Below are 72,089 nucleotides of genomic sequence, written 5' to 3' on the forward strand. Positions count from 1 at the left end.
TTATTAGAAATATTCCATTAATCTTAGAGTATTAATATTAATGGAATTAATCATAGAATATTAATGAGATATTCTAATCCAGTGGGCTTGGACTCAGGGGGCCCAATTCCCAGACTACTATTTAGTAAGCGCTGTGTTTCTAAGTAGGTCTCTTTTCCATGAGCCTGACCCTTCCCACGGCTAAAAGAAGGCGATCAATTAGGTTAACTTTTAGCATGCTCTGTACTTTTAAGCAGACCTCTGAGAAATTCATATGCTTGAGCCTCTGTGAAGTGGGGTGAGGAGTACCTGATCTTGCCATCATAAAACTGCCAGATACAATGTCTCCATAAATTTCAGTTCAAGTTATTTTTTGCATAAGAGAAATCTCAGGGCTGAAATTTCCTACTCATTCAGGATAATAATTGAGTAGGAAATTTCAGCCCTGAGATTTCTCTTATGCAAAAAAAAAAAAAAACCCACACACACACGGCAGAGTCTGGCAAACTCCCCACGGTGTACCCAATATGCCAAATACCAGTAATAATGATGGGTCTCGTTCTCCTAACCCTGAAAGAGCCTTGAATATGGCACTTTTTAAAAATCTCAGGGCTAGGAGGAAGGAGACGTTACTGGGGCCTGCTCGAGGAAATCGACGAACAACAGGATGGTCCTGATCGAGATCGTCATTCAGGATACCATGTGGCTGGTTTTATCAGGCACTAACATTGTGTTTAATGTTTTATATTCCTGACCCATTTAACATTCTCATTTTCAAATCCTGGGAGGCTTTTGTGTTTTGGTGGTTGTTTTATTGCTGTTTTTTGTTGGTTTTGGTGGAGTAGTTATGACCATACCTGGTGGTGCTCTGTGATTATTCCTGGCTCTGTGCTCAGGAGTAACGGCTGACAGTGCTCAGAAGAGGGTAGGAGGTGCTGGAGATCTGAACTGCAGACATGACCCCAGCAGTCACATGCAAGGTACAAACTTGACCTCTATTCTCCCAGCCCTTAAATCTTGTTTTCCAAAAAAAGACACAAGAAGTATAAAGGTGGTGGTGCATTTATCTCGCTATCTTATACAAAAGTCAGTGACTGCATTCCTTCTTGCTACTTATTAAAAGAGGAGGAAAAAGATGTTCATAAAAATTGAGCAATTGGACTATCAAAGAAGGATTACAGCAAAATCCCCTTGACCCCATCTCATAAAAACAGAACCAGACCCACATGTGGGAAAGGCCAAATGATTCTCATTAAAGAAATGAGAATGTTTGTGATGACATGTGTCTGACCCACTTTAATTTACTTGGCAGGACTTACGGCAATCAAGGACCCAAAAATAACCCTCAGCTGGCAGTTCCTGCTTAAACACACCTAACAGACGCATTTCACACTGTTTCAAGGAGGCCCCACCCTCCCCACACAGGGTGCAAGGTCATATGCAAATTGTTGTGGCATGAAACCCACATTCCTGGTGACAATGCTGACAAGTTGGAGTTAAGACACTGAGTTCCTCTAGCTCTTCCTTTAGAAAATTCACTTGAGCGGGATGAGTGGAGAGATGTGGGTGACTTCCAGCCCCTGCCCCACCCCAAAGCTAAAGCTATTTTTAACTTACAACTACTGCTGATAAGTATTTTTCACCCCCAATTTTTTTTTCAGAAAGAGAAACTATGAAAAAACAAAATACCACTGCATTTCAGTGAAAAGCACTCTGTCCCTCAGCCAAAGCTATAAACGAATGTTATGTAGGATCATTAGGAACAGGTGTGACCCCCTGTAATCCCATCAGCGGCCAAGACTCAGAGACTATAAAATCCAGATCCCGGAACCGCGCGGCCGCATTTGCGGCCGCGCGACATCTTATTATCTCATTTCTACTTTGGACAAACTTGCAGGCTGTCGAATGTAGCCTGCCCACAGGGCAGAGTCTGGCAAACTCCCCGTGGCCTACCAAATATGCCAAATACCAGTAACAATGATGGGTCTCATTCTCCTAAAGAGCCCTGAATATAATCTCAGGGCTAGGATGAAAGAGACGTTACTGGGGCCTGCTCGAGGCAATCGACGATTAACAGGATGATGAAATGAAATGAAATTAGGAACAGGAGTGCTCCATAGTTATCAGGTTTTCCGTTCTTTTTACAAACGACATCCTTGAAGAGCCTTCTGAGGTTGGCAGGCGGGCTAACCTTCTGCCAGGTTTACTTTTGAAAAACGAGTCTGAACAGAATAAGGCTAGGAAGGATCAAATCTGATAAGTAGTACCTAATAATATGCAAGTTATCATTTCACTGTATACAGTTCACTTTCATCAAAATATGTTCCCATATCTGGAAATTAGTTGCTCCAGCTGAACTTAGAAGTTGGGTAGAAAAGACAGGCATAGACTTCACCAAGTAAGCACATGGAGTGAAACTTTGTAGCCAAATAAAAATAATAACTGCCACCTAAGGCACTGCTCTAGGTTCTTTATACATGACAGCTGAATCCTATCAACACCCTTTAAAGCAGATACTGTCTATTTTTTTTCTTTTTGGGTCACACCCAGCGATGCACAGGGCTTACTCCTGGTTCAGGAATTACTCCTGCGGTGCTCGAGGGACCATATGGGATGCTGGGAATCGAACCCGGGTTGGCCATGTGCAAGATAAAGGCCCTCCCCGCTGTACTATCACTCCAGCCCAGATACTGTTTCTTTTTATTTCACAAATAGGAAAAGCCTGTGTGTAGCCTCATTCTTTATTATTATTCACTGTTCTGTTCTCCCGTTGTTCATCGATTTGCTCGAGCGGGCCCGGTAACATCTCCATTTTGAGACTTGTTGTTACTGTGTTTGGCATATCGAATACATCACGAGTAGCTTGCCAGGTTTCGCCGTGCGGGTGAGAAACTCTAGGTAGGTTGCCAGGCTCTCAAGAGGGGCGGAGGGATCAAACTCTGGTCGACTGGGTCGGCCACATGCAAGGCAAATGCCCTACCCGCTGTGCTATCGCTCCAGCCTATTATTATTATTATTATTATTAATTAATATTGCTCGAGCGGGCCCATTCATGTTTGAGTTTCAGTCGTACAATGATGTGGAACACCTATCCCTCCACCAGTGTACATTTTCCAGCACCAATGTCCCCTCTCCCAACCCTCCCCTTGCCTCTATGGCAGACAATTTGTCTTTCTACTTATGGGTGTTATGGTTTGCAATACAGTTTACAGATAATGAGAGGCCATCATGTTTGGTCCTTTATCTACTTTGAGCACACATCTCCCATCCCAGGGATCTCTCTCACCATCATGATTTAGTGATCCCTTCTCTATCCCACCTGCCTTCTCCCCCAGCTCATAAGGCAGGCTTCCAACCATGGAGTAATCTTCCTTCACCTCGATCTTTAAGCAGGTAACCGATTTGAACTCAGTTGTTGCTGCAGTTGTTGTTCCAGTTCAGTCGAAACTGGAAAAAGGACTGTGTACCAGCTCAGCTCCACCAGACTAGTTGGGTGATCCATAAGCAGATTCATCTGAGTCTTAGTTTCCTTGTCTGTAAAATGGATATAACAATATCTCTCTTGTAGGCTTTTGTCAGTCAGGATTATCAAACAGGATTACATTTGCAAGGAGCTTCAGGAGACTAGTTACAGAACCTTCAGCATGACTAGTCAGCAGGGGAACAAAGCAAATAAAGACATTTTGTACTGAAATGTGGTGCCTTTGACCACCTTCCCTGTTGGCCTCATCAACTGGTCAAGCACCACCGTTGGAGAATTCAGCTCTGTAGAAAGGGCTAGGGTCCACCCATCTTCCCTCGTCACTGCCCTGCTAGATTCTGAGAAGTAATAAAATGCTAATCGGTGAAGACATAGGCATAATGGCACCCCAGGGTAGATCAATACCTGTCACTTATTGCCTGTCATGTTCCAGGACCATGCTAGACAGTTAAAGCCAAGCAACTAAGTAAGTTAACAGTCTTACCAACAAAGAGCTTATGAACCCACAGAGGAGAAAATCAAACACCCAGCAAGTAATCTGGGCTTTCGACTGCACTGAGCTGTTTGGGAGAAGGAGGAAACCAAGTTCCTTTGCAAAGGAAATTTCAGATATGCTCCCTACTCCCTTGCAATCCCACAGGCCATACTGATCCCTGCACAACTGGTTCTCTTTGTGAAATTCTCAGAGTACTTGCCTGCCTCCCACTTCAGTCTACCACTTTCACACTGATGCTTTGCCTCTGTGGTTGTTAAATGTGCATCCTGATAAGGGTTCTGCAGAAAGAGGCTTTGCAATGCCAAGCCAACATCTAATGTGAAGGTAACTGTTGTAGACATGGTCTAGCGCAGGCCATTACCAATCTTCTTGGAAAAACTGTTGGAAGAACTGTCATGCTGGATTCCAAATGGTTTGGGCAGTCATGGTACTTCAGTAAAGGCTACATTATTATAATCACGAGGCTTTTTTAAGAGAAAGGAAAAAGCGGAAGGTCTAAAAACAAATACTGAGATCAGCTCTTTGGTTAGGCTGGGGGGAGGTTTGGGAGGACAACACCTGGAAATGCTCAAGGTTTACTCCTGGTGTTGCTCAGGGGACCATATGGATGGCCAGGGATCGAACCCGGGTTGGCCATATTCAAGGCAAGTGAAAACCCACTGCACATACTCTCCAGTCCCCAGATTAGATTTTAGGCAAGAAAATGAGAACAAAGATCATGTTGTGATTTCCTACTTATGCTTGAATTTTAGAAGTTAAAAAATACTCTGACAAGCACTCCGCCACTCAACTATTCCTCCCATAGTAGTCAACTCTCAACACAATAATCTTGAGTAATAACCACAGTAGTAACAACAACAAACACTGATATCTTTCTAACGTTCTCATGGGGTTAAAGCACCTGTTCTCTCGGTCACACCCAGGAGTCAGGCTGGAGAAGCAGTAACTACACAGCTTTGACCATGGCTTTGGTAGAATCACAAAGAGATAAATCCAAACACACAAACATACAGATAATGTCCTCTACACCCATGACTTTCTACTCGGTTGAAGTAAATCACATGACCAAGTCCAATGTCAGAAATCAGAGAAATCACATAGCACTAAAGAGCCAAGGCTTTTTATTTATTTAATTTTGGGGGTGAATAACTCCACTAATCAGGAGGAAAGAACTGCCCCCCCAAGACCCCAATTACAATTACCACATTTTCTAAATGACCTTGAACTGCAACGCATTAAGAAACCTGCTTCCTATCTCCTATCTTGACAGCCAGGAAAACAGCTCCACTCATCCAAGCCAGACAGACCTGGCTATAGCCATTGCAGAAACCATTCAAAACCTTCTGTGATTTCTAGAGAGAGGAAGCTTACTGACCACCAATGAGCATGTGTCACACAATCCGGGATGATGCTCCTTTAGAGTTAATTCTTTCCAGCAAAGGCCTAAGCCCAGTATCATCTCATCTGCTAGCAGGATCACATGGTCTAACTTTTGTTTAGGCCCTTCTGCAGTGTTTTTACAAGCTATTTTTACTATTACTACACTAATAAATTATTTATGGTGGGAAACCTGAATCAGAAAATTCTAGCTATTTGAAAATAGACTTGATTAAAAACATCTCCTTTCCCTCCCAGCCTATTCTTTTCCGTAGCACACAAATTCTGGGCCTACTCCAAGCCTTAAAGATTGCAGAGAACTGGTGATACAGACCCTAATGATGGCTGCAGAGGAACGATTATGGAAGAATCTGAAGTTGGTTCTTTTGCACTCTCTTCTGAGCAATAAAAGCCAAGAATCAGGCTGTCAGCCTCCAAGTTGCCAGGGGTGAAAAAGTAGTCAGATGCCAGCAGGCTTACTAGAGCCACTCACCTGTTCCTATAAGGATAAATCATCCTTTAAGTCTTAGTCTGGGTCTGGCAAGGACATAGGGCTGGGATGTCCCTCCAACAAAATGGACCAGCTCTCCCTTCTGCAGAGAGGAACAGACTGTAACCCCCCAAAATAAATGCAAACAGGGTCATGTGACTAGTGCCAAGGATTGCGAAGAAGCTAGCCACTGTCATAGGACGTGGGCAAATCATTGCTTATTCCACCCTGGGCTTTTCAGTTCTCTGTCGTCGCCCATCCGCCGCTGACTGTCCACCACAGTTACAGTAAAAATAAAATGAAATAAATCTAAGTCTTTGACGCTGGAGAGATTAGCACAGATCCTGAGGCGCTTTGCCAATGCACCACATGACCAATTAGAGTTTGATCAACATGGGATCCCCTAAGCCCCACAGGGAGTGCTCCCTGAGCACAGCTGGGTATGCCCCAGCCCCCAAAAAGTTTTGGTCAGTCTGTGCTGGTCTCCCTCACCTGCGCTGTGAGGCCACCCCAAGGGCCGGCGCTGGGGCGGTAAGAGAGGGCGCATTCTAAGATACTGAAGGATACAGGGGCATTTGGACCGGGTTCCTCTTTCTTTAAGCTCACCAAACCCAAAACTTCGTGCTGAAATGTCCCCTAGAGGACTCGATCCAGGAGGAATAGCTGGGAGGAAGGTTCCCAAGCGCCCTTCCATTCAAAGCCCAGCCCCAGCCCTACAGCGCGAAGCTGACTACGACTACGAGCTGGGCTAGCCCCTCCCACACACACACCCCTCACCTGCTCCAGGTGGCGGCGGGCGGCGGAGGGCGCTGCCAGCCAGGGGGAGCTCAGCGCCCAGCGGAGCCTGTCCCCGCCTCTCCATCCCCACCCACGGGGTCCCCACGACGCCTAGCCTCCTCGCTCTAGCCTCCTCGCTCTCCTCTTTCCTCTACCACCGGGGGAGACAGGCTTCCCAGGGAACTCGGGGGGGGGGGGGGGGGGACAGATGGAGCGGGAGGAAAGAGGAGGTGAAGAACCGATCTTCCCCCAAACCCGGGCTTCCTAGAGGCTCCCCGCGGCTCACAGGCCGTTTGACGCCCGGGACGAGGCCCCCGGGCTGCGCCCCCCTACCCCTCACCCCATCTGCTCCAGGAGGGCGGCGCTGGGGAGCCGGGAGGGAGCGAGGGGCGGGCAGTCCCTCCTCCCAGCCCCTACCAAGCGGCGACCCAGGCAGCGCTCCTTGCTCCCAGCCGTGCCGGGAGCCGCGGAAGGACGGGGACCGGCTTCCCCCCCCCCCCCCCCCCCCACCCCGAGCGCCTGGGAGCCCCGGCCTCGCGCCCACCGCGGCTTCAAGTTTCCCCCCAGGCGCGGGGTTGTGCAAGAGCGCGGGCGCGCGAGCAGCCGGCGCGGCGCAAAACAAGCCGAGCCCATAAACAAAGCCACGTGGCCTCGGGCCGGGGGCCGGGCTAAGCGCAGGCGGCTCTTCCGGCAACAAAGCGCCCCGGCCGGCTGCCCCGGATAAATACGGCGCCGGGGACGCGGCGCGGCACTCCGGCCGCCCGCGCCCGCACCCCCGCCCGCGCCCGCGCCCCCGACCGCCGCCAGCCCCGTCCGTCGCTCGGCCGCCCCGTGTGCGCCTCGGCTCGCGGTGCCATGCCCTTCCTCGGGCAGGACTGGCGCTCCCCGGGCCAGAGCTGGGTGAAGACGGCCGACGGCTGGAAGCGCTTCCTCGATGAGAAGAGCGGCGGCTTCGTGGGCGATCTGGGCAGGTGAGGGGCGCGGAGAGCCCACACTCAGCCGGGGGAGAGAGGGGGGACGACCCTCTCCGGCGACTGTGGGTGCAGACGGCGGGGGAGGGGTGGGGGGGCGAGGACGGGCGCCGAAGGAGGGAGACTCAGGCCGGGGTAGGATGACGTTGCCCCCAGGGTGCCTGCTGAGGTCGCCCAGAGCCACGGATGGAGGGTTTGCGAGGGAGGTTTTGCGGGGAGGGCGCGGAGATTTGGTTTCTGCTATTGTTGAAGTTCTGCTTCTCCGACTCCTCCCTGCATCCTGCAGTCCCTCTGAGAAACCAGCGAGACCGACGCAGGTCTTGTCGCCAAAGGCGCAAACTTAGCTCGACTTGGGGGGTACTTCCCCCCACCCTCTTACTGCAATCTCCCTGCTTTTAAAACTGCGGGAACGCGCAGATGGCGCGCCTAGGGGCGCAGGCGTGTGTGGGCGCGCGCGGGGCTCGGCCGTGGGCACCCGGCGGGCACCTGGCGGGCGCCTCCTCCTCCCAACCTTTCCCACGCGCCAGCGGCGAGCCCAAAACGATTCGGAGGATGCGTGACCATGAAGGCGCGGGCAGGTGGGCCCTGGTACTGCCTGTGGTTCGTGGTCCCCGCGGCTCAAAGCTGGGGACAGTGCTGGAACTGCAAGCAGAGGGAGCGGGGATGGAAGCCGCAGACGTTCTGCTTCTGAAGCACCTGTTTCCACTGTGGCCCTTTTGGTCAGTTTCTTTGTATCGTTACTGCACCAGCGTTCACGGTGGTGCGCTGAGAGCAGAGAGAGCCCCCTGGCTGTCTCGGGGCTGCCCCAGCAGTTTAAAAAAAAAAAAAAGAGCCCCAGGTCCATGGAAACTATGGCCTTCTTTGCTTCTCTTTAGTAATCAAGTTGCCCGAGAGTCGGTGGGACCCTCGCACGACAGTTGGCTTGCACATCTCTTTCTTTTGAACCTGGTGAGCCGAAAATGGAACAGCATTTCCATTTCCATTTCGAGATCCGGGCAGACAGCCGATCACCTTTAGTTCTAACCTCTCTGACTTCAGTGGGGAATTCTGCCTTGGGGCCTTATTTCCACTCACTGAAATTGATCTGTGTTTGTGTGTCTGAGCCCTTGCCACTGATCTTGGTAAAACCCTCCAGAAAATAGAATGATTTTGATCACTTGGCCTCCCTTTGAGTGCCAGTGCAGGGAATATATTTTTCCCTAGGGTCTGTCAAGAGAGACAAGAACCCCCTCACCTTCATGTTAAACAGAAATACGCTAAGCCAGGCCCTGGAGTAAACGTTTGGAGAGCACTCTCAAAAAATCTGATTGGTAGGACTTCCAGAAAAGTAAGAAAAGCCTCTGGAGGATCTTCCTTCTAGTCTAGCAAAGTAGAGGTTTCTTTCTTCTGCTTCTTAAGGAATGTGGATTCTAGCAGTGAGATACTTTGTTTCTGCATATCAGCAGAGTCTAGGGAGAGAGGGCAGTGAGTGGTAGGCTAGGACTCAGTTTCTCACTGAACTATCATTGTAGGATGCTCTCAATGGGCCTTTGGAGCAAATGCACAGCCCCCGGTTTGTGTAGAGATTCACAGGGGCTGCGTGTCTCTCTCTCTCCTTCACACCTAAATGAATGCCTCTCCCTCCATCTGAGATGATTTGGACCTTTCCACCAATAGTTAGACTAGGCTGATTGCACTAGTCTAGTCACTTTAATGCTGAGAACTGTGGCAGTCACCTTCAGTATCCCAGAGGGTGATCAATAGGGTAGCCGCCTGGGATTCTTGATGAGTCACAGAGTTTGGGAATCATTTTGGTAGCTCCTTAGCAAAGCAGCTGGCTGTTTGTTTGCGGAGTATTTTCCCCCCCAACCATTGTAAACAATCCCTTCCTTGCGTAGGATGTAAAGTCTGCCAACTTCTTAAAAGCAGTTGGCCTTCTGAGACCCAGGTTCAAATATCCCTACTGTTTTCCGTCTTGGGGAGCTTTTGCTGTGATGTCAGGTCTGGGCTGCGTGCCTGCCTGCACAGGTGAAGTTGAATGCCTCTCCTGTTAGGTGAAAACAAAAGGCAAGCCCTTTCTAAGGAGGGGCAGGGAGAAGAACCAAGCTCTGCCATGGCATGCAACACTTAACTAGTTTAGTTCCAAGTACCATTCTGCGGGCCGCTGGACAGGTGAGTCCAGAAGGAGGGCAAAGGGTGCATATGGAGTGTTCCCAATTGGAGGATGGTTTTCAGGCAGACAACCGTTTTGTCCTCATTCTACCCTGTTGATTCTGTGAGTCTTAGGACACAGAAGGTGGGGTCCAGCCCTGTCCTCCTGCAGCAACAGAATGTACCAAAGCCCGCATAAGCTGAGTGTCCTGATCTGCTACCTTGGAGGGGTTTCAGAGAAGCTTCAAAGTCCTTGCTCAAATGACTGAAATGACAGGAGATGGAAAATAATGACATATGTTTCATTCAGTGGGGCAGATTAAAAAATTCAAGGAAAGCACTTGGCAGGAGCCAGGGCCATCCAAGAATGCTTCAAGGAAGTGGCATAGCACAACTTCTCCCTCTGATTCAGTTCCCACCAGTCTGCCCTCAGGATGAGTAATCTCATCTGACCCCAGGCCACTTCTCCAAGCCTACAGTCTTTGCCTTAAAGAATTCAAATGTTGCTCTCCAGTATAGCTAAGGCTGGACCAGGAAGTAGGAAGTTTGCCTCGGTGCCCTAGATGAGTGGTATATAGGAAAATAAAAATAATTGTTGGGATTTTTATGAGTGCTCACTGTGTTCAGGGCATGGTTGGAAGAGCTTCTTTCTACGGTAGACTGTTTGTTTGGCTAGAGCACATGGGGGCTAACCATGTTTGGATATGTATTGAGTTTGACAATTTAGGTATGTACTACAGAAAATTAGCTTAGAAATCTCTTTGCCCTGCAGGCCACAGTTTTCTTAAATGGCCTATTATTACAATTAAATGAGAAATAGGACCCACCCACCCCCACCTTTATCACTGCTGCCAAAATGATCTTGTTTTGAAATCTTTCCTTCCACCTTTCCCTAAAGTGGCCTTTGAGAAGACTGGAAGAAGTCTTTGTTCTTATTCTAGGCCCTATAGTTGTAAAAATCAAGATTAGTAGGAATCAACTGCAAAGTCAAGACTTACCAGCTTTCATTGAATTTATATGAAAAAAACCTTTAAGTGGTTTTTGCCTATTATTATTATTTTTAACTCATTGTCATAGTTCCTAAATGGTGGTGGCTTTTCTTGTTAAAAATTTCAATCATAATTTTCCATTGGCTCCACATTTCTTTGAAATGGACATAATTGAATTCTGAAAATAGCCTCTAACTGAATATATTACTGCTTAAAAGAAAACATGTAAGCAGGCAACACAAACAGACCCTGAGGCCAGCCTTCCAGGCCTGCTTCTGGGGTCCAAAAACCTAATACCCACATGAAAAGTGCAGGATTCCTATGCTTAAAACTTGTCTACATTCAGCAGTGGGAGAGCATCATCAATTATGTCCAATTCTTCTTAATTAGCTTTGGAAATGAGGCCCTTGGACTTAAAGCAGGTTATTGTAGTTGCTATAAAGCAAGTGCTCAAATTCCTCTGAGGAATGTTTTCCATTAGAAAAGAGTAAGATGAAATATAAACACTTAAAAATTTCTGAAGGATGGTCTCAATCTATGGGCCGGGCTCTGACATTGGTCTGCAAAGTCTGAAGAGGGTAATTAAGAATAAACTTCTTTCATGGTTCTCACCATGTGGAATCTAAGCTGTAGGTTTTTGGCCATGGCACATGTATGTGTTTTCTTTAAATTCCGTCCTTCTCATGGTATTTTTTGCACACAACATGCTTTGCCTTTGCTTCCTCCCACTCTTCACGGCTTTGGTACGAGGTGGATCTGCCATGAGACTATCCATCTTTCCCCATTTTCTCAACTTTGAAATTTCCTGTTAGCTTAAAGGGCTCTCAACTGCTCCTTTTTTCCTTGCCACCTGACATCTGATAGCAGAATAGCCAGTGGGTTTGGACCCCTCTGAACTGTGCAGTTAGATATACACGCGTGGGTGACATGCAGCCCGAACATTCACCCTTAGCTGGCTTAAGAAAGTGCCTCCAGGGCCAGAAAGATAGGACAGCAGTTAGGGCCCTTGTCTTGCACACAGTCAATCCCAGATTTGATCCTTTGCATCTCACATGATCCCCCGTGCCCTGCCAGGAGTGACCCCTGAGCACAGAGCCAGAAATTAGCCCTGAGTACCTCCAGGTGCGGCCAAAAGAAAAAAAAGATAATGCCTCCAAGAGAGGTGATTTCTGCACTAATCTCTCTGAATCCTAAAAAGATGCAATTTCCCTGAATGAAAAGGAAAAAGACTAAAGATAGTAGGAAACTCAACAAATGGTATTAAGTAGGGGGGAAATGATCAAATGATCTATCATCCATCAAGATTATCCCTCTGGGTATATTGTTGGCATGTCACCTGTCAGCATTTTAGCAAGATACTTAGTGTTACATATGGAAGTGCTGTTTGAGGTACTACTGGGAACACCAGGAGACTGGAAATTGTTTCAGATCCTCTGACCTCTGTTCCCGCATCCTCACCCAATGAGAAGGAGCTGGGGATGCACCCATGTTACTCACCATTGTGTGTCCCAAATAAAAGATCTGAATCAAATAACATCTTTGATTCAATCCAGAACTCTTCATAAGGTGAATGAGCAATTAGCAGCAGCTGGGACACTCGCCTGCACACAGGCAACCTGAGTTCAATCCAGTCATTGCATATGGTCCCTGAGCCCTGGTTGTGTGGGTGTGTGTAAGGAAGTGAAAATCTGAATCAAGTTTTTTACTCCTTGGCATCACAAATCTTGTCTAACATACAGGATTTAACCCCCACAGGGAGGTAGGAGAGACAAAACCCATTGTCTCATGATACCTCAGTATTTTTGCTGCATACCTCCTGTGAAAATTCTTCAGCTATTTATGCCCGAGGTCCCTTGTATAATAGATGAAGGCTTAGTCACACCACCCCCAGTGACAGCTCAGCCAACCGGAGGAGACAGGGTTCAAAGACCTGTGACGTGGACAGTCTTCCCGGCCCTCAACCATTTATGAATTAGGAATTCAGCTTGTTTCATTTCAAGCCCAAGATCCTTTCCTCACAGCTTGAGTCTTGTTGATCAAGAAAAAATGACATGAATCCTAAACTGCTCTCACTGTACATTACACACCACCTAGAAACTGAGTTTGTCAGTCACAGCTTTGTAAATGGGATCCTGTTTTAAAGGCACCGACAGGAGCATACTAGTTAAAAAGAAGCTTGGGTACATTTTAAATAGGTGAATTGTATAGTGCATGAATTATAGCTCTGTAAAGCTATTTTTTTAAACAGCAGCTTGGGGTGAATGGTTTGGCCAAATGAGGGCATTGTGCATTACACTGGTTCCAGTAACCATCCTTCTCCCTCCCCCAATTCATTTTTGCTTAAAGTAACATTATGGTGCCCTGCATTGCTGTTAGTGAAAGAGTACAGGGCTGTGTGTCAAATACAATGGCAGGCACTGTTGGGGAATTCAAAAGCCGTCGAAAGCCCCCGTCTCTGCCTTCCACAGAAATGAGATGATATTCCAACCTATAAGAGAGAAGTCTGGACCTGTATGCATTTCTCTTGAGTGATTTCTAATGTTTTGTTTGAGGAGCGTGTATGTTTGTGTTTTATGACCTACTGTGTTATTTATAGAAGCAGCTCGAGTTCCAGTATAGCTGCTACAGTTTATCCCGTCTTCTTTTATTCCTAGTTACTGCAACAAGGAAGTTTTCAATAAGGAAAATCTTTTCAACAGCCTGAACTATGATGTTGCCGCCAAGAAGAGAAAGAAGGATATACTGAATAGCAAAACCAAAACTCAGTGTAAGCCTGTAGTCTAGAATTTAAGAAAGCTGTATGAATATCCTTATGATGGCTTGTTTGGGGACTTGGATGAGGGTGGGGGTGGGGGTCGGGTGCTGTGAAGATCACACCTCACCTGTTAGACATCTGCTTTAACGTTTACTCTGTCGTTGGCAGAGGCCCCTGGGCTCCACTCTCAGAAATCTGCAGTGCATTTTCTGAGTAAGATCTGTCGGTTCTAAAAGTTTTGTTTATAAGGCAATCGCTGCTAGTTGGGGTTTACCCCCTTTGCTTTTCATGTTCAGTTGACAGTTAACTGGGTCCTTGCACACAACATAATCCACTGAGTTAGTTCTGGTATGTGCTTTTTAATTTTGAACTATAATTTGAGACTTAGAAATAAATTTTTTTCCCTCTTTCCTTGTATAAATTCCATTAACATTTCTAGAGGCTGTCTGGATGTGTTAACAAAGCATAAAGTTCTATTAATAAGCAGGAATTACAGATCTTTCATTTAATCCATCTGTATTACATGGTTTCCTCATACTATCTGTTTTATTTCTACTCTTTGTAGCCTGGATGAGTTGTAGACTTGGCTTGGAAACAAACGTGTAGTTGGTATTTGTTGTTTTGAGCGGAGAGTGAGAGGAGAGGGGGCGTTTACCTCGAAGCTCAGGCCTACTCAATCTGCCAGTGATTTGGGTACTTCAGACAAAGACAAAAATGAACTCCAGTATTATAGAAATTATGAACTTGCATCCTCAGTAAAGTTTCTGTAATTGTTGTCAAAGCTTTTTATACCTTGAAGTAAAATGGAAAAGAAAGTTTAAATCTTGGGCACAATACAAATATTAAAGCTGTATTTTTTGTCTCCATAGATTTTCATCAAGAAAAATGGATCTATGTCCACAAAGGAAGCACTAAAGAGGTGAGCATTCATCTGATAAAATACATGTTTGGCCTTAGGTCTTCTTGGTCTACATAGTAATTTTGGGAGGAGTGGGGTATGAACAGAAATATGATACCAAGTAAGACTCTCTTCTTGGTATGGTTGGTGGAAGCTAGAAAGTCACTAGGCAGGCTCCCCAATCATTCAGTGAGATAATAATGTATATAAAATTACTTTATAAAGATCAATATGCCGATAACAAATGTAGAGTCAAAAGCCCTGGCCCCTCCCTCATGACTGTGCCTCTATTTTTTTGTCCTACAAGCTCTTTAGCCTGCAACACAGATATGTTTGGGCCCAGGAATAATCAAACATAGAAATGATTATGCATGCAAGTTTTTATTTATTTATTTCTAATTTAATGTAGGAGTACTGCTATTTATTTAGCCATTGATTAAGCTGATTGAATTGGGAGTGAACTCCATATTACTTTTTTTTAAATTTTTTTAATTGAATATTCGTGAGGTAGACTATTACAAAGCTGTTCATAATTGGGTTTCAGTCATACAATGATCCAGCACCCATCCCTCCACCAGTGTACATTTCCCACCACCAGTGTCCTCCATTTCCCCGCCACCCCATCCCCAGCCTCCCTCTATGGGAGGCACTTTTCTCTTGCTCTCTCTCTTCTTTTCCTTTTCTTCATTATGGTTTGTGATACAGGTGCTAAGAGGTCATGGTGTTTGTTCAGGGCATTGGGTATTTTTATCGGGATGGTAAGGCTGGAGTAGGTTTTCAGTTGGGTGGCAGCTTAGGGGTGTGGATATGATTGCCAAGGCTTCTGGAAGTACAGGGAGGTGTAGGCGGGGCGGGGGGGAGGTAGCCCATCCCAACCCCAAGAAAGCCTGGAGATTTTAGTTACAAAACCCACATACCCAAATTTTCAGCAGATTATATCTTGGTGAGGTCTGTTCTGAGACGGTGGAGTCAGACCAGGGGTGTGGTGGCAATTTTGGATTGTGGAAGCAAGCAGTTGCTGGGCGCTCCCAGGCCAACCCACTCTCCCTCTTATTTACCCTGGTCTGTTCAGCCATGCATGGGTCCGAGATTAACTACAGCTTTTGATCTCTTTCAAGATTTATTTATGTGTCTCTGAAGCAATACTGATAATAGAGCTTACAGGTTAATGCTGAAGTTGGTTCATGGGAGTGACTGCCGGTGCTTCCAGGAGTATTGGGAAGTGGGCAGAGGTAGCCCATCCTAACTCCAGGAATCCTGGAGATTTCAGTCACAAAACCCGCATACCCGAATTTTCAGTAGATTATATCTTTGTGAGGTCCGTCCTGAGAGAGTGTAGTCCAGCTCGGGGTATGGTGGCGACTTTGGTTTGTGGAAGCAAGCAGCTGTTGGGGGTTCTGTTTTGGTGGCCCCCAGGCCAAACCCCCCCTCTCTAATTTACCTGAGTCTGTTCGTCCGAGCATACAAGTTTTTAAAGCCTTCCCTGTGTGAGGCATGTAGGCAGGGACAAGACAACAACTAAACTTGTGTGGCGCTTTAGGGAAAAAAGTATGTATTATCTTTACAGAGGCCATTTTTTATATAAGTAGGATGCAAGGCAAGTGTGGTGGGATGAGAGCGTTATTATTACTCTCAAGGACTTTGGAGAACATCTAGTTCCCTCTGTAATTTGAGACCAGGAGAAGATCAGTGATAAACCAAAACCACCCATCTGCCTCTAAGTCATGGCTCTCTTCTCCTACTTCCTTATGTATTCAGAAGCAAAAGAGCAAAACTTCTTTTGATTCTCTTAGACCTTAAAATTCTACTTCTGTGGGGCTAGAGAGATAGTACAGCAGTTAGGACACTTGCCTTGCCCATGACCAACCCTGGTGTTATCGCCAGTACTCCGTATGTTCTCCCAGTCCCTGCCAGGAAAGATCCCTGAGCACAAAGACAGGAGTAAGCCCTGAACATACTTGGGTGTGGCCAATATAGAAAAAAAAAAATGTTTCTCATCCCAGGAATTTGTTAGTGACCAGCTGTCTCCACCCCAATCATCAAATAACCATTGTCCAGCTCACCCTTTATACACAACTAGCTAGAACTTTTCCATTCTTATGCACTCAGAGGACAAGTGTCACAAATGGTACAAGTCACAAAGAGGAGTGTTTGACACTGTCCTTGAGGTGAGTAGCTGCCCATCTCCTACATTACGTGGCTTTCCAGAAAGACCTTTTATAGCCTAGAGAAGAGGCAAAAGGCTATAGGATGCTGAAGATGAGCCTCAAGCTTGTTGGGTCATTAGATTCAGGTAGATGGTTCTGGAGAATGACTTGAGGAGCACAGAAGTCACCTCTGCATCCTCTCTTTTTGCCTCCAGCGTCATGGGTATTGCACTTTGGGGGAGGCTTTCAACCGACTGGACTTCTCAACTGCCATTCTGGACTCCAGGAGGTTTAACTACGTCGTCCGGGTAAGTCTTGGAACCCAAAGACGTAACCAAACTATGTCAAGTTGAATTGTTTGTTCACGTTGTCTAGAAATTATTTAACCCAGAAAAAAAATAATAACCTCTTAGAACCCTAGGAATTTTCAGAAAAACAAAATGAATCCCTGCATGTCCTTTTCCCACTTCATAATAGAAGTTGGCAAGCAAATTTCCCAGACACTTGCCTGGACAGAGCGGGCTGGCAGGAGCGGGAAGGCTGGACATTCTCATCAAGCCTGTCCAGGGTGGGATTCTTTTTCATAGCCTTATTCCTCTTTTTTCCCCCAAGCTCCCTTTGGGTTTGGGTCAGTGACTCAAGCTGAGAGTAGCTGATTGGGTGCAAGCCTCAGAAGTAGGAAGAGATTTTCTCCACCATGGTATTAGCTGGTTTGGTTGTGATTTTCCCTCTCCTAGGGCTGTAGCACTTCTCAGAGCCATGTCATGGAGCTGGAGGATTGCAAACTCTCAACCAGAGCAATAATATTCAAGCCCCCATGAGGCCTGGAAGGTTCACCTGTCATTCTGGTCAGCAGAAGGCAATTGGCCTGCTGAGGCTTCCTGGAAGGTTAGAAGCGCTAAGCTGAGCTGTGAGCACAGGGACAAATCAGTTCCCTCTCCTGCTGTACCCTCCTCTAGTCCCAAAGGTGCCCCTTGGCAGGGGAGTCCCTGCAGCCAAGGGCCAGGGCCAGAAAGAGTTGAGCTCCATGGCTAAGAACACAAGGGTTTCCACCATCTGAGTATTAAAGAAAGATAACCCAGATCTGATGTCCTGATTACCAGCTAATCAGCAATATGGTCAATTTTTCCTCTTATTCTTCTTCCTGCTTGTTTTCCCTTCCAAAAGAAAATAAATCAGGGCCAGATCCATAGTACAACAGGTAGGGCGTTTGCCTTGCATGCTGCCAACCCTGGATTCAATCCCTGCCACACCATATGGTCCTCTGAGCCCCTCCAGGAGTGATTCCTGAGTACAGAGTCAAGAGTAAGCCCAAAGCACCAAGGATGTAGTCCCTCCCCCCCAAAAAAAGAAAAGGAAAAGAAAGAAAATAAAGCAAAAGAACAAGAACAAGGGTTAGGGGTGGGTGTTACCATCTTATGCAATTCACTGCATTGTCCCCTTTCATCTTTTTAATAAGCTGAAGAAATAGAAAAATCTTTATGTTTAAGCACAACAAGCTCAGTTACACAGTGAATTTAGGATCAGAAATCTGGGGAGTTCGCAGTTGAAGCTGCCACGAGTTTTCTGTGAACAAATGATTGCTAATAAAGTGGCCTGAGAGCAGTTGCAGGCTCCACCCTCAGGTGGAGTGGCCCCTCTGACTTGATGGCCCTCTCTGGAAGGACTGAGACTAACTCCGGCCTCACAGAATGGGCAATAGACTCAGTGATATATTTGTTTGAGGAAATACTCTGCAAACCAGACCATGTTATGCAAAGTCAGCCACTAATTATTATTATGACGTGGTTACCAAGATGATAAATCTCTTTAAAATATTTTTTCAACTGGGCCAAGAGAAAGAGAGAGCTCGGAGGGCTACATGTACTTTGCTCTGGGGGACCCAGGTTCAATCCCCAGCACCCCGTGTTTCTCTGGGCACCACCAGGCTTCACCCCCACACACAAAGCCAGGAGCATCCACCAAGCACCACGGCTATGGTAACCCCAAAAAGCCAAATAAACTGGGGGATTTTGAACTTGTATCTGACAGTATCTAATTATCAAATCTATCAGGCACAGTTTTCCTTAAATAATCTCAGAGAAACTGCTGAGTGCTTTCAAAGTTTTTAACGTTCTGAAATAATGAAAATATTGCTATTTTAGGAAGAACAATCTTTTTTTCCCCTTCACTGTTAGAGTGCTCTGTAATTTGAGAAATAATATGTTATTTTTATACGGGACTTAAAACATTTTAATGATAGGCACCATGTTTTGAGGTTTTTCTTCTAAAGCACTCAGTGCCCTTCTCGTATATTCTTATCCTCAAACCAACTTTGCAAAGTAGTTTATTCTGGTATGTTTGCCATTTCACTACTTTGACCTCATATGGTTTGGGGGGTTGGGGTGGTGAGTGGTCCTTCCAAACAGTGTTCAGGGGACGTGTGGACCCCTCCCTGTGATCTCAGCCATCTGGGGACAGAAGTGCTGGGGGCCATCAGGACCACCCCAGCAGTGCTTGGGGACTTTCCGTCTCTTCTCTCTCTCTTTCTCTCTCTCTCTCTCTCTCACACACACACACACACACAGACACACACACACACACACACACACACACACAAGACCTGCAGGGTTTCAGGAAAGAGACAAGTGACAGCTGGCTCAAAAGCTTGCCATTTAAAAAAAAAAAAGCTTGCCATTTTTATTATCATATATGAATGTTCTGTAATTTTTTTAATATAGAACCAGTGATGTATGTATGAGGCCCCAGGTTCAATCTCTAACACCTCTAGGTGCACATGCATGTGTGTGTGTGTGCACGCACACACACACACACACATACACCACTGCAACAAAACATTTTAAATATAGCATCCATTAAAGCAGGTCTTTTATATCTTATTTTAATAGACTTTAGTCTATCACTCATTGATTCTATTCCTCTCCCTTCATACCCACCCTAATGTCTGGACGACAGTTTTAACTGTGGGTTTTAAAGAGGGTTGTAAATCTGTAGAAGCAGTGACCTCATTTGTTTTAGGGACCGGAAGATAATACAGTAGTTAGGGTACATGCCTAGCATATACCTTGTTTGATCTTTGGTGTCACATGGTTCCCCTAACATTGCCTGATATATCCCTGGAGACCCCAGGCACTGCTAGGTTCATCAGCTCCAGAGAGTTCCAGAAACTCCAGTCCTTGGGTCCTAGCGTCCTAGCACTGAACCCCAACCAGGTTGTCCAGTCACACTTGAGAATGGCCCCCAGGTTCCCTGAACACCATTTGGGAACTCCTTCCCACCCTCAAAAATTTTCTTTTCTGTTGTTTTATATCATACCTCAATACCAGTGGATTCCACATTGTTAGAAATTTCATTTGGGAACTCGAGAGGATTGCAGGGCTGGGCAGACTAATGATGAGGCTGGAACTCGGTAACCCCAAGCTCACACTGACTCTCCCAGGAGGGCAGAGAGACCTGCAGAAACAGTGGATCTGTCACCAGCAAACCCAGAGGGCATTCACACAGCTCCTCACTAAAGTAGCTCTCAACCCTGGCTGTTAGTAGACTCACCTGTGAAGTATCTTTGCCTACAAAAACCCACCTGGAGTGGTCAAAGGGCTAGTACACTGGGTTAAGGCCCTTGCTTTCCGTCCTAGTAATCCTGATTGGAATCCTGACCCTGCCTAGGGTCTCCCAAGTACCGCCACCATTTCCTCTGATCACTGAGTCAGGAGTAGCCTCAGAGCATCACTGGGTGTGACCGACCCAGCTCTCCCCCCTCCACAGAAATTTGTAGCTGCTTCTCATTGAATTCCTTAAAAGTGCCTAGTCACTACTTAGAAGTATCTTGCAGTTGGTCCTAGTGTTTTTTAAAATTTGGGGACCAGCCCAGAAACTCCTTGAAAGCTACTGTTATATTTTCCATACATTTGAGCAGTGCTGAGGGTGGAAACACAGTGCCAGGGGCCAGACTCAGGGCCTCGCCAGACTAGGCATGATCTCTAACCCTTGATATGTCTCCTCATCCAACATTGGACTTTTGGGAGTCTGGAATCTAACAGAAACTGATGATGGAGAAAGAAATCAATCACAATCCGTCCACTGAACATTCAGTTATTCTTAGTCATAGTCACGCCCAAAACTCATTTATTTCTCTAAGTTTACATTGTAGGCTAAATCTAGGATAATCAAGGATAACATATCTTGGGGGTAATTTTAGAATAATACATATATGGAAGGATCTTTGTAAGAATACAAAAATGTAGTGGGAAAACAAAGGTAATGGTATGATGATATTATGTAATTATTTTTAATGATTAATAACTTACTTTGCAAAATGAAAGACCTAAGCATCTGCAGGCCTCTCCTGGGCAACTGTCAGTTTGTAGACTAAGATGCAGCTGGGCAGAGACTGGGCTGACTTGCAGTAAGACTTCTGAAGTGCTTTCAACTGGTTGTAAAGTTTTTAAGTTCTTTGTGTTCTCCAGTAATGCAGAGTAACTGGAAAACATCAACATTTACCCACATGACTAGCCCATTCCCTGATGAGTCATTGGAGAAAATTGAATTATTATGAGAAGATGGAATTAAGATAAACCAAATACCAGAGAAAAATTAAAATATGGCTTCAATGGCCACGGAATCAACAGTTCTTAAGACAGTTGTTGCTGGAGGTACAGGAGGTAAGGCACATGCCTTGCATGTGGCTGCTTCAGCCACCCCTGGTTCTATCTCCAGCACCTCATATAGTCCTCTGAGCACTGCCAGAGCATAGAGCCAGAAAGAGTCTCTGAATACTGGGTGTGACCCCAAGCATTGCCCCAGACCCCTTCCCCCAAAATTCACTCCTACGGATGCTCAGAGACTCCTGTCTCTGCACTCTGAAATTACTCCTGGCAGTGCTCAGGGAACCATGTGGGATGCCAGGGATTGAACCCAGGTCAACTGCATGCAAGGCAAATGCCCTACCCATTGTACCATCGCTGTGACCCCTCTCCCCCAAAATAAAAGAAACTGTTGTTGCTGAGCAGAGTGCAAATTAGAACAAGAATACAAACTCAAACTTGCCTTACTCCAAAAACTGAATTATTTCCACCAAGCCCTGCCATCAACTAGTGAGAGAAACAAAGATAAAATGCCCAGTATCTTGCCTTGACTGAAGCTCTACCTTAGCATTTGACAAACTCCTGGCCCTCCAGCCAATACAATTTATAGCTTTTGTTTGCACTACTAGCTAAAAAACAATATATGCATTTTTTTAAAATGATTCGGGGGGAACATTTTGTGACACACAAAAATAATGTGAAACTCAAGTTTTTAAGTGTAGTCTAAGAAAAGTTTCATTGGAGGGCCTGGGATATAGCTCAGTAGTAGAGCACACGCTCTGCACATAAGAGGCCCTGGGTCCATCCCTGAGACCAAAGAAGAAAAAGTTCTCTTGGAACACAGCTACCGTCTCTCAGTCCTTGGCGTCTGAGCAACAGAGTCGAGTTGAATAACTTAGTAAAGTGGAGTCGAATAACAAAGGCCGTGTGGCCTGCGTGCCTCAGGTATTTATAATCTAACCCTTCACAGAAGAAAAATCGTGCTAGCCCTGCCCTACAGTCTAATTAGTAACTCGGAAAATATGCATTAAGGGAAGTTACTTGATCCGATGGCATGAAGCAGTTTTTGAAAAGTACAGGTAGGCCGTGGGGGTTGCAAAGGTGTGCCTGGAGGACAGGATGTCTGAGAAAGACCTCGAAGGGAAGTGGAACTGAGTTTGAGGGCTAGAACTCAGGGAGATGCCAGGGGAAACAGACAGGTTTCAGATCTGTTCCAAGCAGGACTAGGGTTGGTCTACAGGAATGTAACATCAGGCTTTGAGATTGGTGGTGAAAAATGTACAATGGCAGAGGGTTGGGTGTTCGATCATTGTATGACTGAAACTCAAACATGAAAGTTTTGTAACTGTAGCTCACGGCGATTCAATTTAAAAACGATTTTTGAAAAATAAAAGATGGGCTTACTTAAGGGTGTTTCGGTTGCATATGACCTTGGACATGCCCACGTCCGCATCTGTGAACAGGGAGTAAGTCAGAGCACCCCTCCCGGCACCACCGAGATAAGGTATTAAATGAGATAAAGGGTCAGCAGAGCATGAGTCCTATGCAGGAAAGGGTCATAAATGTTGTGGTTCCGTTTAGGGTCTTTTTGTGGGGGGCTGGGTTTGAGCCATACCTGGTGATGCTCCGGGGTTACTCCCGGCTCTGCACTCAGGAATCACTCTTGGTGGTGCTCCAGGGACCGTATGGGATGCCAGGGATTGAACCCTGGTCCACTTAGTTGCTGAACCACCTCTCTGGTCTTCCTTTTATTTTTTCAGGTTCTTATTTAAAAAAAAAAATTTAATTTTAGGTGCTGTGGTTTACAATATTGTTAATTATAGGGTTTCAAGCATAACACATTCCAGCACACACCCTCCACCAGACTGTCCACCTCCCGCCCCCACTGTCTGAGTGACCCCCGTCCCCATCCTCCTCTTCTCACCCCCACAGTAGCTTCCTACTGAGACCAACTCTCAGTCCCTGTTGCCTTTGGGCATTTGTTACCCTAACCATCTCACAGTCAGAAATGGAGTAAGGAGAGCCTCTTCAGCAAATGGTGCTGGGAAAACTGGTAGGTCCAGTGCAAAAATGAAAAGAGTCCAGACCTCCCCCCAACCCCCCAACACCATGCTCCAGTGAACATGGATTCAAGGCCTCAATATCAGACTTAAATCCATAAGTTGATGGAACCCCTACCCCCCTCCAGGTAGAATTTGGTAAGAAGAGGGAGCTGGTAAGAGGGAGAAATGGAGGAACCAAGCCCCTGACAAACCCAGTGCTTTAGAAGGTCATGATTTTTGACCTCCCCAGATGCCACCAACTATCAAATTGTAAATTTCCTATTTTGTTGACTGAGTACTTCGCTGGGGCCAGCGGAGAGATAGTACATGAGTTCAATCACTTGCCTTTTACAGAATTGATCCTTCCTCAATTTCTGACACTGCATATGGTCCCCTGAGCTCTGCCATGAGTGATCCCTCTGCACAGAACCAGAAGTAAGCCCTGAGCACTGTCGGGTGTGGCCCCTATCCCCCCCCAATATAAAGATGATAAGGCATTCGCCTTACATGCAGCCAACCCTAGTTCCACTCGCAACCCCACATATGGTCTCCTGAGTACCACCAAGGGTCACTCCTGAGCACATAGCCTGGACTAGCTCCTGAGCCCTGGTGGGTGTGACCTCAAAACAAATAAATAAATGAAGTGGGCAGACGTTAATCCATTCTGAGATACAGAAGCAGAGGTCAAGGAACTGTTGCCATAAGGTCACTCACTAGGAGGGGTTGTGGGGGTAAAGGCAGGATGTAAGCCTGATTCTCTGGACTCTTGATCCAGTGCTCTTTCCCCTCTGCAACTTTGTTTGGAGACAGTGCAAATTGAATCTGCCTCCTTTTTATTACCACCAAGCTGCTGCACACACATGCAACTTGTGAGCACAGGAGAAAGCTTTCATGTCAAGATGCTCTTTGGTCTGGTCACTCCCAGCTCTCTCTAGGAGCTGGAAATGTGGCCAAGAACATGTTAGCTGGAAAATCAATCTTCAGACCAGGAAGGTTCTGGAGAACCTGGGGTACTGGTTTCCTGCCTGGAATGAACTGACTCAGATGTACTTGCAGATCAGGAAAGACAAACAAGCATGCAGCCTCCTTCTCTGCCCTGGGGCAGGCAAGAGGCACATGACCACCCAAACCCATGCACATTCTTGGTTTTGTTTGAGTTCTTCTGCATTACCACCCCAAGTCCATTTGAACGTTTCCAGCAAGTTACTGCATTCCTACCACCCCTAAAAGTTCTATTCCAGAAACATGTTTTAGTTTAAGTTGACTGGCGGTTTGGCAAACACAAGGCTGAAATAGGGCACTGTGACTCAAATGTAAACCCAATGCCTTCAATTTAGGGCACGCTGCTGCCAAGCCCCTAGTGGCTAATGATGTGCATGAGCAACCCGGCCCTTTACCAGGTCCCACTGACAGTGTCCTTGGATGGATTGGACACTGCTCATGCTCAGTGGCCTTCATCTGATGGAGGGAGGTCTGAAAACTGACAGATTTCGTCCCTTGGGGACCAAGATGCTGGGATGGCAGGAAAGGAGGCCATCCCCTAGTGGCCAAATCAAAAGAGCAGAGCTGAGAGCCCACATTGAGACGGAGGTGGAGAAATGGTGGCAGCAATGAGACCAGGAATTCAAGAGAATTTTCTCCTGAGAAGTCCATGACTCCCTATTCAACCTTCAATGGAGACCAGCCCTGTGCCCTCAAGGCCCCCTGGTCTTCAAATTGTGTTAGGGGCCAGAACAATTTGAGCAGGGATAAGACATTTGGCCTTGCACACAGCAGACCCTGGTTCAACCTCTGGCACCACATATGGTCCCTCAGCTTCTTCCAGGAGTGACCCCTGAGCACAGCCAGGTCTGGCCCCCAAACCAAAAAATATATATTAAAAGTAAATTATTCAGGGATCAGAGTGATAATACAGCCAGTAGAGGGTTTGCCGTGCACACAGCCGACCCAGGTTTGATCCCTGACATCCCATATAGTCCTCTGAGCACCACAAGGAGTGATTCCTGAGTGCAGAGACAGGAGTAACCCCCAAACACTTCCGGGTGTGGCCCTACCAAAAAAATATTTTTTTTAATTAAAAAATGTAAAGTGTTCAGACAAGCAGATCCTACAGAGTCTGGGCACCTACAAAAGCAAGCATGACCTCAGAAGTGTGGGGCATGTTTGAGTATAGAATCTCTGAAGATGTGAGTCCCCTAAAATCATAACTGTATAATTACTGGGGTACTGGCAGAAGTAGGGGCCCTGCCCAGAAATAGGGCCAAAGCAATGGGCGGGAGAGCTAAGAAATCAGAAGAGTGGTGTTTTGACCATGAACACAACAGTAAAAAGGGAATTAAGCTTGTACTCTCAACTCAGGTATATTCGCAAATTCATTTGTAAACCATGCACATTCAAAGGGTACTAAAATTGTTGTCCACCCAGTTACATTGTTGTGAGAATTAAATTTGAGTATTGCACATGTAAAATACTAGTGCAGTATCCATTGCTCTGTAAGCATTCAATGGTTATAGTAGTTGTTACCATCATCACTTTGGGGGCCATAAGGAAAGGCACTAAGAAATGCATAAAAACAGAAAATAAAGATGAGCTATAACAATTTGATCTTTTCACTTTATTTTCTTCCCCAAGCCACTTAGACCCCTGGTGAAAAGTGAACCACTTTGAACACCTTTCCTGGAGGATTTGGAATAAACATATTCTGAATCCCACCAAAGGACCCCAAAATAACTTGTACTAAAATTCCACTGAGATATTGAGGCTAAATTGGTGCTTATTACACCCTGGGATGTGCTAAATTGGACAAGTGACCTTAGTTTTAAGTGCCAGATCAAAAGACTTTTTTCCCCCATCCAAAGAGATAGTTTCTCAAGATCACTAGCTGTTGCACTCCACATTGCTCTCCTTTGGGGTAAGACAAATGTTTATTTTAAGTATCTGTTTGCCAGGATCCAAAGAACCCATGACTGCAGTGAAGGAGGAGCTTTCCATTGGCCAGGAATGAGCAACATCCATCCCGCCACTCATGATGGCTGTGGGTCGCTGCGGGTGAATGCCGTGGAAAGGCCAAACCATAGTCCTAGCATTGTCTTCACACCTTGAGACTCTCGCACAACCTGACTCGCATTTGTCAGGAGCTTCTGGGCTTTTCTTGGGGTCAGGGTGCCACTGTTGAAGTTTGGTTTGGTCCTACCTAGAAGAGTGCAGGAAAAACAGTGGAGACAAGGGGCTGGAGAGAAAGTACCTCAGGTAGGGTACTTGTCTTGAATGCATCTAACTCAGGTTCAATCTCTGGCACCACAGATGATCCCTTGAGCTCACCAAGAGTGATCCCTGAGTGCAGAGCCAGGTGTAAGCCCTGAACACTGCCGGCTGGGACCCCAAAACCAACAAATAAATAAATAATTAGATAAAGCACTGGAGATAGCTCTATGGAGGAGGTAAACCCAGGATGCTCTCCCTTGAGGAGTGTCTGGGACTTGGTTAAGTGGAGAGGCACGTATAAGACTCTATGGGGACAGAAAGAAATGAAGAGAGGGAGCATGAATGGGCCAGAATCCAGTGCCATGTGGCACCCCACTGCATAGGAGTAGCTCATTGGGAGTGCCTCTGTGAAAGGGGGCCCAGTTGTCACATGGATGTGGGTGCTAACCACCAGTGGCCCACACTTGCATGTGACTTAATTAACACAAATCGTAGCACCTGTGTCAACGTGTTAAACCAGCTTCTTGAATCAAACCTAGCTGCTTGGCCTGAAGCAACAGGGAAAAAGGGCACTGTCATAAATTCAGAAAGATCCCAGCTGGGTGGGAGGCAGAGAGGCCAGTGTCTCTGCATGGGGAGCACGATCAGTTTGTGTAAACTTGGCCCTCCTTCTTAGGATTTTAACGCCCTTGGTCAGAGAGATGTTCCACTTGCAGATAATATTTACCCACTCTTGACATGCTTGAGGATTATTCATGTAGCTGAAATTTTTCCTCTTCCAACCTGTCAGTGTTCAAGCTCAAAGTCAGGAGAAAATTTTCCAGGTTTTTAATCTGTGTTATCCATTGAATAAATAAGGGTCTTGGAAGTACGCGGCAGTTGAAGCAGGCAACAGTGCTGCCAAGGGTTTATTGCAAACAATATAATCTTCCTCTGAGCATCCCAGCCTGGGTATTGAGCCCGTGACAAAAGGCAGGGGCTTCTGGAAGCCTCATTTCTAACTTTGCTAATCATGTGCCATGTTTTTCAGTCAGACGTACTTTAAGCCTTAGACCCCCACTGCCACAGGAGATGGGAGCGATTAGGGGGGGAAGTATGTTAACAGTGTTCAGCACAAGATGGAGTCAGGTTGGGCAAAAGCACTGGGCTGGCTCTGGTGTGGTTTTGTCTCGAGTGAGCAGACAGTGGCAACTGCCACTTGTTGATGTTTCTGAATTCCCAGTTACCTCGTGTCTTTCTGGATCTCAGTTGCTCGTCCTCCTGGAAAGTGTCTGCACTGTATGTAATTTACTCCTGGGACATCAACTAGAACCAGACCCCCCCCCCATGAAAATAGCAGGTCCTCTCATAATACCCTCTCGTTAAGTCATTTTTGTTACAATATGATGGGGAAAAAGAATTCCATTTCATTGTTGAACAGAACGATGTGTTCCCAAGGCCACTTTCCTTTTTCATCATTTTACTTAAAGTTTTCAAGAGCTGCCACCCATGCTAAGTGAAGACTTACTGTACCAGTTCATAAGCATATTCTGAATCCCACCAGAGGGCCTACCATTGACCTTTGTACTCTGTCATTTGACTATCATAATTGTCTTCATCTACAGCATGAGGGTATTGGGGTAAATTATTTCCTAGGTTCCCTCCAGCTATCACACTCTAAAAAAATGCAACTTGAGGGTCTGCTTTGTGCTGAGGAGGGGGGCGTATAGAGCACAGAGGTTTATATCCTAATTAGATCATCAAGGAAATCAATAAGACCATTTCAGGTATGTATACATGGAGCACTGGAGAATAGTGAATTTGTAGTAAGGTAAGGAAAGTGATTGGAAGGTTTCCTATCAATGCTTGGGGAGTTTGGCTGAGCTCTGAGAAGGCAGCCTATGAAGTGGGACATCAGAGAGGAGAAAGCAGAGCTGAGCATCCACAGCTGTAGCAAGACTGAAAGGTAGGAATGATAGGAACCTGTTCAGGGCATCACAATCATCCCTGTGGCCAGAGGATCAGTGAGTAGGAGCAGGGCTGAGCAAAAGGCAGCAAGCAAAAAAGCAAAAAACAGAATAGGGAGGACCTTGCCACTTAAGGTAAGAAGTTTGGATTTTGTTTTTCTTGCATGTTAAGGTTATTTGAGGGACTAAGAAACCCTGGAGCTGAAGTGATAGTACATCTGGTAGGGTGCTTGCCTTGCAACCTACTGTCTCAGATAGGTTAAACCCTTGCCTATCTATCATCTTACCTACCTATCATCCCCATGAGCTGTTGTAATTTTAAAAGCATGAAGGTACAGTGAACTGAAGGGAAGAGACAGTAAGAAACCAACTTTTTTCTGTATCGCAAACCATAATGCCCCCAAATAGAGAGCGACTAGGGGGGGGAAATTGTCTGCCATAGAGGTAGGGGGCAGGGTTCAGGGGGGTGGGGACATTGGTGGTAGAAAATGTGCACTAGTGGAGAGATGGGTGTTTGATCATTGTATGACTGAAACTCAAATATGAAAGCTTTGTAACTGTGTCTCACAGTGATTCAATTTAAAAAAAAGAAAAACACAACCATCAGCACATGAAGAGAAAATCATTAATACATTAGAATACACGTTGTAACTTTACATGTGGTACTTTGAAGGGTACCTGTTCACTGCATTAACAATGATAAAATATTTCCATTCAATGCAAAAAAAAAACAACCATTTTTTCCTGCAGTTCAAGGGAGATAAGAGGGAGATCTCTCTTCCATCATTCATCTGCCACATCCCACTTCAAACAGTGGTGAATTACTGTTCCGAGATTTGCTCGACGATATTGCTTGCAGCTAGAGAGTTCTCTATTCAGTGTGTCCAAAACTAGCATGAGCCACAGCCAACAGGCAGGATGTGGTTCCAGGAGGCGTTGACCACCATCCCTTCCTCCCCTCCCTCCCATCATCCAGAACCGTTCCTGTGAGTGCACAGCGAGTCACTGCAGAGCCAGCCAGATCCCCAGACTGCCCACACAGTAATGATAGCATGGAATTTCGCAGGCGCATAGAAACCTCCCCCCTGCCCCTGAAACACAGCCACAAATTACTGGCACCTGGGCTAAAATTTGCCCTGCAGAAAACAAACAGCCATTTCCAAACAAGACATTTCCCTCTGCTTCCCGCCCCCCCCCCCTTTTCTCTTGTGGCTAGGGGCAAAAAATTCAATTGGCTCACATATCTTGCTAAAGAAATTGCTAGAAACAATCCTATTCCCCTCATCATAAAGCATTTCCAGCATGGGGATAAAACTAATCAATTCTGTCCTGGTTACCACTAGTTCCAGCCATGGTTCCCTGCAGATTCTGACTAGTAGGGTTGTGTATGCTCTGGGCATCACTGGTTTTCCTAAAGCTATTGTCTTATCCTAAATGTGTTCCTGGCACTTTCTGAGTGTTCTAGCTTCCTTAATGTTAAACACTGATTAACTCTCCCATCATAATATTAATCTCAAATTTCCAGGAACATAATAAAGGCCCTCCCGTTGTTCATCGATTTGCTCGAGTGGGCCCAGTAACATCTCCATTGGAGACTTTTGTTGTTACTGTGTTTGGCATATCGAATACATCACGGGGAGCTTGCCAGGCTCTGCCGTGCGGGCGAGATACTCTCCGTAGCTTGCCAGGCTCTCCGAGAGGGGTGGAGGAATCGAACTCGGGTCAGCCATGTTGGCTGCGTGCAAGGCGAATGCCCGACCGCTGTGCTATCGCTCCAGCTCCTTAATAGTTATTTCTATTACAATAGAAATAGTACGTATTTCTGAGAACATAATAGTACATCAGAGTTTTACTACTTTCAGAGTCAGGTTTGCCTTAGATGCACATTTGAATGGCCCTTGCCAAACTGAAGTCCTTATTACCAGAATACATGTTCTGTGTTAGACATTCCTACCCTCAAGTTCTGACTTCACCTATTGCTGTAGATAAGACTTCAGGTGAATTACTTAACTCCTCCCAGCGATGATCTCCTCTCTTGTCAAATCTATTTTGTTGGGTTGGCTTAAAGATTAAACAAGATCTCACATGTAAAATGTATTTTACAGAGTTCTTGGCATATAGCAAATACCCATTACTGTTAGCAAATTAAGACTTCATGAGAAGAACGGTATTATAGAACAGAAAGATAGTACAGGAGTTAAAACACTTGCCTTGCTTGCAGCCTACCTGAGTTCGATCCCCAGAACCACATCTGGTCCCCCAGTACGACTGGGAGTGATTCCTGAGCCCAGAGCCAGGAGTAGCCTCTAAATACTGCCATTTTTGACCCAAAAACAAAAGCAAGCAAACCAAAAGGTTTGAGACCAGCATCTATGTAAGTCATGAAATGTACAAACATCACATTAGCTTAGAGCAGCAAGCTATTAAATGTATTCCAAACAAAATTAAAATGACAACAGAATATTAAATTTTGAAAGAACTGACATTTGTGTTAACAATACATAAAATTGAAATACAAGGATTCTCAAGGTCTTCAAAGCTGTTGTTCTCTGCCCTTCTAATTCACTGTGCCCTCCCTGTAGTAATTTCACCTCTATATTCTCTGTGTTATGAGGTAAAATTTTGTTATAATTAATTGGAGTATATTTTTGTATCAGGCTATTGTGAGTGCTTTATGAATATACTTAATCTTCGTAGCAACTCCAAAATAGGTACTTTTATGATACTTCTAAGATGAGGCAACTGAGTCAGGCAGTTTGTCTCTGGAGCTCCCAATTCTCAAACTCTATGATACATAGAGGCATATGACAAGTAAATTTCAGTTGGCAAACTGTGGCCTTGGGTCACATTTGGGCCCCCTCCTATTTTTGTAAATAAAGTTTTGTTGTAATACAACCTCCTCCACAAGGAGTTGTAACAGGGAACATACAGCTCACAGAACCTCAGTTATACACTCTCTGACTCTTTTCGGAGGGGTAAAGGGGGCAGGGTGTCACACCCGGCTGTGTCCAGGGCTTACTCCTAGCTCTGCCCTCCGGGATCACTCCTGGCAGTGCTTGAGGAACCATATGAGGTACTGGGGATCGAACTTGGACTGGTCACCTGCAAGCCAAATGCGCTAATCCACTCAGCCCTTTAACAGAAAATTATCGCTAGCCATGGAGATCAGCTTGAAATCTCACTAATGATTAGGATTTGAAAGGGGAAAGTGCCCTTTCAAAATGTTGGATACTAGCAGTAGATTGTTCCATATTTACCTCGTTTAATGTACCTGTGAGGTAGAGAGTCTGATTTCCACTTTAGAAATGGAAAGACTAGAGTTGTGAGAGGGGAAGGACTTATGCCAGCTGCACGGTAAGCTCCGTGAGCCTCTGGGGATTGTGTGTCTTCATCGTCCCAGCCCTGTCCCCAGGGCAGAGTGGGGCCTCAGAAACCACCTGCTGAATGGATGACAGTAGGAAAGGTCACCCAGCTGGAGGATCCCGGTCTCCTCTCCCGGGGTCCTTTCTGCTGACCCACAGCTGCCTGGCTGTGAAAAGAGGGACTTTCTCTTGAGATCAGCTAGAACCGTGGGCGGTTCACCTGTCATTCTGGTGTCAGAGACCTGTTTATTGCCGGCCCCTCCAAATCCTTAGCCAGGCACCATCTCTGTTCCACCATGGGCCTTGTTTTCCTGCAGGTACCTCGTTGTCACCTTGAGTGTTTCTTCCTCTGTCCTTGTGATTGGAGCATTTAGGGGGCACATTTAACCTGGGCTGGGAAGAGATTTCCGGTGCAGCACAGAGCCCTCACCCCCACCCCCCACTCGGCCCCACCCGGGTCAATGAGTCAGTGCAGCCAGGCGGCCCTTCCGAGCACCAGTGCAGCCTGAGACTCAGCTTGTGTTTTCTCTCCCCGGGCTTCAGGCGGCTCATGTGAGGCTTTGGGTATTAATAGCCTCTTGGCTTGGCCTTCTGAGCCCTGTTGTTGGTCAGGGAGATAAATGAAAGGTTCAGCTAGTCCTTTTGTGCCATTTTTCACTCCTCGCTTGACTGTCACGTGCTGCTGGTGACAGAGCTGAACCCGCCTGAAGGTGTCCAGTGTGGTCACGGGGCTGGGATGCTGCAGGCGTGAGGAGCCACCCATCGCTGACCTTCGCCAGCCAGCCCCTGCCTTTCCTGCGCCCCCTCCCCGCTCCCCATCTGAGAACCTCGTCTCTGCCTCCCTGAAAAAGGTCTGGGGGGTGGTTTTTCTTGTGTTTAGTTTGAACTTGAAGCAAAATTGTGTTCAGAAAATTAAAAGTCTAGACAAGAGTCTGAGAGGTTCCCAGGGCACCCTGGGGAGCTCCACTGTCTCCCTCGCTTGTCTCTACCTCCGTCTCTTGCTTGCTTGTTCTTTTGAGTGCATGGTCTCTTGAACCCCTATTTCTTTCCTCCTCTCCCGCCCCCCCCCCAATCTTTCTAAGTAATGTCACGGTCCTCCCGTTGTTCATCGATTTGCTTGAGCGGGCCCAGTAACGTCTCCATCGTGAGACTTGTTGTTACTGTGTTTGGCATATCGAATACACCACGGGTAGCTTGCCAGGCTCTGCCGTGCGGGTGAGATACTCTCGGTAGCTTGCCAGGCTCTCCGAGAGGGGTGGAGGAATCGAACTCGGGTCGGCCATGTTGGCTGCATGCAAGGCAAACGCCCTACCGCTGTGCTATCGCTCCAGCCCTTTCTAAGTAAGTTGTGTTCAATAAAAACTGTCTTGCTTCACTTAAAATAAAAAAGGTTTAAATGGATAAACAGATGCCCTGGAAGCAGAGATTCTTTGGATTGCTGGGGTCTTTGATCCAGTCTTCAGATTGTCACTTTGTCGCTTCTGTCAGCTTTGATACCTATGTATCAAAGCTGTGTCACCCTCCATGATGGCTGTATTCTCCTGACTCTGGCCTGGGCCTGGGCAGGACAGGAAACTTATGTGGAAGAGATTCATTAGCATAAAGGATGGGGCTGGGGCCTGGGTTCTCAAATCCGCCTTTCTCCTCCGAGATGAGATGGTTCTACCTAGGGAGCTACTGTGTTCCAGGGAGATTGCTATTTTCTGTGGACCGTGTTTATTGGCTGATTCTGAGGCAGCATCAAGTGTATTGAAGCCTCTGCTGAGTGCTCAGACTTCTTATGACTGAGTCTCCTCTGCCTCAGTTTAATCATCTGTTAAGTGGATTTGCTCTGTGAGCTCCCTAAAACCCACTTCTTATTGAAAATTTCACTTTTGGGGACTGGAAAGATAATGGGGGGTAAGGCCCCTGTCTTGACTGCAGCTGCCCCTGTTTCAACACCACATATGGTCCCCAAGCACTACTTAAAGTGAACCCTATGCACAGAGCCAGGAGTAAGCCCTGAGCATCACCAGATAAGGCCCAAACCGCCCCTCAAAAAAAAGCAAAAGTTCCCATGTTCAACTATAGAATCTCTGGCCTCTTCTAATCTTGCCACATTTGTTAAGAATTTTGCTATTGAACAAATACTGGGCTAAAGATGCACCCAACTTAAACTATTAGCTTTTGTTTCTGGCCAGCATGGGGACTGATACAAATGGGGCTTATTCCTTCACCACAAACACCCCCTTCGTTTTCCACCTGAGGTGTGCCACATCCACCTAACGGCTTTTCTTTTTTTTTTTTTAATAGCTCCATTTTTTTTCTATTTTTTATTAGTGATACACCATGAGGCACAGTTATAGACTTACAAATTTTTGTGCTTGGGTTTCAATTATACAATGATCAAATACCCATCCCTCCACCAGTGCCCATTTCCCACCACCACGGATCCCAGTATCCCTCCCACCCCCCCCCCATCCCTCCACCCCACCCCACCTCTGTGGCAGGGCATTCCCCTCTGTTCTCTCTCTCCTTTTGGGTCCTGTGATTTGTAAGAGAGGCATTGAGTGGCAATCATGTTTGGTCTATAGTCTACTTTCAGCATGCTTCTCCCATCCTGGGAGGAGGATCCTCCCAACACCCTTTATTTGGTGCTCCTTTCTCTATCTGAGCTCCCTTTTCCCCTAGCATGTGTGGCTGGCCTCCAAGCCATGATAGCTCCATTTTTTTTTTATTGAATTACTGTGAGATACACAGTTGTAAAGCTGTTCATGGCCAGATTTCAGTCATACAATATTCCAACTCCCATCCCTCCACCAGTACACAATTTCCCACCACCAATGTCCCCAGTTTCCATCCCCCCCCTCCCCACCAGCCTGCCTGTTTGGCAGGTGGTCTGTCTCCCTCCCTCCCTCCCTCTGTCCTTCCCTCCCTCCTTTTATACCTAAGGGCTTTCTGCACATTTCCTCTTTTAAGGATCTTGGTGATTCTTAGAACATACACATGAAGAAACTGGGGGGTGGGGGGGGGGCAGGAACCTTTAGAATTTTCCCCTTATCCCAGAGCTAATGAGTGGTCAAATCTAGAATGGAACCAGACAAATCTTGGCCTCTACACAGAAACATGTATCTGTGTTGCACATCCTTGAATCTCAGTCTCTCTCTTTCTCTCTCTCTCTCTCTCTCTCTCTCTCTCTCTCTCTCTCTCTCTCTCTCTCTCTTCTCTCTCTCTCTCTCTCTCTCTCGTTAAGTACCTCAGAAGATTCTACTTTGTTGACATTTTTCTTGAGTGCTGCCTAAGCAGCAGGTGGCTGGCTGGGACTTGCCTCTCCCTCAGAAAGTGCCCGTCCTTCCTGAACATGAGTTTTCAGGTGCCTGGCGGGGAAGGCACTGCCCTCGGGAGGAGCGTGCCCGCTGGGAACTCACATCTTTGCAGGCAGAGAAGGTTTTGTTCCAAGCATGGCCGCGTTGCCTGCTAAAGTAGGGCAAGAAAAATGAATTCACCTGAGCAGGAGCCAAACTCTTTTCTGTCTGAGGGGGTTGGGGAGGAGGGGAGGGCAGGAAGGAATTCTGTATTCAGACCTGCTTTTTGGGTTTGGGATGAGGCCCTCTTTGTCTTGCTCGGGTCACACCTCCTTTCTCTTGCCTGGTGGTCCTGCCAGCCATTTCTCTCCCCCTGTCAGTCTGTATCTCTGTCTCATGTGACTCAAAAGTAAAGATTAGAAGAGGAAAATAATCTCTGTAGCCTACGCCTGGCAACTTCTATTTTTGTCCACAGCTGTTGGAACTGATAGCCAAGTCACAGCTCACGTCCCTGAGTGGCATCGCCCAAAAGAACTTCATGAACATTTTGGAAAAAGTGGTACTGAAAGGTGAGTTCTCTTCCACTCCCTTCACTTTCCTGGAAGCCCCGGGATGGCCAGTAACATAGACACATTGTTAGTTTTAAGGGAGCAGGAGTAGGTGGGATTTCTCTTGCCAGGTATGTTCCAGAAGGGCCCGAGTGCCTGGCAGGAAGGAGCACCCCAGGCTCAGAACAGAGGGTGAGACCGTCAGCCTCCCCTCCTTTGACTGGGATCATCCACTTGCCTTGCTGTCGCCCTCCAAAATGTAGATGGGGGCTCGGGCCCCAGCCTTGTCTGCCAGGCCTGCCCCTGTCCCTGGTTTCTATAAAATGGAGCTGTCTTGAGGAAGAATCGAGTTGTTGACTATTGGAGCTAGAACAGTAGGTCGTTGACGCAACAGACTGGTCAGTATGAGTGAGGCTCTGAGAGGGAGCAAAGGATTGTCCAGACAGAATCCAGATCCCAGCTCCTGGTCCCCAGGAATCCCACATTCTGATGGAGGAACGAACCTACATTCAGAGCATGTGAGCCCTTGGTCAGGCTGAACAGTGAGCAAGAAAAAGAGTCTTTGTTGAGAACTAGGCGAAAGAAAACAAAGAAGGGCCTAATGGAGTGGAGCCTCCACCCCCTCCCCCGGGTCCCTCGAGAGCAGGAATGGCCAAGTGAGGAGGAAATGCCAGCAAGAAAAAAGATCCTATCCCCAGAGGTGGTCCCCAAAACACCAGAGCTGAGGGACTGGAGTGATAGCACAGCAGGTAGGGCATTTGCCTTGCATGTGGCCAACCCAGGTTCGATTCCCAACTTCCCATATGGTTCCCTCGAACACTGCCAGGAGTAATTCCTGAGTGCAAAGCCAAGAGTAATCCCTGAGGATCGCTGGGTTTGACCCAAAAAGTAAAAAAAAAAAAAAGCTGAAAGGAGGAGAGGTGTTCTGGGGTCCTCACTGTCCTCCCCCTTCCTTCCCTACGCAAGTCCTCGAAGACCAGCAGAACATCAGACTCATCAGGGAACTTCTTCAGACACTGTATACGTCCCTGTGCACGCTCGTGCAGAGAGTCGGCAAGTCCGTGCTGGTGGGGAACATCAACATGTGGGTGTACCGAATGGAGACGATTCTACACTGGCAGCAGCAGCTCAACAACATCCAGATCACCAGGGTAAGGGTAAGGGGGACACCTGGCTCCCTCCATACCAGAGGGGCTGTAGACCTGGTGGTGGGGCTCTCTTGCCAAGACGGGGATGCCCCCCTGCTTTGGTATGACTCTCAATGGCTGTCATCTGATGCTTTCTGCGGGATGCTGAGAGTGGGCTGGGGGACTTTCCTGGAAAGGGTGGGAGGGGAGAGGAACTTGGGAACTTAGGAAGCATGTGAAAGATGGCAGCTTAGCAAAGTATTGTGGGAAACTCAGGGCTTGGCTTTGGGTGAGATATTTGGCTATGCCAGTAAAATATATCCATGTATACATTACTCCATATATATATATATATATATATATATATATGCACACACATATATATATGCCATTCTTTATAATACTGTTGATAATAAGCTTTCGAGTATATAGTATCCCAGCACCATGCCCTCCACCAAAGTGTCTCCCCACCTCAACCCACCCTGCCTCCCAAATCCCCACCATGGTAGGCTCATTTCTGTATAGCAGTTCCCTGGTTCTACCCCTCAGATATTTAGAGGGATTGCAAGAGCTCTCTTCTCTGCTTATTTCCCCTTCAAGAATGTGCTGTTTTCAGCTGTAGGGTGGATGCCTCCTTGACAGCATTAGAGCAGAGCCCAGGTCCCAACCTTCTGAAAGTCTGTTTCCAAAGGCCAAGAGTCGTGGCCTTGGATTTGAGCAACCATGAGCATGTGGATAGGGAAGGAACAACTCTCACTCAAAGGAAAAACATAGCCCTGTATTTTAACTTTAAAATGTAACTTGGCCCTCCGATCTGGCCCTCTTCATGGGAAGCCGGAGGACCCAGGGCACAGGGCAGAGGCGCTGGTGTAATCTCTGGGGCTCACTAATGGACAGGCGCACTTAGGCAGCTCACGTAGCACTCGGGTGCTTATCTAATCACTGGCCACGGCTGTTGTAAGTGGTTCCGGGCTCCACGCTGATAACATGTGTCTCAGTCCCATGTCTCGAGAAAGTACCATGAAAATACCTCTTTGACCTCTTTTAAAGAATTATTTTATGATGTGAAGATTCTGAGCAGAGGTGTCCTTGACTTTGCTGTTAATCACTTTTCTTTGCTTCTAGACAAACTCGATATTATCCTCCAAGTGATTGAATCAATTATATCATAATACACACACAACCACACACACACACACACACACATACACACACGTGCATATGTGTATATATGCATGCACAAACTATACAAAACAGAGCACACACCCACATCATCTCTTAAAAGCTCTTATTTATTTGATTTTAAGAGAGCTTAAGTGGTACCTAATTGATTCTGATAATTAACCCCATTCCCATCTTTCAAGTGTGGGCCTAATTTGACCATGTAGATTTGAGACCTGATTTTTCCACTTGTCTGACCCAGAAAACCTGCTTCCCTTTCTCTCTAATTTCTGGCATTTTCTGTAGCCTTCATTGGGAATGTCATCTGATTTAGCCTCTCTAGAAAACCACAGGGAGATTTCTCAGAAATACAAGAATAGAGTGTCCATATGACACAGCAATTTCACTTTTGGCTTCTGGATATACTGAGCTCAAGGGGAATTTCTCCACCAAAAATCTAGGTGAGAAGTTTTCTTCTGACTCAAGGGCACCATTCCACCCCTCCAGCAGCTTTGAGACACCGATTTGGAACTCCTGTTTCCAGAACTTGTCTATCCTTCCCCTTACCTCCCCACAGGAGTGTCCATTGGCTACATCCACCCTTGTACCTGGCACTTCCATGGGCTTTGTCACCCAGAACCCCTTAGTTGACCCATCTTGAGAAGCAGGTATTAGAGTTGATAATACCCTTCACAAGGGGAGGCTGCCAGAGGGACCAGAGGGACCATTAGCAACTTTCCCCAAGTTACACAGCAGTAAGGGCCAAGATGGAGGTCAGAATTCTTAAATCCTCCTTCCTAAAATGGTAACGTTTTCTTAACATCTGTGGTTTCCAAACTGTTTTTCAATCCATCTTTCCTCCAATTGTTTGTTCAATGATCTAACTTCTTGCAGACCTTTTAAATCTGGTGAGATCCCAAGCAGGACAGATGGAACACTGACATCACATCACTCTTCCCTCTGCCAGTTGTGCTCCTTCTAGGTTGAGCCAGCAAGGTCCTGCGCCCTCTAAGCCTGGCCCAGCCCTGGGGCTTTTCGACTCCCTGCTCCCGCTGGCCGTCCAATCTGTTGAAGCCTCAGACATCACCCCGTTGCCAGGGCAGTCATTACAGTCTGAATCTATCTCATAAGTGTCCTGCCACTGCCAGTCTTGGCCCATATTGGGAAGAAGGCAGTTACAAAATGTTGCCCTGCATTCTGACTGATGATAGAAATCTATTTATTGCAGAAGTTAGGACCCAATATTCCAAGTATACATGGACTGGAAAGGTCATACAGTGAGTAAAGTGCTTGCCTTTCATACAGCCGACACAATCTCCAGCCCTCATATGATCCTTTGAGCACCACCAGAAGTGACCCCTGAGCACAGTGCAAAGAGTAAGTCCTGAGCATCACAGGGTGTCACCCAAAATCAAAAGAAACCTAGGTTTCCCTGTCTCCTTTTCCTCTTTTTGAAAACAGGAGCAGAATTGTCTGTACCAAAGCTCTAGTATGAAATTACTGTGTTGATTTATAGAATGTGCTGGCATAGTGCCTGATGAATGCATTAACTGCTATCTTAAGGGCATCCACTCCATCTCAGAGAGTCCTCTAAGTCCTTTGCATGGATTAATTCATCTAGTGAATAATTAGAGTCAGGAATCATTACCATGGTTAATTGGACCCTAACTACTTCTGTGCATCAGCCCATCAACCCCTCCCAGACAAAGAGACTCTGAAAAATGCTTTCCCCATTTTATAAATGAGAAAAGGTGGACTTGAGAGTCAAGAATAATATAAGACATTGAGGCCAGTATGATAGTACAGCCGGTAGGGCATTTGCCTTCCTTGCAGCCAACCTGGGTTTGATCCCAGCATCCTATTTGCATTGCCTAAGCATTGCCAGGAATAATTGATGAGTGCAGGTATTAGTAACCCCTGAGCCTCACTGGGAGTGGCCCAAAAGCGAAGAAAGAAAGAAAAGAAAGAAAGAAAGAAAGAAGAAAAATAAGAATATGAGACAGTGTATGCCGTGGTCCACTCTCTCTTCTGAGCCTCAATGTTCTCCCATATTTGCCTGCATTTTTTTTGTGTGCCATTGACTTCAGAAAGTTCAAGTTTTTGTTCTGGGGCTTTGTTTATATTTTGTAAGTTTATAGTTGGGCAAGCGTGCCAAAATGGTATCTACTTATTTCACCACGGAAGTGGCACGCTCAGTTAAATGCAGTCCCTGTGATAATGCTGTCAGATCTGATGTCTCTCTGCCTCCCAGGTCACATCTCACTCCATTTTCTATTTGCTCAGATTCACCCACCACACTGGCCTTCCAAACTCATTATCCTGAAGGATCTTTTCCTTGTTTCTGTTTCATTTTGCTTGAGTTTTCTGATCTTGACTCTTTACATCCATAGTGTTTCACTTTTCACTGAATCATCATATGTGAAAAAACAATAATTATCTGGAGCCTTATGGCCAAGACTGAATCTCAGGGATTGAATAAAAGCCTGTTTGAGAGAGAGAGAGAGAGAGAGAGAGAGAGAGAGAGAGAGAGAGAACTTACTTATCTTTAGACTGTAGCATTTTAAGTTTAGACCAAAGAGAAAAAACTTACTGCATGAAAACGTTGGTGACATTTCAGTAACTGCTTTCTATTGGCCAAAATTCTCTCCATGTCTTCTCAATTCATAACCCTGCTTTCCTTCAAATTTTCATGTCTAACTTGATGGAGCCAGTTTTGAGTGGAACCAGGTGGGGTGGGGGAGGGGGCATTCCCAACCTGTGCTCAGGGCTTACGTCTGGCTCTGCCCTCAAGAATAACACCTGGCTGTGCTCACGAGACCATATGTGGTGTGGTGCCAAAGACTGAACCCAGGTCAGCTACATGCAAGGCAAGCTACCTACTGTACTATCTCTCTGGCCCCAGTGAAGCTAATTTTTATTGGCAAAATAATTTATACAATAAAGAATGAAGAAAACAGAGAGAATTGGCTTCTAGTATTATCAGCTATTAGCTGCTTCTCAAGATGGGTCAACTAAGGGACTCTGACAAAGCCCATTCTCTTTGACGTGGTCAAAGAGAATTTTAGTGGGCTGAGGGTAGGTTAGTGTTTTGAAGCTTTCAGAATATGGTGGACTGAAAAGGATTTCAGCCAAATACTTGATGGAGAAGGGAGAATATGTTTCTTTATACATTTATATGCAAAAAGAAGAAGCTATGCAAGCAGTCACCCATTTATCAGGAGTCAGAACTCGGCATGGGGTCTGGGCAAGGATTTTGGAAAAGCTCAGATTTGAAAACTTGGGAGAGCTGTCTGCCAAGCGGACTTTAATAGAGGTTCATGTAATAATTGGCCTGGGAGTTTTAACCAAAAAAGTCAATGCTTTGAAGTGCTGGAAACAAAGAAAAAAAATTATGGCAGTTTTATTGGCCTCTACAATCAGCAGCAGATGATAAACAACAAACAGGTCTAAGGGCCTTCTGCAATCCAGCGGCGGCCTGCGTTCTGCAAGCCATAGAAAGCTCCGGCCAGCAGCCTGAGCAGTGTAAGTTGTCAGGTCGTAGATGCTTCTGATGAGTTAGGGAGGTTGAAGTTGCTCCAAGTCCAAGCTGCTGGAGCCGGACGGGCTCTCCAGAGGTTTCTAAACCAAGACATGCGGACTGCAGGGAGACTGAGACCCAGATGTCCCCAGAATACCTGAGCACTTGAGCGCCCCTTGTTTTTCTCCTCTGCCCCATCCTTCTCCAGGGCCCACCTCCCCAGCCCCCCACCACTACACCACTACCCTCTCCTGCTTGCTTTGTGGGGACACAGGAGGGCATTGCTGGTACTGAGAACTCCCTCCCCCTTGGAATTCGCTGTGTTTGAGCTTTGTGATACAGAGTTTGAGTTTAAAATTTATATATATATATATATGTGTGTATATATATATGTGTGTGTATATATATATATATATATATATATATATATATATATATATATGGTCATGGTCCTCCCGTTGTTCATCAATTTGCTCGAGCAGGCCCAGTAACATTGTGAGACTTGTTACTGTGTTTGGCGTATTGTATACGTCACGGGTAGCTTGCCAGGCTTTGCCGTGAGGGCGAGATACTCTCAGTAGCTTGCCAGGCTCTCCGAGAGGGGCAGAGGAATCGAACTCAGGTCAGCCATGTTGGCTTCATGTAAGGCAAACGCCCTACCCACTGTGCTATCGCTCCAGCCCATATATGTATATGGGGATATATATATATATGTGTGTGTATATATATATATATATATATATATATATATGTCTCCAGAACTCATTGTCTGTGCCCAAGATTTTTGTCCCTGAGCTATGAATGGGTTTTTTTCATCCTGGAGGACTGTTTTAAGATTCCTTTGAAAATTATTCCTCTTCCCCTTTCCTTTTGCTGTCATTGTGGCCAGAGATCACACAGACTGGAGTGTGTGTATGTATGTGTGTGCGCGTGCACGCACTTGTGTGTGGGGGGGTACAAGTGTGTGTGTGTGTGTGCGTGTGTGCGCGTGCGCACATGCGCACCTACACATGTGTACAGACTAACTTGAGAGCTCACCCATGTGAAGGAGAAGCAGGATGAGATAAACTGTGCTGATGTCTTATGCAAAGGGCAGCAGATAGTTGTGAAGAGATTGAGGGTCACTGTGTGAAGACGGTATCCCTAGCATGTTCCATGTCTGGTTAAGTTTCTGGGGTTCTAGTCAGCCTACCAAGCCCACAGTAGGCACTCAAGAGGGCATTTGTACTGGGTTGAGTCTGCCAGGATACCTTCAAGGCTCAGGTCTGAATGTGGTAGCATGAGCTGACCAACATTTAAATAATAGAGGATTGAAATACAAGTTCAAGGATAGAAGAAGCTCCAGGAGACATAGGTTCACTGTAGATAATGTGTGAACCACAAATGGGTTTCAGAATGTTCCAGGAGACCCAGAGATTAAGTAGAGATGCCTCAACAGATGCTGGATCAAACAGCTCTGGACCAGCCATTCCCATAGCATGTCTGTGTTTATATGCACATGTGTAGGCATACATACACACATACACATACACACACACATCAGGGTAGGATCTTTTTGTTTACCTATTATTTGGCTTTCATTCATTCTATATACATTGATTGAGTCCCTATTACATACTAGGCAGTCTTCTCAGTAGCAGGAATACAATGTGGCAAAAGATACCTGCCCCCATGAATCCTATCCTAGAGCATGAAGGGTTCATCCAGGCTTTCTTTTGAAAAAAGTTTGCATTTGGGGATGGGTGGATTGGGGAAGCGGGTGGGGAGTTAGGGCTATACCAGCAGTGTTCAGGGGATCAAACCCAGGCCTCCTGCATGTAAAAGAATGCACATGAGCTACCTTCCCCACCCCTGCATTTTTTAAAAGGCTATTGCAAAAAAGCATCTTGAGTCCAGGGATGTGGCTCATCCTTAAAGCACTTGCCTTGCATGTGTGAAACTGGGCACAGTCCCTGGCACGGCAGATCAAAAAGGAAGCAGGTGTCTAAAAAATATCATAGGAATTTTAGAAAGAGGCAGTAGATAGGACCCAAGGTCATGACAAAAGCTTAAACTATCTTTCCAAGGAAATGGGTTTGACTGGATCTGAGAATGAGTAACAGCTAAGTCCAAACTCTTAAACTTCAGGTCACAATTCCTTGTGGGCTTATGTTGCTGAAGGATGGTGGAGTTAGCAAAACCTCTGCCAAAAACAAAAGGTTTCTGAACACGCAATGACCAAAAATTAACTCAATGTGGGAGGTGGGGGGGGGGGGGGGCGGACAGGTAGTACAGGGGGTTAAGATGCTAGCCTTGCTCCTAGCACAGCAACCTAGTTCCATCCCCGGCACCACTTATGGTTCCCTAAGCACCATCGGGAGTGATCCCTGAACATAGAACCGAGTAATCCTAACATAGATTCCTGCTAGGCATGACTCACAAGCAAACAAAAAATAAAATTTAATTCAAATGCAAATACATAATAAATTTGGGGCATTTCTGGCAACCCTCATATATATTATGTTTATTGGATGAGAGAGGCTTTCAGCTGGGAAGACTTTCAGATGCCCTGCTCTCAACAAGCAGAGGCCTGGTGGAGTCCGTGTGGACGTGAGGGCTGGAGGCAGGGCGACATAGGCTGTTTTGGGGTATGGGTGAAAGGGATCGATGCTTGGTGGAGCCAGTGAGACCCAGGGTGGAAGCGGACAGCAGCGGTGGCTGCTCAGTACCAGGCTTGGTAAAAGCCCATTGGGAGGAAGCAAGTCCTGACGTTGAGTAAATCTGAAGCTCAGGCTAAAACATGTGCTACCCAGGAGAAAGCTCTGAGCCGAGAAGATAGCTCAGAGGGCTGGAGCATGTGCTTTGCACAAGAGAGTTCCTGGTTTGATCCCAGCCAGCAGTGACCCCAGAGTCCCTGAGCATCACCAAACTGAAAATAATAATAATAATAATAATAATAATAATAATAATAATAAAGTCCAAAGCGCTGTGGCAATTTGGAGAACCTGGTATCTTGTGCCAGTAAAAGCTCCTCGTGACTGAGCTCTGTTGCTCTCAGCCCAAGTCTGGTTTCTCCGGGGAGCTGCTGCTTTTTGGAAGCTGCTGCTTTCAAAAACCAAACAAACACAAGCACGCACGCGCACGCGCGCACACACACACACACACACACACACACAGAGCATGAAAGAGAAAGGCACTGCTCAGCAGCTCAGTAACTCAATAACTCAGTGACGCAGCTTGATTGGGTGGGGGAGAAGGAGTAAGATGTGCCAAGTGCCTCCTGGGAGGGCCTCTCGGGGGTCTCTTGGTGACTTCTCTTGGCCTCTCGGGGGTCTCATGCTGACCTCTGCCCGCAGCCTGCCTTCAAAGGCCTCACCTTCACCGACCTGCCTTGGTGCTTACAACTGAACATCATGCAGAGGCTGAGCGACGGGCGTGACCTGGTCAGCTTGGGCCAGGCGGCACCTGACCTGCACGTGCTCAGCGAGGACCGGCTGCTGTGGAAGAAGCTCTGCCAGTATCACTTCTCCGAGCGGCAGGTAAGTGGCACTACCCTGCAGTGGGCTCACCCCCTTAGCATCCTTCCTGGCCCAGGTGTCGGTGTCCACCCCAGGCTTCCCTGGTCTGAAGGGAAATCACAGTGGAGGGAGCAGGATACTTTGATAGGTTTTCTTTTCCCCACTTTGGGGCATATTTGGCAGGGATCACACTCATCAGTGTTCAGGGACTACTCCTGACTCTGTGCTCGGAAGAGACCCCGGGCAAGGCTCCGAGGGACCATATGTGGTGCTGGGGACTCAAACTGAGATCTGCAGGATGCAAGGCAAGTACCTTAATCCCTGTACTATCACTCTGGCCTGATGGTGGTTTTGATAAGAAAAGGCATTTACAAGGCTGAAGAGATGGTACAGGGGTGCTTGGTTGCATGTCACCAGCCTGTTTGATCTTCAGCACTATGTACAGTCCCCCAAGCCCCACCAGGAGTGATCTCTGAGCTCAGAACTACCAGGTATGGCCCAAAAATCAAAAACCAAACACACACATACACACAGAGCATAAAAGAGAAAGACATTTTTATTGTGCCGGAGTATAGTGGGACTGGGGCCACATCTGCAAGACTCGGGGCTAACTCCTAGCTCTGTGCTGTGGGAGTGTTTAAGGGGCCGTATGATCCAGGGATAGAACTGGAGTTGGTTGCCTAGAAAGCACGCACCTTATCCCCTGTACTGTCTCTCAGAACCAAGGCGTTTGTATTCTTAACCTACTCAACTCACACTTTATAGCTTGCTTCCCCACCCCTCAGAGTGACTCGATGCCACCAGTATTTTCACTCTGATATTTTTTAACTTAAGTGTTTTTATGGCTTTCATTTTATTCTATGGCCCCGGGATGGCTAGATGTGTTACGCCCACTCTAGACAGGCGTAGGGATTAGGGAGATAGCTCCAGTAGTACGGCACGTGCCTGCTCGCACACAGCCCCGAGCTGGATCTCAGGACCCTGTGCCCCCACCCCTGCCCCAGCACTACCAGGATGGTCCTGCTGTCCCCTGCATATCCCAGGATCTCATATATCTGGGAGTAACGATATCTGGGAGTGCCAGCACACAGGCATCCCACAGTGGACAGCCCCTATGAAAAATCAGGAGATGTGAGGGATGGGTGTTTGATCATTGTGTGATTATAACCCAAACATGAAAGCTTGTAACTATCTCACAGTGATTCAATAAAATTTAAAATAAAAAAAAGAAAAATCAGCAGATGAAGATGCTCAAGCCCTTGATATATGCCAGTGAGCACATTAGCCCCCTAAGTGCTGGACACTGACATTTAATTTGAACCTGGGTCTTTTGTCCCCAATTCCCCCCTCCTCTTTCCCCTCCTCACCCCCAGACTTTCCCCTCAACCAACTGTTTTATACAGATGCATGAGTTCAAGTCCTATTCTGGAAGACACTAGAATTTAGAAAGAAAATAGACTCCCCATGCCAGGCAACTGCTGTGTCTCCCAAAAAATAATCCCCAAAGTCCATAACAGAGGAATGGTTAAAGTGGTTTCTTGAGCTCATCTAATCTTTAAAGTGGCATTCTTCAGCCACAGGCCCACGGACGGGTCCATGGTAAAAGGTTGAAAACCACAAGTCTCCTACCTGGGTTAGAACTGCCAGTCCATGGATTAGGATGCGAGACAGGTGCCAGCCCGCCTATGTAAAAAGATTGAAGAGCACTGCTGTAAGAGACATCTGAACCACCACTGGCTCACACTTGGAGATCACAGTACATTGTGCATACCACTAACACTCACACTAGGATGCCCCATTGGAGGGCATGGACCACTGGTGGCTCACAGTAGGATGTGCCTTTGTGATGGCGTGTACCACTAGTGGCTCACAGTAGCTTGTCCCATTGGTGGCGTGTACCACCAGTGGCTCACATTTCAATATCACGTCTGACAGACTGTACCAAATAGGTACAGTAGGTCCTAAAATTAATTTTGTAAATAGAAAAATAAAACCAACACACAGTTTAAAAATTTACTTATTAATAATTTTAGGTTTTTAATTCCGTTGTATTTATTGAAAGAAAATAGGATTTATTTCGTGAAGTAAGAAAAGCAAAATGCAGCTGGTGTCTGTGTTCTAAGAGGGCAGCACTTAGAAGGGACTTTTGTCCATCAGGGTTCCTCCTCCCCAGATACTGCCAGAGTATATGTGAAAAGAGGAATGGTGCTTAGGAGCAGGACTCTTCAGAAACAGGGAAGCCCAAACCATCTTCTTGATGAACAACCATGTGTTCACTCTTTAGATCCGCAAGCGATTAATTTTGTCAGACAAAGGACAGCTGGATTGGAAGAAGATGTATTTTAAGCTGGTGCGATGTTACCCACGGAAGGAGCAGTATGGAGACACGCTGCAGCTTTGCAAACACTGTCACATTCTCTCCTGGAAGGTAGGAATCCCGGAGCCCTGGAAGCCAGTTGCACTGCACCAGCTGGCTGGGCCCAATTCATGCTGGTTTCTCACTCTGGCACCTCCTGCTGAAGATGAAGGCAGAGTTGGTTCACACCCTAGTGGGAGAAACGAGGGAGAAAGACTTTCCACCCTCCCCTCCTCATCCTCTGTCTCTCTGCACCCTCCCCTCCTCTGTTCTCTCTCTCTTTCTCTCCCTCTCCCTCTTTCCCTCTCTCTCTCTGCAGCCTTTACACCCTCCCCTCTTCTGTCCTCTCTCTCTCTGTCTCTCTGTCTCTGTCTCTCCCTCTTTCCCTCTCTCTCTCTGCAGCCTTCACACCCTCCCCTCCTCTGTCCTCTCTCTCTCTCTCCCTCTTCCTCTCTGTCCCTCCCTCTCTTTATCTCTGTCTCTCTGTCTCTGTGTCTCTGTCTGTCTCTCTCTCTCTCTGCAGCCTCTCACCCTCCCTTCCTCCCATCTCTCTGAGCACAGATGCATACAAACACTGCTCTCTGGATCTTTCCAGAACATAGGCATTCTTGACCCGGGACTCTTCTCTTGAGGGTGGACAGTTCCTGTGATGCTGTCAGCCTACACGCTGGTTCTCAGAGCTGTCGTCTAACTGTGGCTTTCCTTTGCAGGGCACTGACCACCCCTGCACAGCCAATAACCCAGAGAGCTGCTCCGTCTCCCTTTCACCCCAGGACTTTATCAACCTGTTCAAGTTCTGAATCCAGCGCATGACAGCACTGCGGAAGGGATCCCCCTACTGATTGGAGGGCTGGGAAGACAGCATTTGGACTCTGCATTTGTAAATAGTGTACATTTTCGACATTGGCTCAAAACTTCTGAGATAAGTCATTGAGAGGACTTTGGAGGGGAGACGTGCATTTGCTGGCTGGGAACTTTACAAATCTGGACTTTCTGTTAGGATTGGTATGGAACGGCAGAAACTCTGTCAATAAACTCTGCTAACCATATTGCCAGCAAGACCGGAAGGGTAAGGATTCTGTCTCCTCGGTGAAATGCTCTTGCTCTTCCCTGAAAGGTCTTCCTAATTCCCTAGAGATGTGGAAGCAAAAGGGCAAAACTCAAAAACACAAGGACTTGGCATGTGGCCCAGCAGTTAAGCACTTGCCCTGCGTGTGGGAGGCCCTGGGTTTGATTCCAGGCACTATCCAAAAAACCACTCGAAAACAAACTAGAATGCTCTTTGTTTATAATGTGAAATTGTGTTGAAAGAAGCGGGGAGGGGATGGAGAAGACCTACCTATGTGACATCCCTGGGCTTTTGATTTTGATTTTGGGGGTTTGTTTTGAAAAAACAGAGGAACCACCGCTATCTTGAACCCACAAGGGGCTGGCTGGGGCCTAACCTTATGAAACCGTCGCACAATAGTCTACCTCGGAAAGAAGACCACGCTCTCTGCTCTCTCTGACAAAGCGCTTTGACCACCAGGCAGTGTCTGCTTTACTTGTTTTTTTCTTTCATCACGTAGAAAATGATTTTAAATATGAAGAGAAGGGCCAGGGATGTGTCTTCGTGGTAAACAGATGCCTGGCATAGGTTAGAAGCCCTGCAACCATGAAAGAATCACGTCCAAGGGGGAAAAGATTTAGAATGCAATTATCCTCCTGTCACAGATCTCCTCTTCAGCCCCTCTCCCCTTTATCAGTCCCTTGATTCTGCAGTGGCCCCAGAACACCCTAGGCCCTTTTTTATTAACCTTGCAGTTGGTTCAGAGCAACAAAAGGCTAATCAAAAGCAGTCCCCCAAGAAGGCCTGCTAGGGGAAGGAGAATCAAGACAGCCCCTTGCTGTGAAGAATTTCTTATTCCAATTTAACTTCTTAACTTGTCTGAGCGTCCCTGGGTATCTTTATGGATAAGCATATCTCTGGACGGGAGTCTGGAGCCAGACTGCTGATAGTAGCTTGTAAGTCAGGTTTTAACATTATCAGTTCAACCACGTTCCCGGCCATTTCCCCTCTTGGCTGGTGCCGAGCTGAAGGGCTCGCTTTCCTTGACATTCAGCATCATCATGGAGTCAACCTGACCGAGGGCTATTTGCAGGGCGGATGACCACATTAAAGCATATCAGCCAAGCAGGGAAGTGAGGTTCCCTCAGTTCTCCCTAAACTTGCCTCCTGCCTCCCCACCCCCCAGGGGATACTGCCAGGCAGATCTCAGCAGGCCACCATGTAAAAGAAAGAACATCTTAGCCCTTAACTGGGTTCCTTGTCAAAGATTCCAGGGAAGGGGGGTGGGGGGCATGTGTGTTTTTTACGTTTTTTTTTTAATAGAACTTGGCTTTTCTATAGCAGTGTACATATATATATACATATATATATGATTATTTTTGAAGTTGTGTTTGCTTTTGTGGGGCTTTTGGTTTGGGGGTTCTTTACAAATACATTCACCACCCTGCATGCCCTTGGCGCATAAGGTGAGTAGAAATAGCAACCACAGTCTCAGGTGTGTTGATGCACAGCATAACCTGAGAGGTTGAACCCTAGTATCTGGGGTGTTGGGATGGATGGTGGAGCCTAGATGGGAGCGAGCAAAGGACTGACTAGTGAGCCTGGGCCACCTCCATCCTTCATCCTGAACAACTCAAGTCAAAGCTTTCAAAAGAGAAGTCAGCTGCTCTGTAATCCTCACTTGGCAAAGCCCATGCCTACACTGAGGTTTCTTTATTCTGTAGTTATCTCTTCTAAGAAGCAATTAAATTGAATTTCAGTTCTCCCTCCTGCAAAAATTTAAATAAGATCTTATTGAGGAACATTCAGTTTTGGAGGGCTATAGACCACTGTAAAATCTAAGGTAATATATAAGGGACTTTGTTGTTGTTCTCCCTTTTCCACACCAACATCAGAGTTAAGGTCCCATTGAAAATGCTCCAGTTTTAGGGCCAGCAAAATAGTTAAGAGGTTAACTTGACTTGAATGTGGCTTCTTTGACTGCAACCCTGGTTCAGTCTCTAGTATCACATATGGTCTCCACGGCACCTTCAGGAGTAATCTCTGAGCACAGAACCATGAGTAAGCCCTGAACACAGCTGAGTATTGTCCCCAAAATAGATAAGAAAAAATGTGGGGCCAAGACCATGGAATGAAAGGGCTGATTCTTCCACAATTCAAACAGGTTCCCAAATGTCTCTGCTTTTGGAAAGAAGAGGCATGGAGCTGGGTTTGTTGGGTTTGGAAACGTTGACTCTAGAAATTCTAGGTTTAGGGGTTCATGGCCTTCCACATAAATCCACCAATTTGTGACTTTTTTCCCAATTTGTGATCATCAAGGAGATGGAAATTCCTTGGCTGGCCCAGAAGTGTTGCTGAACATTACTCATTTAGAACCATCTACTATGATTCTCAGATCAGCCCCAGAAGCAAGGTGCTATGCCCCTATCCCGAGTGATAGATTACTGTTCTCCAGAATGTTCATCTCCAGAATGTTTTCCCCCATCTCCTATTGGAGTTGGACACAACAAAAAGCAAGGAGAAATTTCAAGGGAAAGATGCAACCTATATTTGTGGTTCTCTTTCATAAGAAGAAGGGTTTAAGGAAGTCTCGGCAGGTGGAGAGGGAAAGGGAAAGGACTGGAAGTGGAGAGTGATGCTGTGATTTGCATAAGGGCTGGGGAGTGGGAGGGACATAGCGGGCACAGAGCACATCAGCACCACATGGGAGCTAAAAGGAGGGCCTAGAAACTCACGTATAAATATTTTTAAGTTTTTGGAGCCAGAAAGGTAGTACAGGGACTTAAGACCTTCCCTTCTGTGCTTCCGATCCAGTTCAATCTCTGACACCACATCCAGCCCCCTAAGTCTGCTAGGGGATCACTCCTATGCACAGAGCAAGGAATAGCCCTTTTTTGTGCCACAAAAAAAGAAGATTGTAGTTTCTGGGCATAATCACCTATAAGTTTTCTGTTGCCTAATTTTCCTAGGACCAATTGACCTTTAAAAAAAAATACCTCTATTAAAAGCCAGAAGAGATGTGACAATAGAAATTGCTGGAATAAACAAAATTTTCTTCTCTATTTGCTATATCCACCCATCACCATCCCAACTTTATAAAATAGAGTTCAAAATTAATGTCAGAAGTCAGATTTTTAGAGAAGACTAGAGTTTGGTCCAGGGAAATATGAGCAAATCCACAGGGCTATTCCAGTTTGGTGCAAATCAAAGGTGTGTGAGCAGTCACTGTAGTCTCTGAGCATTAGGCACGGCAGGTAGGCAAAGAATTGTGCTGTTTCATAGTGCTCATTGATACCAAGCTCCAGGAGAAAGCCTGAGGACATTGGAAACCACAGTGCATTAGGACTCAGTGCTTTGACTCTGAGCAGATAATTGGTCAACAGAAGGGAGAAGAGCAAATGCTATTAGATAAAAGCCTCCCCAGGGTAACAGGTGAGCGGACATTTGTCTAATGATGATCAACTTTATATTGAAATGGTTCAGGAGAGGCATTTTTCAGAAGCCGGTTTGATTTGCAAGGGTGAAGTAATGGGGGTGTTGCGTTATGAGCACAGTTCTCATCTTTGTGGATTCAAATACAGTTTCCCCTGAGAAACTTACAATTAACAGAGGCTCTTTGTTTCTGCTCTCTGTTTGGGGGAGAAAAGAGACCACCTGGAATTCCATTTGTCTAAGCAAGTGGTATGATTTACAGGGAGGTCAGGTCAACATGTTCAGCAGTGCGTCATTCTTAGCTTCAATATACTGTTTACCATAACATACGCACCTGAGTTTATGTTTTTCTGCCAGGCTGTAGGGCTATGTTTTGCTATGCAAACACCCTTTTATAAACTTGTAAAACTGTAATTCCGTATGAATTTTTTAAACTAAGCTCTATCATCTTTTCTTATGTGGACATGTGTATGTGTGTGCTTTCAACTCTCCGAGTCTGTGAACTATCCCGTCTGGCTGAATGCTGGCCTAAACCTCTATTCATGTTTAGAGGCCTCAGTAGTGGCCTCTTCATCTCTATGCAGAGATAAAGCTCTTTGACGTGTCATCATCAATAAAGCCCTTGATGTCTTCAACATTCAAGATTATGATTCCTTTAAAGTTTGTTTAGGTGCCTTCTTCCCCATTTTGTTAAGGAAGAAAAAGTCACCCCAGTTTTCCAGGAGGTAACTCCTATCCCTGACTTGGATGTGGGAAGGGATGTGAAACCTGGTGTTTTGAAACCTTTCTTCAAAACAAAGGAATAGGTTCAGAATATTTAGGGAACATCCTTCAATGCAGACTTGAGCATACACCCAGGGTTTCCTGGGTCTTTTCCCTATGCCCTCCTACCCACCCCCACCCCATCAACCCCCGTGCCAGTGCTTGGCTGGAGACAGAGCCCAGTTGATTCTTCTCAAGACCTTCACTGTGAAGGCAAGTGTGTTGGATCCATGTTGGGCTTCGGGCTATTCTTCCCTCAAAATTTTTCATCCCTGATCTTTCTGGAAAAGTTAAGGAGCTACGTAACCTTTGTATAGACCTCTGCGTATTGGGGGTGTAGCATTCTAGTGTGAGCAGCCTACAGCGTTTTTCTTTGACAAATTTATTCCTCTTCCCCCAGGTACTTCCATTTTACTTAGTCAGTGGCCCTTCTGAAGTGGATTAGAGCCAAGAAGTCTGCTTGTTTTCTAGAAACTGAGGTTCTGAGGGTGACCTTGGAGGGCTCTTTCTCTCTGCTTACCCTAAAAGGTATATTTAAGCCATCCTCTTCTCTTCCTCCAGTACCTGTTGGGAGATCCAGCAAGCCTCTGGAAAAGTTTGATCTCTGTTAAACTTAATTTTCACTAAGCAAAGGGGGATTGTTGTTTCATGAGGCAGCAAGGAGCAAAGGACCATAATATCTGTGACTTTGTCTCCTGGACAATTTTCAAAGTGTTCTTGAACTCTGCCAACAGGGAAATCTTCCTGAAAAATCTTTTGAAATTTAGACCCTATTCCATTTGGCCAAAAATGGAATAGCTGCTCTAAACACTTATCTCCATATGCTGCATTCTTTCTGGAGGCTGAACAGCAATTTTTCAATCTTCAGGTATAGAAATACTGAACTATACACAATCCTTTTAAAAGGAGTTCAAATCATTGTCCACTCTTGAGAAATCTTGGCAGCATCTTCATTCTTCCAAGTGTGAATCCACCCCAGCTAAAGAAAGGTGTGTATTAGAGTCCACATCCAAAATTTAGAAGGGTTCATTTTGAATGAAAAATAGTATAGGGGTCAAACATGTAACTAGAAGTTTAAACCAATTACGTTCAGAGGTATTTAGTATTGTGTGAGCTGAGTTCTGTATAAATTATTTACATACTTTTCTTGCATGATGATATGATTTTTATAGTTGTTTGTACCAGACAGTGGCATATTTTTGTAAAATTTTTGACACCAAATTGCAATAAATGTTTTTCCATTATTGACATACCTTTTGGAGTGTGTCAATTCAAGTTGACATTTTATCAAACGAGTATGTTTTCCTTTTGCCTAATGAAACTTGCACCCCTGGAAACTTGTTATCATTGTGGTAGAATTTCTAGAAATACACATAAAAAATAAGCTTGGTGATGAGCACGAACCCAAATCAATAATACAGCTTGCAGTTTAAACATAGTGTTTCAACTCAATGAAGAAATATCTTAATGATGTTTTTTAGTGATACAGGAATAAATAAACTGGTTAAGTCAATATTTATTGACAGGCATTTGTTGAACAGTGCTGCTTTGCAAGGCACTGGGAAGAAGATGGTGAACAAGACATATTTAATAGAACTTACAGACAGTTGAGAAAGGCAAAAAGTAGAGAAAAAAATATTTGTAGTAAGTCTATAAAGGAAAGGCAGGATTATATGGGAGGGTTGCTAATGATAGCCTGGGCAGAAATGTTGAGACTAAGTGCTAATCAGTGAAGATACCAGCAGAATACATGTTTGCACATTCCAGAAAGAGGAGATGGCATATACAAAGTTCCTACCACAGATCTGCCACTTACCTGCAGTAGAACTTCTGCCACCTTATTTATTCTATCTTTGTCTCCATTTCCTTGGCTCCAGAGGGTGATAATAACTCTATATCTTATGGTTTTGAGGGGTAAGTGAGAAAACATAAAGTGCCTGGAGCTTGCACATAAATACAAACTCATTCAATACACATTAACAAAGACGATTCCCTGAACAGAGTCTGAGAATGAGGTTAGGAACTGCTGTCTCCAGTAGAGTATGATTTGCTCAGATGGCTTACTGTGGGTGACTGACTGTCCTACTCAGTACCCGCACTCTAGCTCACTCTCTGATCCTGACACCAAGTCTTCCTTAGAGAAGGGACTAGAAAGCAAAGGATAGAGATAATTTCATTATTTCTACCCAGATCACCAAATCTCAACATTCCCTAAATAATCATACTCAGGCTGTTCCACCCACCTCTGATGCTTTTCCTGTCCACTAATCATCCTCGGACTTCTTAGAGCCACCTCCCTAGGAAGCTTCTTCCAACTGAATATACAGCCTCTACAATTACACTTGTAGGCATAGTGACTTTATTATATTATTAGACTTCTTTGTGAGTGTATCATAGACCCTAGTTCAGGCTAAATTAATGAATCTACACCTACCTTCATAGAATGCTTTTGAAGTTCTCTTGGGTTCTTTTCTTATCCTTGACTTAAAAAACCCAGTGTTTATATGCATAAAAGTAAAGTTTTTCAGTTAAAAATTAATATTAGTTGACAAAGGAGCAAAAAGTAGAGTCCCACTTTTCACTCTGAACTTGTGATTAACCTTCAGTAAACCTAAAATGAGGCAAATGTGGGTGAGCCTCATTAAAAGAAAAAATTTCTGCCTCCAGTTTGCCTCTGGACTTGAGACCATCACATCACCTCTTCTCTGATATTCAGCCTGTCTTCCTGCCCCACAGAGTCAAACTTGCCGGTCCCCAGAACTATGTGAATCAATTTCTTAATATAAATAAATCTCTACAAATGGGGCAAGAGACATAGTGCATAGTCAAGGCCCTTGCCTTACATGCAACAGACTCTGGTTCTATCCCCAATACCATGTATTATCCCTTGAGCACAGAGACAGGAATAAGCCCTGACCACCACCACGTGTGGCTCAACCCACCCCCACCCAAAGGAAAATATATCCATGATGAATGAATGAATAGAAGATAACAGATGAGGATCAGAGAGACAAGACAAGAATTAAGGCCCCTACTTTGCATTCAGCTGATCCAAGTTCAAGCACTTGCAACTTATGATCTTCTGAGCGACTAACTGCCAGGAGCAACCCCCAAACATAGTCAAAAATAGCCCCCAATGTCACCATGTTTCCCCAAAAATAACAAATACAAGTGATCATAGAGTTTTAAAGAATGGTTCAGGAACCGGAGAGATAGTCCAAAGGGTTAAGGCAATTAATTGCCTTGCATGTGGCCAACCCTGATTCTATTCCCAGAGACAGATAAGGTCCCCCAAGAACCACTAGGAGTGATTGCTGAGCACAGAGCTAGGTGAGCCCTGAGCACCACCAGGTGTGGCCGAAATATTTTAAAATAATAACGTAAATTAAATTACACTTGTGACAAAATCTGCATGGATTTTCAATGAATTAAATACATTGTATGTACATTCCTTAAGTGAAAAATATGGATACATACATAAAGATTTATAGACATCTAGAGTCTACAGAGATAGTACAGCAGGTAGGGGGTTTACCACCCATGCGGCTAACCCAGGTTCCATCCCCAGCATCCCATAAGGTCTCCTGAGCACCGCCAGGAGTAATTCTTGAGCATAGAGCCAGATGCATCCCAAAAACCAAAATCAAGCACAAGAAAAAATTTATAGACATCTGTGTAGAGATACATACATAAAGAAAACTCTATTGGTTTCATTTCTCTGGGGCACTCTAACACAAGCTCCTAGAAAGAGACATGGCCACAGACAGAGTAGAGGAAGGTCGGAGAACGGGGGGACGGGGTGGGGGCAGAAGGAGAGGGGAATACAGCGGCTTCAAGAGGCAGCCAGCCAGTTACCACATCCTGAGAAATCATATTTGGCAGATGTCAACAAGCACGACCAAATGATCACCCGTAACCCACATAAAAGCATTTGAGTGGCTCCCCCTGCTTTGTACTTTGAAAACTTGTATGCAATTGTTTTAATTATATTTTACTATTGAGTTTTTTTTTCAAAATTATTACAAGTCCTGCTTCTTTCAGAGAGGCAGCCTAACAGCAAGAGCAAACACTCCAAGGCCAAGCTTGCTGGGTTCCACCCCACGCTGCCACTTCCCAGCTGTGCTGGACTGAGTTTGAGCCTTACTCTTCCTCTGTTTCCTTTTCTGTAAAATCTGACAGTGATGGTGACAGTACCTACAAATTTGACACCCTATGTGGAATAACTAAGCCAATACGTGTAACATAATTAGGTACATTTTGCAGGATCAGAGCAGTGCTTAACACACAGCAAGTTTATTCTACAGGAATTTGCGGTTTTTTTTATCTACCAATGTCAACATTCCTTTTCCTATTTTTTGTATTATGTTATCTAGACAGGAATACCATGTAGCTTTCACTGCCCATAAGGAGAAACACAAGTTACTGAAGAGATAGCACAGCAGGTAGGGCACTCTCCTTGCACGTGGCCCACCCTTGTTCAGTCCCAGCATCTCAACATCTCTGAAGCACCACAGGGACAGCAAGCCCTGAGCACAGCATTGAGAGTCATCCTCAAGCATTCTGGATGAGGCCTGTAATCCCAATTCCCCCAAACAGAGACACACAAAGACTAACTTAATCAATGACCTCCCACAGGTGTAGTCTCTGCCACTTGTTTAAACCAGAAGCCTCCAAACACCCCATCAGTAAATTTTAAGCCTTAGCGCAAGATTCACACTTATTTGTCTATGAAATAGAGTCTAGCACAATTTCCACTGGCCTGTATTTTTAAAGCATTATGAAAACTTAAGAGGAGAGACACCATTAGTAATCATGGATATGACTCCATTTTTAAAGTAGCTAGGATCATTTTTCACTTGTTGGGTAGCTTTTGCTCAGATGTCATTAGTTCGTCATTGACTTTTACTGGTGAAGACGCTCTCTTAGGACAATAATACTGGTGTTCATATTTTCTTGCCCCTTTGTGCCTACAATAGTAGTGTGTTCACTCCACTTTCTTTGCAAGAACCTTCCTTTGAGGGGAGTGGCAGGTAGCTTTGGGAGCATGCCTGGCAATGCTCAAAGGTTACTCCTGTCTCTGCACTCACGAATCACTCCTGGTGGTGCTCAAAGGACCATATGGGATGTCAGCTATCAAATCTGAGTTGGCCGCATGCAATAGCTTTACCTGCTATACCTGCTGTACTATTGCTCTGGCCCCTCTTTGCAAGAACCTTCTTAAAACTTTAGTCTGAGGGAATACAAAGAATTAAAAACAGACACCTAGGTCACCCTTGACCCTAGAGTATAGAAAGGTGAAGACATGGAAGGAAAGAAATTAATGACGGAAAAAGTGGTAGACAGGAGGTAATTAGGTTGGGGGCAGGGGAATGGGTACATCGGTGGAGTAGAGGTGTGGAGTATCTATATAGCTGCTGAATCATAGAATCAACAACACTGAAAGCAAGGGAGACAAAACTACAACAGACTCAAAAATGTGCCTGTCAGAGGTGCAGTCTGGGGGATGGAAAGGAATCTGGGGACACTGGTGGAGGGAAGCTGACATTGGTGATGGTATTAGTTCTGGAGTATTATACGCCTGAAACTCAACTACAAATAACTTTGTAAATTATGGTTCCTTAATAAAAAAAAATTCTTTTGTGCTTCTTGTCCATATGCTTTCAGACTAGACACTATAAATCCATTTAGCCCAGCTTATACAATTATAATATTTCACAACATATTGAAAAGAAATGACCGCCTAAGGGTGTCATTGGACCCACTGCACTTAGGGGTCAAGATGTCTCCAATTCTGATGAAACACCCATTGTCATTGAGCTGGAGGAGAGAACCATGGTCAAGCTTGACACAAAATATCTGGAAAGCTTTTGTGAGTCATGACTCTGTTTGTCCCAAGGATCCATTCTCCTCTGCTCTGTCCAAAGCAAATCCTCCCAAGGCATAACCTCCCCTGGACCCTCCTGCAAGCTGGCATCTGGTTAAGTTTGTCCAAGTTGAGATGTTGACAGAAATGGGATATCAGAGGGAGAGAGAATGATCAGTCTTCTGGCCCTCTCTACCCTTGCCTTCCTCTAAATAAGTTCTACTAGACAGATAATACAATTGAGACAAGGAATTATTAATGATATGCCCTTTAAAAACAAACAAAAAATGCTGTGCCAGTCTTCCTCCCGTTCCAGGTCAGTTAACCCACTAGTATTCAAACCTGGGACTTGGCTTTCTCCGCACAAACACACCAGGCATCCTCTAGGACCCTGGGTTGCCCAGCATCCTTGAGCCTCTTCCTGTTTGTCCCCAATGCTGTGCCAGTCTTCTTCCCCTCCCACCTGGTACCCCCCTACACACACAAACCAGGTTCCCCTCCCACCAGGTACCCGTGGAGGCGTGGCCTCTTCAGAAGTGGGCATGGCTTCTGTATAAGTGGGCGTGGACTAATTTTAGGTGAGCCAACACTCACAAGACCACAGATAGATTAGTCATACCAAGAAATCTAGTAACATCTCAGTTCCCATACCTCCACACCAGCATGAAGAAACAACACAAATCCCCACCATGTGGGGAGGACAATGAAAAGAGTCCAGAAGCCTCAGTAGGTGCTACTCACCTAAAGGATCTCTCTGAGAAAGAATTCAAATATGAAGTAATGAAGATGTTTAATGAACTCAGTGAAACAGTCAGACAGATGTACAGTAACGTGAGAGAAACAATCGAGAAATAACGTGAAGAAATGAAAGCAGAAACTGGAAAGCTACATGCAGAAATGTCATGAATCAAAAATTCCATAGATAAAATAAACTCAATCTGTGCCCTCAACAGTAGAATGGCCACAGATGAAGACAGAATCAGTGAGCTGGAAGATCAGCTGCACCAAGCCAACAGGCAACAAAAAACAATGGCAAGAGACCTCAAAATAGCTCTAGAGTGAATCAGAGTCCTAGGAGATGATTCCAAGAGGAGCAACATTAGAATCATTGGAGTACCAGAAGCTCAGGGAAATAATCCCAATGAAAAAGCCATGGTCAAACAAATCATTCCTGAAAAATTCCAGGAGCTCGACAATGCAGCCATTCAGATTCAAGGAGCCTGAAGGGTGCCAGCTAAAAGAGACCCTAACAAAAACACTCCAAGACACATCATAGTTAGAATGATGGATGCCATGAATAGAGACACAATACTCCAAGCAGCAAGGTCAAAGAAGGAAATCACATACAAAGGAGCACCCCATAGATTCACAGCAGATCTATCAGAGGAAGCCCTCCAAGCCTGAAGGCAATGGTGGGATATAGTGAAAAAACTCACCAAAATGAACGCTTCACCAAGAATACTCTATCTGACTAAACTCTCACTCAAACTCGAAGGAATTGTCCATGATTTTCTAGATAAACAGTAGCTCAGAAACTTCATAGACTCAAAACAAAACGTAAAAGAAGGGTTAAAGGGGCTACTATAAGACAAGACAAACCCTACAAGCACAACAGACCCTTACAGAAAGATGGCACAAAACCCCATAACAATAATCTCTCTCAACGTCAACGGTCGAAATTCACCAATTAAGAGACACTGAGTGGCAAAATGGATTCAGAGACAGAACCCAACATTATGCTGCCTACAAGAAACTCATCTCACAGTCAGAGCAAACACAGAATCAAAGTTAAAGGATGGAAAACAATCCTGCAAGCAAACAGCTCCCTCAAAAAAGCTGGGGTGGTCCTACTAGTAACCAACAACATTAATTTCAGGTTGAAAAAGATTAGAAGGGACAGCGAAGGCTGTTTTCTATTCATCAAGGGATACAACAGGAAGAAATCACACTCTTAAATGTATACACACCTAATGAGGGAACAGCTAAATATTTAAAACAACTGCTAACAGATTTTAAAAAGGACATTGCTAGCAACACAATAGTAGCTGTAGACTTCAACATCACCTTATCGTCTCTGGATAGATCAACAAGAACAAAACTCAGCAAGGAAACATTGGCTTTGAAAAAAGAAATAGAAGAGAGAGGGCTTATAGTTCTATACAGAGCTTTACACCCCAAAAAGAAAGAATACACATTCTTCTCCAGTGCACACCAGAACATTTTCCAAAATAGACCATGTGCTAGGACACAAAACATATCTCAATAGAATCAGGAAGATAGAAATAGTATTAACAATCTTTTTCAGACCACGATGCACTGAGAATAGAAGTGAATCACACACAGACATGGAGAACCAAATAAAACACCTGGAAATTAAACAACTCAGTGCTTAATAACTAGTGGTTCAGCAAGGAAGGCAAGGATGAAATCAAAAGATACCTGAAAACAAATGAGAATGAAGACACGAGCTACCAGAACCTATGGGATGCAGCTAAAGCCATGTTAAGGGGAAAATTTATAACTCTGCAAGGATTTCTCAAGAAGGAAGAAAGCTCCCACATAAACAACTTCACTTCACAGCTCAAGATCTTAGAAAAGGACCAACAAAAGGAGCCCAAACCAGGCAGAAGGAAAGAGATCATAAAACTTGAGCAGAAATCAACGACATGGAAACAAATTTAAAAAATCCCAAAGATCAATGAAACCAAGAGCTGGTTCTTTGAAAAATTAACAAGATAGATAAACCACTAGCAAGACTCACAAAGAAAGAGAGAGAACCTTAATAAACCAAATCAGAAATGAAAAGGGGGATATCACAACAGAAACCAAAGAAATTCAAAAGATCATCAGAAACTACTTTGAAAGTCTATATGCCATGAAACAAGAGAACCTAAAAGAAAATGGATGAATTCCTGGATTCCTATAACCTCCCAAGGCTGAATCAAGAAGATCTAGATTACCTGAATAGTCCTATAAACATAAAGAAAATTGAAACTATAATCAAAAGTCTTCCCAAAAACAAAGGTCCAGATGGATTCACTAGCAAATTTTTCCAAACATTTAAAGAGGATCTATTGCCAGTTCTTTTCAAGCTTTTCTAGAAAACTGAAGAAACAGAAACTTTCCCAGTTTCTATGAAGCCCATATCTCTCTAATACCAAAAGGAAACAAAGACACCACAAGAAAAGAATACTAGAGGCTGATATCCCTAATGAACACGGATGCGAAGATTCTCAACAAAATACTAGCAAATAGAATTCAACAACTAATCAAAAAGATCAAACACCATGACCAAGTGGAATTCATCTCATGGATGCAAGGATCGTTTAACATTCGGAAATCAATCAACATAATCTATCATATCAACAAAAGAAAAGATAAAAACATATGATCATATCAATAGGTGCAGAGAAAGAATTTGACAAGATCCAGTAGCCGTTTGTGATGAAAACCCACACCAAAATAGGTATAGAGGGGACTCAATATAGTTAAAGCCATCTACCACAAGCCTACAGCAAGCCTCATCCTCAACAGGGAGAAAGTGAGACCCTTCCCTCTAAGATCGGGGATGAGACAAGGATGCCCACTCTCTCCCCTGCTATTCAATATAGTATTAGAAGTACTTGCAATAGCAGTTAGGCAAGAAAAAAAGATATTAAGGGCATTCAGGTAGGAAAGGAAGAAATCAAGCTCTCACTATTCGCAGATGATATGATACTATGTTTAGAGAACCCTAAAACCTCTACCAAGAAACTTCTAGAAACAATAGGCTTGTGTAGTAAAGTAGCAGGCTATAAAATCAATAACTAAAAGTTCATGGCTTTCCTATATGCAAATAGTGGGAGAGAAGAAAGTGACATGAAAAAAACAATCCCGTTCACATTTTTGCCCCAGAAAATCAAGTACCTAGGAATCAGCTTAATTAAGGAAGTAAAGGACCTGTACAAAGAAAACTGCAAAATGCTACTTCAGGAAATAAAAGAGGACACGAGAAAATGGAAATATATCCCCTGCTCATGGATCAGGAGAATTAACATTTTCAAAATGGCAATACTCCCCAAAGCATTATACAAATTCAATGCAATCCTTATAATGATACCCATGACATTTTTCAAAGAAATGGAGCAAATACTCCTGAAATTCATATGAAACAATAAGTCCCCACGAATAGCTAAAGCAATTCTTGGGAAAAAGAAAATGGGAGGAATCAACCTCCCTAACTTCAAACTCTACTACAAAGCAGCAATAATTAAAACAGCATGGTACAGGAACAAAGGCAGAGCTGCAGATCAATGGAACAGGGTTGAATATACTGACATCTCCCCCAAACATATGATCATCTAATCTTTGATAAGGGAGCAAGAAATGTGAGGTGGAGCAAGGAAAGCCTCTTTAACAAATTGTGCTGGCAAAACTGGACAGCTACATGCAAAAAAATGGGCTCAGATCTCTGCCTAACACCATATACAAAAGTAAGATCAAAATGGATCAAAGGCCTCAACATCAGACCAGAATCCATAAGGTACATTGAAGACAAAGTTGGCAAAACCCCTATGACATTGAAGCTAATGATATCTTCAAAGATGTCACGCCACTGGCCAAGCAAGTGAAAACAGAGATAGACAAATGGGACGATCTTAAACTAAGAAGCTTCTTCACCTCAAAAGAAACAGTGACCAAAATACAAAGACAGTCTACAGAATGGGAAAGGATATTCGCCCAATACCCATCCGACAAGGGGTTGATATCAGGTATATACATAATACTGGTTGAACTCCACAAGAAGAAAACATCCAACCCCATCCAAAAATGGGGCTACAAAATGAACAGAAACTTTCTCAAAGAAGAAATTCAAATGGCAAAAAGGCACATGATAAAATGCTCTACATCATTAATCATCAGGGAGATGCAGATCAAAACAACAATGAGATATCATCTCACACCACATAGACTGGCCCACATCCAAAAGAACAAAAGCAACCGATGCTGGCGCGGATGTGGCGAGAAAGGGACCCTCCTTCATTGCTGGTGGGAATGCCAACTGGTTCAGCCCTTTTGAAAAACAGTATGGACGATTCTCAAAAAATTAGAAATTGAGCTCCCATTTGACCCAGGAATACCCTCCTGGGAATATCCCAGAGAGGTAAAAAAGTATAGCTGAAGTACAACTATACCTCATGGTGTTCCACTAATAAAAATTAGAACATAAAAAAATAAAATTCAGATCTTCACAGAAAATAAATAAATAAAATCACTTTTATTTTTGATTATCAAAAAAAATCTGCACTTGTTTGTTCATTGCAGCACTGTTTACAATAACCAGAATCTGGAAAAAACCTGAGTGCCCGAGAACAGATGACTGGTTAAAGAAACTTTGGCACATCTACACAATGGAGTACTATGTAGCTGTTAGAAAGGATCAAGTCATGAAATTTACATACAACTAGTATTACATGGAAAATATCATGCTAAGCGAAATGAGTCAGAAAGAGAGGGACAGACATAGAAAGATGGCATTCATCTGGGGAACATAAAGTAACAAAATAGGAGACTAACACCCAAGAATAGCTGAGATAAGTACCAGGAGGTTTACTCCATGGCTTGAAGGCCAGTCACACATGCTAGGGAAAGGGCAGCTTAGATAGAGGAGGGAGCACCAAATAAAGGGTGTTGGGAGGATCCTTGGGAGGATAGGAGATGCATGCTGAAAGTAGACTATAGACCGAACCTGACTGCCACTGAATGCCTCTTTTGCAAACCACAGTACCCAAAAGGAGAGAGAGAATAAAAGGGAATGCCCTGCCACAGAGGCAGGGTGGGATGGGGGAATAGTGGGTGGGATGGATACTGGGATTAGTGGTGGTGGAAAATGGGCACTGGTGGAGGGATGGGTAGATGATTATTGTATAACTGAAACCTCAGCACAAAAATTTATAAGTCTACAACTGAACCTCATGGTGTTTCACTAATAAAAATAAATAAATAATTAAAAATTTTTAAATTTTAAAAATTAAATTAAATTTAAAAATAACAAAATAAAATTCAGATCGTCACAGGAAAATAAATAAATAAAATCACTTTTATTTTTTATTATCAAAAAAACAAAAACAAAAAACAGTAACTGAACTTTCTAAGGATGTTGAGTCTGATTTCTCTTATGTCAGAAGCTTGTTTGGGGGTGAGTTTTTCCCTATTATATGTTAATTTTAACGAAATTATTTTGGTCTCCTCACTTCCTAATTTGGGGAATATTCACCTCCTTTTTTGTGTTTTTGTGTTTTCTTTTTGTGTTTTTGAAATATCTACATGTGGGAAATGTAGATCTTTCCAAGGTGATGCTGCAATGTGACTTCACAGCATGCTAATTCCAATGTACTCAATATTATTTCCCATTCTGTGCCTGGAACTAGATTCATCAAGTCAAAAAGGACAGAGCCATCTTATTTGAAGAGCCAGCCCGTTAGACAGGACAGCTGGGCATATAAACCAATAGTTTGGGTGTTGTTGCTTTTTCATTTACTTCTTTAATTTTTGTCACACCCAGCCATGCTCAGGGCTGACTCCTGGTTCTGAGCTCAGGGATCACTCTTGACAAGGCTGGGGACCATAACATGGTATCCAAGCTTGAACTGGGCACAGACAACTACAAGACAAGTATCTGAACCTCTTAATCTTCAGCCCTAAGCCAGTTTTGTTTTGTGTTTTTCAGTGAAGAGATTGAACCCAGGGTTTCACACATACAGGGTATGTATTCTCTTCTTGAGCTGCATCCCTGGCCTCTAAACCAATCAGTCTAGTATTTGACAATCAGGCCAACATGAGGATCTGCTGAGACACAATAATCCTTCACTTGAATTGAGGCCAGAGAGATAGCTCAATAGGCTGGAGCACATGCTTTGCATGCTGGTGACCTGGCTTGATCCCTGGCCTGGCATAGGTGCCCTGAGCACGGCCAGCAGCGTATCTATCGAACACAGAGCTGGCAGTAGCTCCTCAACACCACTGGATGGGACCCAAAACACAAAATAAAGCAGACTTCACTTTTATTGAATATTCTTCTCTGTTTCTATTTACTTGCCTATTTTAAAAAATGAGAAAAATAATAACCCCTCATTGGTGGAAAATAGTAGACAGTAGAGAGAAGGGATTGATGTTGAAGCATTGTATTCAATCATGACTGACTTTCTAATCGTGGTGACTAAATAAAATAAGATAAAAATAACAATCCCTACCTCATAGGATCCTTAAGTGGATTAACTGGGTTATTTTATTTAAACAGAGTCTGGCTCAGAGAAAATTGAATACATTTTAGCATTCAGTTTCAGTTTGCTTTTCTGCTGAATGCTTTTCTGAGCTTTTCTGAGCAATCCAGTGGTTTTCTCAACCATTCTATGACATAGGTACTATTTATTATGCCCATTTCTCAGAGGAAGGAACTGAGACACAGGAAGGCCTAACCAGCTTGATCAATTCTTCCAATGGAACTGGGGTTCAAACTTAGGTGATCTAAAGGCAAAGCATGCCCTCTCCGTGAAGTGTAGGGATTCAGTGGAGCCAATTTTACCCGGAACTTCCAGGAAGGCAAAGGCAAAAGTACTTTTTCCAAAACAGCAACCAATAAAATGTGGTCCTAAAATAACTCACTTGCACACACACAAAAAGTCTGACTCTGAACTTTTGAAAAACATTCACATGAGTTTTTTTCAATCCAATTTCAATTTAGAAAGACAAAAATCCATCCTGCCATTCCAGACATGCAAACATGAGCTCACTGCCTAATGGGACCACTGGGCATAATGACCCTTTAACCTTGCAACTGGCTCTTCTGCAGAAAGCTGCCTTCTGCCCTACACCCGTGGGCTTTGGTTTGATTTGGATGCTACACCCAGTCGCAGGGGGGGTTTCAGGTTCTCAAAGCAGAACCTGAGTTGTTTATACAATCAGCCCAACTCCCAAACAAGGTTGGAGGTACACTGCTTAAATGTACCTAGGGCTTGCAGAGTGTGGAAAAAAAAAAAGAAGAAAGAAAAAGAAAAGAAATAAAGAAAACATGAGAGAAGAGCTCCATCTGCCTGTAAACTCCAAACTCTGCCTAAAAGCACAAGAAAATGCCTGGAAAAAGAAGCAGCAGGCCAGACGCCCTTAGCAGCATCATTCAAAACATCCATCTTTATTAAATAAGCAGAATTGGACTGCCCCTGAATTGAGTGTGCCTGCAGTCTCGTAAATGACTTCATCACATCTGGATGGCATTTTGGCCAATGCAGAGGCCCCTAGAAAGGTCCAAACCACATAAATCCTATGCCTGGCCCCCATGCGCACACACATGTTAAAAACAAACACATGTTTTTAAATCAAGAACAGTAAGAGTTCAACTTGAGAAGCAAAAAAAAAAAAATTACATGTCCCTGAGTCCATCCACAGCATCTGGCTTCTCTCTTACCCCCTCAGGGATGGTCAGCTCTTGTCTAGTGTTGGCGGTGGGGGAGGGGCTGCCAGTGGTCCCAGCTTTCCCACCGCATTTCATCTATTCTTAGGGCAACGTGCTTTTCATTTTGTAGTATTTGGATTCAGGCTGCATTTTGCAAAAGGGCATCTTAGATTCAGTGAAGCGCAAACTCATGTTGGCGCACAGGTAACCCATCCTCTCTACTCCTCAGTCTCTCTCTGATCAGCTCCTCCCCATTTTTACTACCTGTCCAAGCCTGGTACCTTCCTTCCTCACTTGCTTCAAAACTTGTGAGAGGAAGTGGACCTGTATGCCCATTTTCAGCTCGAAGTCCTCCAACACAATGCCTTTCCTTGCTGCTGAAATCTTGCCAGAATACACTTCTCACCCCATAACACTTCCATTTACAATCATTCGCCGACAAAGAGTCAAATCTGAGTGATAGGCAAATGAAGATTCTTTTCTCTATTTTTTTTTCACTTGAGGTGTCTTAGTGCAGGTAGTCCTAATGAAATACCATAGAAACAGTGGCCTTAAAGAAACAGACACTTATTTTTCCACAACATTGGAGACTGGAAGGTCCATGATGAATGAAGGCTGGAAAGTTTAGGATCTGGGCTTTGCAGCGGGGGGGGGGGGGGGGTGGTTTCTTGTGAGACTGCTCTTCAGGGCTTGCCCTCACATGGCAGCCATGTTCTTTTTATATTTTTTTTTACTTTAGGGAAACTATAGTAGTCATATTATGCTCATAGATGTAAAAAAGGTACTGCACCCAAACCTGCTTTGTTTAAATGTGTTTTGCAAGGGTTCATTCTGAGTGTCTCTAAGTCATCCCTGTCACCTAATTACATGTAGATCCTTGAGCAGATTGTGCTTTTGCAAAATAAGTTGAAGCGAAACCTATAAAACTGTGTCAGGGCTAGGGAGATAGCTAAAAGTGATGGAGCACAAGCACAGTACATGCAAGGCTCTGAGTTTGCTCCTGGAACCCACATGCTTCCCTACCAGCACTGCTGGTGCCATCCTAAGAACTTGCTTGGCCAAAGCATCAAATCCATTGGCTCAGGATCCCCACAAGTAGTGGGGGGGGCTCTATTAAAAAATTAAAATTTGGGGCCAGAGAGGGAATAAAGCGACTAATTCACACATTGGCTGACCCTGGTTTGATCTCCAACATCACTTATGGTCCCCTAGACAGCACCAGAAGTGACCCCAAAGCACAGAGTCAGAAGGAATAAACCCTGAACACAGTCAAGTGCGACCAAAAGAAAAATAAAAACACAACTACTCCCTAGGAATACTCAGAGGTGATTAATCCCGGGTAGGCATGTGGAGACATCTACTGTAAGGGCAAATCAGAACAATGTCCAAAAGAATTCCTGTAAACTGACTCATAATGTTTTGATATCAACTGCTTATTTGGTCTTTTACTTAGAGTAAATGATAGACCAGCTTTAGTTTACATCATTTCCAGCACTCCGCTCCGGGATTGCCCACATCCCAACCCTGAGTGTATGATTCCTTTCGTTGACTTTCCAGGGATCTCCTGTGCCAGGCTCCTGTATGTGAAGCACGTGCTCCAGCCCTTCGAGTCATCTTTCCTGTCCCTTTCAACAAAACATGTTTTTAATTAAAAAACAAATGATTCTCCCCCGGTATGAAAGACTAATATTGCCTTACCCCATTAACATAAGGTTTGGATATATAACTCATTTCTGCCAAATAAATGTAAGCGGAATTATGTGTGTCTTTCAAGCATATTTAGTAAGGTTATTTGTCTGTTGTTTGTTTTGGGGGCATCTGGGAATCACACCTAGCGGTGTTCGGGGATTACTTCCAGTTCTGTGCTCAGATGTTGCTCCTGGTAGTGCTCGTAGCACCACATGGTGCAAGGATCCAAACTAGAATCAGCCACATGTAAGGCAAGCATCTTAAGCCACATGTAAGGCAAGCGCCTTAACCTTATACTATCTCTCCAACCCAAACGGTGTTTTGTTTTTTATTTTATTGGTTTTGGGGGGTGCATACCTGGCAATGCTCAGAGATAACTCCTGGATCTGCACTGAGGCATTACTCCTAGCAGTGTTTAGGGAACCATATAGGGTGCCGGGGATTAAATCCAGGTCAGCCATATACAAGGCAAGCACTCTTCCCACTATACTACCACTCGGGCCCCAAACAGAAAGTTGGGTTTTTTTTTTTTTTGCTTTTTGGGTCACACCTGGCGATGCATAGGGGTTACTCCTGGCTCTGCACTCAGGAGTTACTCCTGGCGGTGCTCAGAGGACCATATGGGATGCTGGGAATTGAACCCCGGTCGGCCACGTGCAAGGCAAACGCCCTACCCGCTGTGCTATCTCTCCAGCCCCGAAAGTTGGTTTTTTTTTTTTTAAATAATGTAGAAGTATCCTTAGGTGTCAGCTTTATGTTATGTTGTAGCACAGCGGTAGGGCATTTGCCTTGCACGCAGCCAACATGGCCGACCCGAGTTCGATTCCTCCGCCCCTCTCGGAGAGCCCGGCAAGCTACCGAGAGTATCTTGCCCACAGGGCAGAGCCTGGCAAGCTCCCCGTGACGTATTCGATATGCCAAACACAGTAACAACAAAGTCTCCAATGGAAACGTTACTGGGCCTGCTGGAGCAAATCGATGAACAATGGGAAGACAGTGACAGTGACAGTGTTTTATACTTCACAAATGAGTGCAGTCCTTCTATGTCTGTCCCTCTCTTTCTGACTCATAACACTCAGCATGATACTCTCCATGTCTATCCATTGATAACCTCTCAGTGTCTGTATTGCAAACCATAATGCACAAAAGTAGAGAGAGAATATGGGGAATATTGTCTGCCATGGAGGCAAGGGGAGGGTCGGAAAGGGGGGATATACCGGGGATATTGGTGGTGGGGAATGTGCACTGGTGGAGGGATGGGTGTTTGATCATTGTGTGATTGTAACCCAAACATGAAAGCTTGTAACTATCTCATGGTGATTCAATAAAATTTAAAATAATAATAATAATAATAATAATAATGTAGGAGTACTTGATTATTATATAATTGAAACGTAAGCACAAAAATTTGTAAGTCTGTAACTGTACCTCACAGTGATTCACTAAAAAAATTTTTTTTAATTTAAAAAAAATTTTTTTTAAAAAACCTCAGCTGAATAATTTGAGGTCAGTAAAACTAAATTCTCCCTTAATTTGTAGGTAAAAGAAACAACATAACATTGGGAAGATTACTCTATCGAGAGTCAGCTTATTCTTTGCATTCAATTTTTTCTAGGTTATTTTGAAGTAGTTTAAAAACATATGCATTCAAAAAAATAAAAACAAAAACATATGCATTCATCTCTGCATTTATGGTTAAAATGGGTTAGAATAATATCTCTTGTTCCACAGAAAATGAACTCTTCAAACAGAAGTGGTGTTGTCCTAATATTTAGAAGGTATATATTATTGAGATGCATAATCCTAAAACTGATGGAATAAAGCTTTGACTGAGATAGAAATAGGGAAGCTGAAAGTAATGTGGAGTTTAGTGAATTATAGAATTCCTGATCAGTTGGAAAACATGGACAGATGTGGATGCCAGGTAACCATCCCCAATTAGGCATAAAGAGAAAAGAATGGTGAGAAATTTCATTATTTGTATATCTAATCATAATAAATTTGAATGATTTGGTATGTGGTATAAATATTGTTTTGAATAAACATTTGACTTTAAAAAAATAATAATGTAGGAGTACTGTTATTTATTCGACCATTGATGAAGCTGATTGAATTGGGCATGAACTCCACATTACATTTTTTTCAGAATGTTAATTTAATTTCATTATTTTCTTTATTATCATTATTATTTTATGCCCGTGAGATAGTTACAAAGCTTTCCTGTTTGAGTTTCAGTCATACAATGATCAATCACCCACCCTCCACCAGTGCACATCTCCCACCACCAAGGTCCCCTGCTTCTATGGCAAACAATCTCCCCCATATTCTCTTTTGTATTGCTTGTTATGAATAGTATAAGATGTTGCAGCCACGCTCTCCTGGAATTCTAAAATTTTAGATGGTTAGGATCTGGAGAAATCTTTGCAGTGAACTGCTCAGTTCGGAGATTTTTTTTTAATTTTTATTAGTGAAACACCATGAGGTACAGTTGTAGACTAACAAATTTTTGTGCTTGGGTTTCAGTTATACAATGATCCAGTACCCATCCCTCCACCAGTGCCCATTCTCCATCATTTACATTTTTTAAAAAATTTTTGTTAGTGAAACACCATATATATACCATGAGGTACAGTTGTAGATTTACAAATTTTTGTGCTTGGGTTTCAATTGTACAATGATCAAACACCCATCCCTCCACCAGTGCCCATTGGGTGTCTCTGGATCATGGCCATTTAAGGAGCTTAAGTAGCAGCCAGAGGCAGTTTGTTGCTGTGACCTCCAAAGTCCCAAGGGAAAAAGGGGCGGGGGGGGGGAGGATGAGAGGGACCAACCCATCCCCTCTCCCTTAAGGCCTGGAGTTTGCCATCACTGAACCGGCATACCTGTACTTCTCATTGGGTTCTCGAAGTTGGTGGCCACCAGGGTTCTTAGGGGGCTGGTGGAAGGACAATGCCTGCCCCCGTCTGAGGCACCCTGGTGAAATAGGCCTGACTTAAAGTCCAGAGGCATCTCTGCAGCAAGCTGCTTGGTTCAGGAACTCTTTTTTGTGTCTCTGGATCATGGCCCTTGTTTCCATCTTTTCCAGAGAAATAAAACATCGGCTTATGCCCTGCAGGTCTTGCCCGCTTACCAGCACCACACTGTGCTGCCACTGTGGCGGGCCCTAACTGTCGCTTTTGAACTCTATCAGCATTTATGGGTTTCTGAAATAAGGCCAATAAATGAGCTTATATAGCTGAGCCAGACGTGGTTTGTGGGTGTGGCACCCACATACCTAACTTTTGGCCATTTAATTTCTTGGTAAACTTAGTCCCAAGTTGCTGGGGTCCAGCCAAAGACACAGTGGCAATTTTGGGGTATCAGGAAGTCTGACAGCACCATCAGGCTGCTGATGCACTCACCCCACGGGTACAGGTTGATCTGCTGGTGGCACCATACCCCTGACAGAAAGTTTTTTAAAGTCTTTGCACAGTTCCACCAATGCTCTTCTCTGTCTCCTGCAAGATTGGCAAGTCTCAAGGACAGACATGAATTACAATGATAGCCATCACAGTAGACTCATGAGCATGGTCCTCCTGTTGTTCATCGATTTGCTCGAGTGGGCCCAGTAACGTCTCCATCATGAGACTTGTTCTTACTGTGTTTGGCATATCGAATATGTCACAGGTAGCTTGCCAGGCTCTGCCGTGTGGCCGAGATACTCTTGGCAGCTTGCCGGGCTCTCCGAGAGGGGCAGAGGAATCGAAC

General features: G+C 44.9%; 1 protein-coding gene across 1 annotated transcript; it reads left to right on the plus strand.

The window, feature by feature from the left end:
• The first annotated feature begins 7,121 nt into the window (after positions 1–7,121).
• On the plus strand, positions 7,122–53,611 carry FBXO32 (F-box protein 32). The gene is made up of 9 exons (XM_056107242.1): positions 7,122–7,571; positions 13,345–13,457; positions 14,315–14,364; positions 16,706–16,798; positions 35,387–35,480; positions 36,426–36,610; positions 44,600–44,782; positions 47,046–47,189; positions 47,828–53,611. Exons 1-9 carry the CDS (start codon positions 7,456–7,458, stop codon positions 47,915–47,917), a joined length of 1,068 nt encoding a protein of 355 aa, XP_055963217.1. The 5' UTR covers positions 7,122–7,455; the 3' UTR covers positions 47,918–53,611.
• Positions 53,612–72,089: the final 18,478 nt, after the last annotated feature.

Source organism: Sorex fumeus, unplaced genomic scaffold (assembly GCF_029834395.1).
Source record: "Sorex fumeus unplaced genomic scaffold, SorFum_2.1 ptg000002l, whole genome shotgun sequence".
Lineage (NCBI taxonomy): Eukaryota > Metazoa > Chordata > Mammalia > Eulipotyphla > Soricidae > Sorex > Sorex fumeus.

Excerpts from the sequence above, each read along its gene's own strand:
- FBXO32 (XM_056107242.1), top strand. The coding sequence starts at position 7,456 with ATGCCCTTCCTCGGGCAGGACTGGCGCTCCCCGGGCCAGAGCTGGGTG. Across the intron at positions 13,458-14,314 it reads TAGCAAAACCAAAACTCAGT|ATTTTCATCAAGAAAAATGG; the intron begins GTAAGCCTGTAG and ends TTGTCTCCATAG. Across the intron at positions 36,611-44,599 it reads ACAACATCCAGATCACCAGG|CCTGCCTTCAAAGGCCTCAC; the intron begins GTAAGGGTAAGG and ends CTCTGCCCGCAG.